The sequence below is a fragment of the Anabas testudineus genome, chromosome 2 (genome assembly GCF_900324465.2).
Source record: "Anabas testudineus chromosome 2, fAnaTes1.2, whole genome shotgun sequence".
Taxonomy (NCBI): Eukaryota; Metazoa; Chordata; class Actinopteri; order Anabantiformes; family Anabantidae; genus Anabas; species Anabas testudineus.
Genome location: NC_046611.1, coordinates 18,283,933 through 18,344,880, shown reverse-complemented (window position 1 = coordinate 18,344,880; position 60,948 = coordinate 18,283,933). Strand labels below are relative to the sequence as shown.

At 40.4% G+C, this 60,948-nt stretch overlaps 1 protein-coding gene across 1 annotated transcript; it reads right to left on the bottom strand.

Annotated features, from left to right (window-relative positions):
* Nucleotides 1-2,772: 2,772 nt before the first annotated feature.
* Nucleotides 2,773-55,275, bottom strand: LOC113163970 (cadherin-12-like). The gene is made up of 11 exons (XM_026363042.1): nucleotides 55,030-55,275; nucleotides 40,019-40,313; nucleotides 36,604-36,723; nucleotides 35,221-35,388; nucleotides 32,464-32,651; nucleotides 18,982-19,235; nucleotides 13,833-13,969; nucleotides 10,529-10,650; nucleotides 6,796-6,916; nucleotides 5,144-5,395; nucleotides 2,773-3,284 (listed from the first exon to the last, which is right to left on the bottom strand). Exons 1-11 carry the CDS (start codon nucleotides 55,273-55,275, stop codon nucleotides 2,773-2,775), a joined length of 2,415 nt encoding a protein of 804 aa, XP_026218827.1.
* Nucleotides 55,276-60,948: the final 5,673 nt, after the last annotated feature.

The window sequence follows — 60,948 nt, the reverse complement described above, 5'->3', positions numbered from 1 at the left end:
TTCACTCTAAAAAAAAATGGTTCTGGGCCTGTAACAATGGGGACGTTTAGTCAAAAGACAACTGTGACAACTCAACTTTGTTGAATCATGACAGCTACGCTTGCACAGTCTTGTATGAGTCAGAAATTAAATGCTGTAAACATCTTCGTTCACAACCAAACAATGCTCCCATAATTGGAAACCCCAGCAAATTGGGATGTTTACCTACACTAGATTGCAAAAGTCAAACGTTCGCCACACGCTTCCTGCGGCAAACAAGCGTTGTGTTGTGTTGTGTTGGGATGAAATTTGTGATAAACGAGTTACCGCTAAGAGGACATTTTTGAGTTTATGGAGTCGGTTTACTCGCAGTGGAGCACTGGCAGTAAAAATGCAGGAGGGGAGGCTGAACAATGAGGCTGGACAGGGCTGTTCACTGGGGCACAGAGGGCTGAACCCGATCCAACATAAACAGTATCAATGCCATCGCTTCTTTTCTCTTCGGCTGTTTAGCCCTGAGCTTTTGCATAAATTGTGCCAGTTCTCCCATACTTATGCGCAGGACAGCAGCCCCTCACTCACACACACACACTCACACACACACACACACACACACACACACACACACCCTGCTCCTTGTTAGCGCTGATGTCTCTGTTTGGTCTGTCTACACAGCCACTTGACAGGGTGAGTCAGGCATATTGTGGAACTGTTGTGTTTTCTGAAAGGCCACAGAGCAGCAGGGGGAATTTAGTGTTCAGGCTGATGCATCAACTGAAAGATCACGTTTGCCCAACAACTTTCAGGCTACTTGTTGCACAGCATCTACTCCTCTGTGGTGTCGCTACGTCCACCAGGAATTTACTTAATGTACATAATAAAAAGCTGAACTGCAATAAATGAATGAATGAACCTGGCGGTGAGGCAGAAGCAGTGAGTAATATTTCTAAGTAGCACACAAACACAAACCGATCACCAGCTGCAGGTGATCGGTCATAAACAATAGTAATGGAGAAATAAAAATGTTGACCCGGAGAGCACGCCACATGTAAAGACAAGCAACTACCGGAGCGGTTCATGAGATTTATGTCGGCTGGTTGTGAGCAATTTCACAATGAAAACAGAAAAGACAGAGGTCATTGAAAGTGAACTCATCTTCAATCGGGAACAGATAAATCACCTTTTTTCACATGCATTTCTGATCTCTACTCTAATTAGCCACCTCGCTACCTCACTTTTGAAAATGTGACACGCTTGATGTCATGTTACTGACCACCATAACTCAGCAGGACGGCAAAGGGGGTAGAAGTTAACTCATATCGCTGTTGTTACAATTGCCTCTGCCTGCAAGGGTCATAGACTCCAACACACATCACCGCACATTTACTGAAGCTCAGCCTTCAGGGTATACCTGTTGGATGTGATGGAGAGAGACAGAAAGGGGAATCGCTTCACACGATCTATTGGTCGAGGCTCTGACTGACTGCTTTGGCTTTCATTCAGACCTTCCATTATGTCATCATCAGACCATAGCAAAGAAAGGTCTGAGCCGCTCTATTCAATGATCGGGGAAACAAGGGCACTGTGAAACTGTACTGGAGCCTCTGTGAAACTTCCTGTCATCAGCTTCCAGGTATTTGGGTGAATCTATGATTGGGAGCGTTTACTTGTTTACGGTACTGTGATGTAATCGAAAGCCATTTTCTCATATGAACTCTGGACAACGTCTGGAGAAGACATTGTCTGGTCTTTTAAGATGCTGTATGTTCTCAATCACTGGAAATACCCCATATGATTTAAGTGAGGGGAGGAGGCATGACATGGTGACTACTGAAAACAGCTTATCTCTCTAAATATGCAAATGTGCAAGATAGATGTTAAATTGTATTTTTTTATATTTTAGGCTGTTTCGAACTGATTTCTATTTTATATCAGGTGTAATTTGAGCAAAATTACTAAAACTACTCAGGGATTTTGTCCAAGTGTGGTTTATTTAAGAAAACGGTGTTTTATTACATGACTCAACTGCAGTTTAGCCCTAATTTATCTTTTTTACAACTCTAGTACAAGTCTATTCACAGGACCCACCTAACAGAAACATACATTTTCACGTGGGTCTTGATTAATTACAAAAGTTCTCGTGTGTCTCCAAAAATAAAAAATACAGATTGATGACTGAGAGATAAATAGATAAATACACAAAAATCCAATCCAACTCAATCAGCCCATAAATAAATAGAACAATAAATAACATTCAAAACATCTTTGGCCAAACTCGGGCCACTTCATTGTCCCAGCAGAGTTGACAGTGGTCTTGGTAGATGCCTCAGCCTCAGTCGGTGCACTGCACAGTACTGTACGCTGACTGAATCAGCTTAACCTACAGGGCTCTAAAGAACAACACTGGATATGTGGCATGAAATAGCAAGTGACAGAACAATTATATCGAGGCACTTTTTAAGGATGTTGAAGGAAACGACAACATTTCCGCGTGTGTGCGCATTCCCCGAGAGGAAACAAAATGTTCGACAAGAAACGACATTCAATTGAACTGTAATTGAATGGCTGCTTTGCTCATCTAGTCATGTTTCCACATGTTCCCTCGAATGTTACAATTTTGGGATTGAGCATGGTAAAGTACCACCTACAAAAAAAAAACTAAACAAAAACTGTGAGCTGGAAAAAAACGATGAAAACGGAAACCATGGAAGGAAAAAAACGATGCTGAAACTTTGCGTGTCGCCAACCAAAACAACACTGTTACATATTTGCTTTGTGAGTCCGTGAATAACATCAATGTGTGTTCTCCGTGATTGTTGAGTCCGACTGAGTTTCTGACTGTTCCCCAAATATCCCTGCCAGCGTCTTAAAGCGGGGCCCCCACTCATTGAGGTAATCATAGTCCTCCTCGAGTTCTACAGCGAGGGACTCGATGGAGCTGAGCGACTCCGCCACGGAGCCGTCGCCCTCGTAGGCGTACGTGGCCAAGGAGTCGTAGGGAGGGGCCGAGTTGTCCGTGTCGTGCTCTTTCAGGCGCTGGCTGATGAAATCTCGGATGTCGGCGCTCTCCTGAGAGACAGGCAGCCTGGGCCCTCTCTTCATCTCGGGTTTGACATCCCTGCGGTACAGGTTCTCCTTGACAACCTTGGGATTGCGAAGTGTCCCCATGTCGAAGGCGTGCGTGTCCTCCTCCCCGCCTCCCTCGTCGTCGTAGTGGATCACGTTATCTCGGATGTCCTCTTTGGACGACATGAGGGTCTCCTTCTTCTTCTGCCGCCTCAAGCCCACGTAGAGGACCACGATCACTAGGGGGAACAAGTGGAGAGAATCACGTTAAACCACTGTCAGCCTCGGCCTACATCTGCATGTTGGCACTAGCAGTGGCCACTGTCTGAAGACTCTTAATGCTGTTTAGACGTCTACAATAAGTAATAGTTACATCTAACCATATAGTCTCAAATCTGTCAACCACAATTGGACATATTGGAATCTGCAAATCAGCTCCTACTGGGAACTAATTTGCATTTGCAGCCCAAAGTAAATAACATGCACTAGCAGAACATCTCCCTCACATAGCCCAAGAACTCTGAACAGTGCTAGTGAGTAAGATTGTACTTTTACTGTTAAGGCATGCAGCTCTTCGGAGTTTGCTGGAGTCTGCATATTTCCAGCGCCGTAGTACCACATTGTGTTTTCCAACAAATAATGTTACAATAAATTTTCCTTTTCTCCATTTCTCTTGTCAGTGCAATCTGTCTCCCTCTGTCTATCGCCCTCCGCGCCACTATTGCTGTCTGCTCAGTGGAAAATGCAATAAAATATGCGTCGCTTTCTGACTGCGATTGCAAATGTACAAAGAAGAGAGATGGTCAGGATAAAACTGAAGTCATTCAAATAAAAAGAGACCAATAAATATATCCCGTTTGAAAAAAGCAGTCTTAAGTAGGTCTCTTCCTTTCATCCTCTCTGTATCTCACTTTCTTCCTGCCTTCCTTCTCTCCCAAGTGATTTAATCTACCTGTGTATAGTGTTCCAGCTCCCCCCAGTGGCACCTATGTGGACTTCAACAACACATGATCATTATGGGACACACTGGCTGAGCACAGCCTGTTATCGGGTGCAGCCAGTCAACATCAGTTTGGAAGAAAGAGTAATGCAAAAGGATGAATGTCTCTGCGCTGGTCTGCTTAATTTCCCTCATCATTTGTCTGCACTGGACAACTGGGTCATCCTGACAAAGCCTGCCTGAGATGTAGCTCTATGGAAATCTCTCTCTCTCTCTCTCGGTGTGAGTTTGGATTTTCTCTGCCACTTTCCTTCTCAGGGACAGCATGACAGCTTGGCGTCAGCCTCAGCCTTGGGGGCGAGTTGACTTGGAGCTTTGAAGACATTCTTCTCAGATGAAGTAACACATCGACACAGCTCCACAGCGCACGGCTACAACCGACCGTGTGCTTTTATGTCCCCTCACATATAAAAACAGCAAATACTCAAGGTGATTTTTCTTTTTTACACGAATGCAGTCATCAAAAAGGAATCAGCGATGAAGCATAGTTGGATTTCTGTGAATGACTGTGAAGCCGTATATTAGAGAGGTTTCGAGAAAAGCAAATACAGCTCAATGCAAAGGTCATAGCTGTAAGATGGGAACGTCTTTAACAACCGACCATCCCACGTTCATTATTCAGAAAATGATGCCATAAACCTACATTTACTTCCTCCCTGCAATGCAGATGGGTTTGAACTTTAATAGGAGGGAATTAAGGAGGAGTTTTACAACAATGACCTTGTGGAAAAATATAAAAGCTGTAGCCTAAGAAGCAGCCACAGGGCAGCAGGATAGGATTGAGTTTATACTGTAGAGCCAAGTGCCCCTCTGATCTCAAACATCTCATTGAATGACCAAATTAATATGAGTCCTATAAGTAAACAGCAGAGATGCCAGTCGAATGCTGACGGTCAGCTGAGTATATTTGGAGATCTGGCTATTTAAATATACATTTGTATTTCAGGTGTTAAGTCCAGTGGGCTCAGAAAGTTTTTATTGAGCTGATCGATGTTTAAAACCTGCACCAGGTAAGATTTAATCTGTGTCCTTTAAGATTATGAATTAAGCTGTGCTGAAATGGAGAATGTTTACAAGCCAAAAGACAGCAGGCCTCACCTAAAAGGATGATGATACACAGAAGGATGGCGATCAGGGCTCCTGTGCTTAGACCCACAGGGAGAAAGATGGCCTCCGCACCACAAGTTAACAGGGAGCCATCCGACTCGCAGCCACAGACACGGATGGTCAGGGTGCCCGTGCTGCTCTTTGGAGGGTAGCCATTGTCCTCAATCACAACAGGAAGAAGGTAGATCTCCTGTAAGCGTCGTCGAAAGCCACTCCGCTTTGTCACAATTCCGGCTGTGTTGTCTACAAGAGGGGAAACAAAAGGAGGAATTCAGACTATGAGGCCATGAGAGACACAAAACAGTAGTTGTATGAAAAGGCCTGAGGTCGTGCAGCAGGTGCATATCCTTTGATCTTTACAGGTCAGAAAGCGTTTCTTACCGAAGCAAAAGAAAATGTTCGACTCAGAAAAACCTCACGTCCCTTTCCAGTCCTCTGAGCTACATTAGAAGTCTGGAGGTCTGTGCATGAGAATGAGAATGAGGCACTTTTTTTAAACGTCTGCTAACTCTTTATATTTGATATTAAATCTTCTCCAAATGTGCCTCAACCGCCACAAAGAGTTGTCTTATCAAAACTCCGGCCATTTTACACCACTTCCTTTACAAAAGTCTCTCCCGAGACACTGCAAAATCATTTTCCATCCACCTGCACTGTGAGAAGCACTGGGATCTGCTGCTGTTTTGTTAAGTCTTCGTGCAGGCGGCGTCACTCCGGAGAAACGGCAGATTAGCAATGATAGATCGGACATAAAAAAGATAAATAAATAAAAACACGCACAGGGAACAAGCTGGGAAGACAGCTGTAAGTGTGAGGATGGCAAGTGGAATAGAGGTCGACAACGTGTACGAGGGAGCGGGAACGTGTCAGGCTGTGGACATGCCCGGTTGTGTGTGTGTGCTGCAGTTAGACTGTCTGACCCCTGTCAAGCCGGGTTTGTTCCACTGACGAAGCCCTGGCACTTTTTCTTGACGGGAGGGCAGGCGTTTTAGCACACCTTGCATGTTGTGCTCAGCCGCGATTTTTTGTTTTTGTGCTCCCTCTCCCTCTCCCTTGCTGAACCTGTCCGCTTCGCCCCGTGGTGTTTGTATTTCCTGTCCCTGCCTATCAGATCTCACTCTGTGTCTGGAGAGCGCGCTTGCAGGGCCCCCCGGCAGTCAGGAAGCTGCGAGACAGTGTGTCCAAAAGGTAAAAAGTGGATCAGAGGTTCGGACTGGGGGCTTGTCAAGGATGGTGAATGCATTAGTTTCCCTGGCCTCATCCTGCCATGTCCCACTTTTCATTAGCAATCTTTCTGGTTAGACTTCAAAGGGCCTGTGCTAGTGCACACTTCAGACTGTCATGTACGCCCTTATCATAAGACAACGTCTGACTGTATGTCCATCAGGTATTTTAAGCACATGAAGCACGCCACTCCAGGAAAGATAGAGCCACAAACTTTTCAAGGAGTGAATAATTAGTTTAAAACAGGCAGAGGCTGTGTGAGTGTTTGTCAGTGGTGTGTTTCTGGTAGTTTAGAGGTTAAAGCTGCATCAGCTATGACAACATGATTAATTTGCTTCAAGCTAAAGAGCTGCATCACACTGTACTGTGATTCACCGTTGCACCAAACGCAGCTGTTGTCAGAGCAGAAGGACACTTACTACCGAAGTCCCGGATGGTAAAATTCTTGTTGTGTTTCAGGTCTTCCCTTGTGGCTTTGAAGGAGAACTGTTGTCCGGCGGACGGCAGATCCTGGTCTTTAGCACTGAACGTTTGAATCACCTGGGGGAAAAAGAACAGTAAGGCAAAAATCATGAACATGTTTTTTATTTTAGTCAGTACATTCAGCAGTTACTGTACATTATGACTGATTCGTCTGCGGCGTGATACAGTAGAAAGCTCTTGTTTTGAGTCGTGTTTCAATGTGAAACACTTCTCTTTAATGGAAAATAAAGGTTCTACAGGTCAATTTGTCCTGACGGGAAAACGACTCCCGAGCTGACTGCGCTTCAGACCTGTCAGTGCTGCAACAAGGCGCTGAGTTGTTCTCTTTTTTGGTTTTGGATGCAGTCACTGAGCACTAGATTGATAACATGCTCAAATGTATAGATCACCTCAACACACAGTGTGATGGATTAAGTTCATTCAGAGCTGCTGGGTGAACGTTCGGGGGTCATGCACAGAAAACCAGCTGTTTTCCGTTGTGCAATAGAAGAAGAAAAAAAAGATACTGAGCTTCAATTCGGCAAACTTAACTCAACTTCAAGACGCTCATTTCTATTTATTTATGTGTACCGGAGAGTACTAAAGCAACACCTAGTCAAGCAAACACTAGCTTCTCTGTGCCTCCACCCTGCAAGTCGCAGACTGCTGACTCAGCCACCTCCACACCAGACTGCTGGCGGCTTCTTACTTTCCTCTTTTCCCCCAAATGTCTCCGGGCTTTGTGTGAACCCAGCTATCCTGCCAGCCCAGCTGTGCTGCCAGCCTGCTCTTACCGGCTTGATCTGCTGGAGACCTGATGCTTCAGCCTTGGATCCCCCACATGCAGGAGCAAGTAATCAGCCCTCCTGCCCTCTTACATCACTCCAACCGTGTTGCTCCCCCCCCCCCTCCACCCCTCTCTCAGCATTCGAATGAAACTCCCTCCAGGCGAGTAAACCTGACACCAGGTGTGATGAGTGCTCCGTGGCGCTCCCCACAGCAGATGTACACTTCACACTATTGATTTCCTGCGACCAAATTAGCTTTGTGATGAATAAATCTGAAGCTGCAATGATCAACTACTTTCACTTGTATTTAATCCATCATCATTTTTCTTTCTTTAAATCAGTTCACAGAACTAAAATCGCAGCTAACGTCCATCAAACTCAAAGTGATGTTTTATGATGTGTGTTTTGCAGAGACACTCCCTCTCTTCCCTCACACTCTGTCTTACTAAAGTAATAACAGAAGGCAAAAGTACATGTGTAGCATCTACATATGTACCTCTCTAGTTCTTGGGGCAAGGATCATTATGGAATCAAATGTAAACAATGAATATTTGGATATGACCCATGACGAATGCTTGTTTTATTTTTTAATTATCGCGCTCAAACCAAGCCTTTTTCTTGCAATTAAAAGTGCTTCCCACATCCTCTCCACTACAAGTGGAGCCGCTGCTGCCCTAACTGCTCATTAACGGCTGCTGTTTTAAGGTATATGTCAAATGGCCTGCACTCTGAGTTGCACTCTAAGAGTGTCAGCTAAATACTGTAAAATGTGGGTGTAATTATTTAGGCATGATAAACTGATTCTTTAGATTGGTAATTCAGTGTGGCACTTACAAAAAAAAGCAGGTAATACATAAGAGAACCTAGAATACACAGTATCACTTGTGGCCTTATACATATGAATATCTGAGAAACATACAACAAGCGTTTACAGCAGCAGTAAATCGCTGCTCGTTGTGTGTTTCTAGTGTTGCTGCTTTTTCTCATTTCACGCTTGACCAGCTGACCGATCAAGCCTCTAAGTATAGTAAATAATAAATCCAACTAGAAAGTATGACGAGGTGCTGCTTCACCGCTCTTCCCACACGTTTACATGAGAAGGCCTCTTGCTCGGCCACATCCCTGGAAACAGATTATTCTCGGCGCGAGCTTGTGCCACAGCGTGAGGCCCACTCCAAAACAAGCAGTTTGCATGGTTTTTCGCAGCAGCGTGAGCGCTAAATAATCATCAAGGGAGACGTGTGATGGATTTTACACGAGGCGATCTGCAATTCTTTATCATCCGCCAGCTGTGCCCAACACCTGGTGGAATCATGCTTTTTGGAAGCACTGGAGGAAAAAGTGTACATTCTGCACTGGAGGGCATGAGACGAGAGAGAGAGAGAGAGAGGAGGAGGAGGAGGAGGAGGAGGAGCAGATGGGAAGAGAGATAAAAAGCTGGGGGATTGGAGTGAGGGGCTGAGAGATAGCATGGAAGGGAATTAGGGGAGAGAAAAGTGGCGGCGTCTTTTAAATACAGGGCACATGCTGCATGACGAATAGAAGGTTAGCTGAATTTCAGGCGATAGATGTCGAGTCCTGTACTGATTTTCTGACGGTTTTGACTTTGACTTGTCTTCTACTGACTCGTTTTCTACTTTTTATTATGTGTTAAAATATGTATTTCTCTGTCTCAGCTCCAAAATGGTTCTATCTCAAATAGAACAAACTGAATTGGATTAAGTGTTATGGACCTCAGTCCCTAATGGATTCAATTTTTTTTTTTTTTTTTGATGTATTGAATAGCTGAATGTTAAAGTGTGCAGGGCAGAAGTCATGTAGGTGGATATAAAAAATCTGTTGAAGCCCCTGAAAACTTAACATGAAGAACGCGGCACAAATAAAGAGCCGAGGCTGAGGCGTGTTTTGAATTATGAGAGTGCGCCACAGAAAGTTCAATTAACCAGTATCTAATCTAGTATGTACAGTTATTAAAAATGCATAACAGAATCTGTTATCCAAATATTTTAAAAGTTAAACTAACTCAGGCAATGTTCATATGAAACTGTAATTTGCATTTTGAAAATTAAATCACATGGTAAACTCACACTTGTGACCACTGGTGACCACGGATTGCATTTGATTAGATTTCAGTATCAAGAACCCTCCCTTTTCTTTAAGTGGCTTGACTCAACCTTCAACGCTGAAAACATGGAAAATTCACATGCCAGGGGAGACAGGGATGTCTTCAAATGGAAGCCTCAGCCATTGTTTTGATTGCAACAGGCCTGAGGACTGAAAGCATCCTCGATTTGATGAGGAGTCTACAGCGATTTGATATACCGCCAAAGAAGCCGTTCTCCCAGAACGCTAACTGCATATAGATGCTGGTTAATGGGCTAATTTACAGGCAAGGTGGTTTACAATGCGTACAGGCAAACTCTCCACTGCATTTCAAATGTATCATTTGAAATGTACTCCAGCTTGGTGATATGCAAAGCGCTGCTTATGATTGCTTCTCCTGCTGAATCCATCTGTATGAAACAATCAGTTCGAGATTGAGATTCATACCGCCTGCTGAAGGGTTCTCTTGCCAAATCCCCTGAAATGAAAGGTTTTGTTCAAGTGACCTTGAGTAAAATGCTGGAAACCAACCCTCTGTGAGGTTTCAATGTAAATGTGTGTATTTACTACAGCAGTGTGGTGAAAAAAACACAAACACAAAATTATAATCTGCACATACAAAAAGTAAATAATGACTCTTTGCCAACATGTATCTAACTCCACACCTTTCAGATTCAATTTGAGGCCCTTTTTGTTTTCAACAACCCTTTAGGCGTATCAGCTTTATGGGAGAGAGCAAACAACACTCCAATCAACAGTTGTCAACTCGTGCTGTGTTTATGAGTATACGTGAACATACCTGTCCTGCTTTTGCATTTTCGCACACGAACGTCTCGTAAGGACTGGCCAGCTCAGGCGGGAACTCGTTGATGTCCAACACGTGGACAGTGACGGCCACTCGGCTGGTCAGAACGGGACTGTCTGGAAGAGAGAAGCACAGCACAGAATGGGTGGAACAAAGTCGAAACGGGGCCTCGGTGGTGAAGAGCATCACGTGACTGCTGCTCTGCCACTGTAGGACGCTGGGGTTAAACGCTGGGAAAACCTCTAATGCGTTTGGAGCATGCCGGTGCATAAATAGCCGCCGTTTTATGACTTTTGATTGATGATGAAAGGGAGAATTAGATAAAAACATGGGGTAAATGTTTCAGCAAATGCATCCCATGAGCTGCCTGCGAATAAAATATGCCTCACGTTATGGAATATGGCTCTATGGAGAGAGGATTTTCTTCACAAGCATTTTCCTTCTCCTCGGGTTCTCTTCTGGGTTGTAGCCATAAGATGTGCAGCCCATATTAATTATATTGTGAAAGCCCTCTTGAGAGGGGCTAACTTGAATCCGGGGTTGTTTGTTCCAATGTTTCCTCGCTGCAGGGACACAGCGGGGGGAAATGTTCTTTTTGTGTGGAAACCCAGCTAAGGTAAACTTTATGGATTTGATGTGGGAATAGGCTTTGCTCTGCAGTGAGGGCTTTACTGTGTGCTTGTGTTTCTGTTGCGAGTGTAGGTGCGAAAGGTTTGTGTGTGGGTGGGTGGTTGAGAAGAGTACGGGAGGGGTGGGGTGGGGGTGGTTCTGTAGAGTCATCTCAAGGGGATTGGAGACACAGCCACGGCTCAGTTAGTAACCTGTCTCTGACCTTGATGGAAAAAGCAATCTTCCCACTGTGGTAAAAATGACACCGAGCATGGGATTCGAGACTTTGCACTTACTGAACTACTAACATTGATTCTTGGCCGGCGAAAAAACATACTGATCTTTTTTGTCATCAACTTCTGAATTCTTTGGCCTCTAAAAAAAAAACTGAACGACCTCGGAGCTTTCAGATCAAATAAACCTGTAAGATGTGTCACAAGCTTCTGGAAACAAGAGCTTTTAAAACAAATCTAAGTGGATTCCTCCTCATCCCATCCAGTGTGTCATCAGTGATATATCTTTCAGCCCACTAGATGGAGCAATGGTATAGTGGTTTTATTCAAATCTGACTAGCGTCAGCACTTCAGTGCTATAACACATGCTCTATTTATTTTATTGAATCAAGAGTCCTGTATTGCTACAGAAAGCTTGGGTGGTCAGCCATAAACTTCCGTGCCTTAGACTACTTTACTGCCAGATATTACTTTTTTAATTAAGCTCATTTTAATAAAAAACCTCCATCTTTGCAAGCAATCAACGACACGTCTATAAAATCTGGTGTAAAACGAGGATAGACTTCAGATAGCAGAGTGCAATCTGTCGCAAAAAGTGCAACTGTGGACGGATCGAATATGAAAACTCACAACACAAAACTGTGTGGGACTAAATTCATTTGCTGTAAAAGATAGAAGGTGCGCCGTCTCTTTGCCTCGTGCCAAGGTTATTATTGCATTTAATAAATCTTCCCCTCTCTTTGACTCCTAAAAATTGCCACTGGGCTTAAATGCCAAAAAGCAAACCGTTAATCTAACCCCAGCTCTTATTTAGCACACCTTCTGCTGTGTACTGTCTCGGGAGAGCAGCAGACTCCTGCTCTCATTTTGCTGCATGACTGCAGTGTCTCGCAGTGACCGGACAAATCTCGGAGGCTTTGTGATGTGAAAAGTCTCTAACTCAGGTGCTAATCATTGTGGAGCGGATGTTGCTCCATTCAAGGTAAAATGTCGTCCGTCAGCTCGCGATGTTGGATATTTCACTCTCAGTCGTCGTAATGGGGAATAAAAAAGGTGTGGGTGGAGAAATGTTAGGAAGCATTAGCAGAAAGGACACGCAGCAGATGTGTAGACGGGTCATATACGAAGGCCTGCGATAATTTATTGTTTATTAAGAACTGAGGCTGCTGGAAGAAAGGTAGAACTTTTCTATGTGTTCTTGACCTCTCCTTATACAACGAATTATGATAAAGCCACTGAAGGTTTCCTCTCCTTAGTAGTTAGTTCTGTTGTTCGTGACAGACAACAGCCCGACAATGCCTCGCAGAGGAGCCATAACAGCTCTCCAATACCCAGGAGCAGAAAGTTCTGCCAAAATCTCACTCAAGGTCAAAAACAGATATGAACTCCCGAGTTGCGACACAAACTCTGGGTGCTGGGTGTTTTTTTTTTTTTCCTTCTTCTCTGTGCTTACTGCTCCAGTGCAACCATTATTTCTTAAACACTGCCTCTGGATGTGATTTTTTTTTTTTTTTCTGTTGCAGGGAAAATTGTCTCGAGGCAAACATGAGAGGTTAACCAGAGAGGGCAGAGGCCTGGATCAGATGCTAAGTGGAGGGTGTGTGGAGGAGGGCTAGATTTCTTTATTTCTCGATCAAGTATGATAGACTCCCATCCCTCTCTTCCTCCTCCTCCTTCTCCATCCACACTTGGAGGAGTTTCTACCTCTTTCCTTAATTCCTTGACACCCATACACAAAAGGCCTATGAAGAAACACACACACACACACATTGAAAACAAAATTAGCATGTCACTGCCATGACCTTGAGGGGAAGTGAGTAATATCAGTTTCCAAGGCGACAATGACTCAAGTTTTAACAGCCCATATTTCACAGTCTGTCCTAATGAATATACAGCGTGGGTAATTTTGATTGAGCAGCAGCCTGCCTCTGGGATAATGACTTTGACGGTTCTTAGCAGATTTGATGACTTGATGACGATGGATTTGCTTATTTATCCGGAAATTTGCTCCACTTCCTTCATAAAAAACATAATTAGCTTGATGACATGTCTTAAAGCCACAGCTCGGCATTTCTGCTCGAGCTCACAGCACGGCGCGCTGTGAACGCGGCTGCATCTGCTTGCTGTAAAACTCTGGAAGGTTTACATTTTAACTGGGGTGTAAGTAAAAGTTGACTCTGGCAGGAAAAAAAGCTCCCCTCCCAATGCCAATGTCATCAAACGTGTTAAAAAAAGCAGTTAAAAATGAAAACAGTTGAGGCGAGAGCAGACAATGTCCTGAAGATACATTCTTCCGGGAGAGCCATCATAGTTTATAGTCACCTATAAACCTTTCCAGCAAAATGGGATTGAGTATTGACTTGAGTAAAAGTGTGTTAAATCCTTCACACAGATTATGGTGAGGGAAGGACAACGGCACCTGCATGAATCACAATCGATCTTGTTGTCATACTTACTAAGTTTGGTCGCCACGATGGAGATGTTGTGCTGGGCTACGTTCTCTCTGTCCAGGAGCTCGTTCGTGGAAATGGTTCCCTCGACTGGATCAATGTCAAAGTAGCTGTCCAAGTCACTCTTCCAGTCGATGGAGTACCTGAGAGAAAATGTTTGTTTAATGGCATTAATGTCCGTCATAAAAAAGAAAATTAAACTACCGTGATTTGCCCTCTGGGCTCACGTATTATGAGTTAGGTGTGATGTAATGTTGGTGGAGCCTTCATTACTCATTCTGAATGGTCATTTCCAAGAAAATGTGCTGAGGATGGCATATGCATTCCAATCTAGTAATGGGGCGCATGTACTTTGGCCATGCTGAGCTAACGGTTTTCTTGGGAACATAAATTCATTTTAGGCCCTGTTGAAACTGTATCAATCTCTCACGGCCGATGAACAACAAAGGAATAAAAGTGTGGCGTCTGAGAACAGAGGCTGCGACGTCCTCCCTGTAAAATGCATTTTCTGGCCGCTCTGAATGCAAACTGTGAAATACAAAAGGAGATCTGAAAAGCAGACCACATGCCACTGACAGCGCCATTCATCACGCCATGCTATTTGATCTTAAAAGGCTATTTTTCATTAATAATTTTTGTGCTAGTCAGTGGAGTTCCCCTAAGAGAAAACATGTTGTTCCCTCATTCCAATCCACAAGGAGGTCAGAGGTTGGGGCTGCAGAGCCTTGCTCATGGGTAGCTCCGCAGGTCTGACACTTAATTTCTCAATAGCTCAAGCTTTTCAGAGTCACCACTCAGAGTCACACTGTTCTTTCTTTCTTATCTGATCTTAAAGGCCTATTTCTCAGTCACATTTCTCAGGCTTGTGCCATAGAGCCTCAAACTGAACTTGACTCATTCATTAGGAGAAAAAAAAAAAAGTCTTTAACTGCAACGAGAATAATAACAACACCGCTTCAGCAGAAATATCTTCCCGAGCTTCGGCTCCATCAAATTTTCTGTTTCAATTTGGATTCGTCCAGGTTTCCTCTTTAACTCCGCGCCTTGAAGCAAATACGATCGTGTCAAAATAGTTTAGCGTGATTCTCTTTGATAAATATTACAGCCAAAGTCCCATCAAGGGTTCAAAAGATCAGTGGATTGCAATCTTTCCTCAGGGCAAAACGCTTTCCTGGTGGGGTGTTGTTTGAGTGGAGCTGCTGCTGATGCCTACATGCACAGTCAGTGTGGCCCAGTAGTTAGAGAAGCCGCTTCATGACCAGAACATCGCAGGTTAAACAACAAAACGTGCATTTCACACTTTAAAACAACAAACCCTCCAGCAGCTCACTCGCAATCCCTCGAGCTAAACGGCAAACATGTTTCAGAAACTTTTTATTTTTTTTGTTTTTTTGTTCTTGTTGTTGTTTTTGTTGGATACAAAACATCAAAAATGTTTTACTTGTAATGGGTTCAATCTCCGAGCTATCTTTAAAGCAAAGAGAGCTCATCAACAGCTGTGGGAAAGTAATCCCAGATCTAAAGAGTCTACTTAGGCTCAACTCACTGCTGATAGCTGTAGATATGAAAATTAATTACAGTGTCTGCGCCTGCTTTCAAGCCGCACTGATGATAATTCAGTCCAGCGAACGTTACACACGACGCAAAAGGTGCTTTGAGAGAAAAGGGCAAGTACAAGTTTATTTTCCACAGTGATTGACTCTAATTTAGACTTTGCTGCCGTATAGAGGCTTTAAAGTGTAGATCTAACATGGCTGCTCCACTGTCTTGTGCCATTTTTGGACAGAGGCCACGAGTGCAGTCTTGAAAAGTCTTTCAAATTGGAGGAAGCTCTTTAGAACCGGCCAACAATGAAGTATTCATGACGTCTTTTTGTTTCCCCAGCTAGAGATAACTCCACACTATACTGCTAAATAGCAGAGTCTAAAGTCTAAAAGCATAATTCCCTATGCATGATGGGTCATTGGGTCTATTGTTTTGAAGTGAAGAATGGAAGGCTTCTCTCTGAGGGCGCGCAAATGAACGATGTCCGCAGTGGTGTTTGATGAATATTTAAAGTGCTAGAGATGACGTGGAAATGCACAGAATGGACAGCATAAGCTTTTTGTTGTACAATCCTCAACAATCCTTTTCTTCCTGTGTTTACACTGGAATAAAATATTCACAATAAAACAACTACTGTCCGTGTAACAGGTGTTGTTGCCTTTTTTACGTAACGCTCGAGTGTCAAGAACTATTATAACAACATAATCTGCCTGAGCAAAAAAAGATGCTGCTTTCTTCTTTATTTCTCCTTAAAAAGAGGTCCTCATTCATTTTTTAAGAATGCACTTCTTTGGCGTGCATTCTCCGGGCGCTCTATTGTTATCTGCCACTCGGGTTTTATGTTACAGTCGCGCTCGTGTGCGTGTGTGTGAGTGTGGTAGAGTGCACATGTGTGGTAGCAGGTGCATGGTGAGACAGAGAGATTGAGAAAGAAAAGGAATGATTTGCCCTGAGTATAAATCAGGGGTTTAGTCAGGCATGTCAGATCTATCAAACTGAGCAGTGATGTTTGAATCTCCCACCGGATAATTACCAAGGAGAGCCCAGGCATGTTCAGTACAGTATGGTACTGTGTAAAAGTATTTACTGCTACACTACTGCTTTTTGTTGTTGTCAGTTGTCATGTTGTATTTGAATTACATCTCTATTACTGAACGTTGTAAATGTTTTACAAACAGGATTTTGTTTTTGCATTTGCTCGTGCTCTTTTTTTTTCCTGATATAACCCAAAATTATTGCTCTTGGCATCAACCTGTTTCTGCTTTACAACTAATTCAGGACATGGGACAAATAAAAGCACAAGAAAAACTGCCTCTTTCCACACTCAGACCTTCTACAGGAATCTAGGACTGCTAGAACCAACCAACTGCATGCAAAAGATCGCTTAAGTGCCACAAAGTTGTTAAATACTATACTAAACTATCACTAAAACAAGTAAAAACTGTGCATCAGACCGTTATGATGCAACAATACAGTAAGAACAGGACCGGTCAGGAGGTGACATCGCAATTCCTTCTGATACCAAGAACTAATAAGTCGTCTGCCTCAGTTTGCAAATGCTAATTACAGGTCAAAATAACAAACAGAAGAGTCATTATTAACAAAAATCTAATATGTGCACTCTCCAAATGACAGTGCACATATTACTCTGGTTTGGAGAGAGCAGATATGCAAATATTGGGCCGCTAATAAAGTCATAATATTGTCTCTGTTGCGTATCATCGCCGGCATCGCCTGACCTGCAGGATATTACACTGGCGGCATTTTTCTTACGGCAATGTCAAATGTTCTATAGAAATTGATTAGTCCTCAAGCTGATGGGTAAATCTGACAATACTCTCCTGATTAAAGCCAAGATGACATTGATGAGCAGAGACTGAAGATATTGATGAATGGATTAGAGATCTAAAGCCTTCAATCACCGGCTACAGTATCACAGTACTCCTCCATTTAGCTCTTTTATCCTCGCAGGAGTAATGAGGCATATTTGGTTCAATAGTAAAGCTTCTCAAGGTGAAGACGTACTACTTCATTCTGTGTGAATTCCAGATTAAGATTTAGTGTTAAATTTAAAAAGAAATATTCACATAGCTCGCACAGGTTCCCCCATTGAAATCAGTGAGACGTTTCCCTTTTATTTAGTTTAATTATCACATATCATAAATGCGTAGCACGAACATTTCCACCATGCCTTCTTCAGTGTGCACTAGTACTTTACTGACATGCAGTCCAGTTCAGTGAGTGGAGTCCTTCGCTTCTCACAAACAATAGGTGTCGCTCCTCGTACAGTATTATGATCTGCCTCCATGGAAACGTCACAAAACTCCTTTTCCAGTAATGTACAATGACAAAAACTAGATTATATAAACATTCAACAAACTCCAAACTCTGCACAATTATTTCATGTGGATCATTTGGGCAATACTAGAAACGGTATAAACCAAACACGTTAAACTCACAATGTACTCTGTAATAAAAAAGTCTGGTCAACCATCATAAGGCACTGTGGTGTCAGACAAAACTGTTAACAGTGTTAGGAAAGGCGTTACAGGAATTGATACAGGTCAGATTCCTCACTTAGCAGGAGGCTCGGCATTTAGTGTGTGAACCCAATAGGTTTCATGTTGTAATAGTAGTAATATTTCCAGATTACAGAATGGTTGCTTTCTCCTTTAAAATGGCAAGCAGCAGCGGAGCTAACATCTGCACATCTGATGGCTGATTTATGTTCATGGCTGATTCTTGCACCTAATCAGAGAGGCGCTTATCGAAACACTAACCTTGCAGTACACGGACAACTGCTCCACCAACTTTGCCGTTGTTATTTGATGCCAACAGTTATCTCGAGTGGTAATCAGGAAATGCTACTACTGCAATGTGAAACCTATTGGATGTATTTGGAAATTTGACCTGTCTCCTTTCCTGTAACGACACTCAACACTTTTCTTAACACTGATCTAGGTTTGATCCACATTAATATTTGTTACTTATACAACATTTCATTGTGTCTTTTGTGAATTTGTGCATGATTTAGTTTTTTTGTGGTTAAACTTGTGGGACTAAATGTTCAATGGAGCTTTTTGAGGATTCTAGCGAGACATATGTGAGAACACCTCTTATTAGTCACTGCAGAAGCTGTTAATGAGTAGACAGACACTTAGCGCTGGTTAAAAGTTAAAAATAACAATGAAGCATAAGGGTTATTACACACTGAAGAAGGCATAGCTGGAACGCTTCCGTATTTGTGCTTACAGTACGTGACAATTGGAAGTGGAAAGGGAAACGTCTCATTAACTTGACTGTGCAAAGCTTCTGTGCTACATATTGTAGATTTAGGGGAAATGTAAATGATTTTTTTCTGCAATCTTCCCGCTTGGCTGTGTCGATGAACTCCATCGCAAAAAATAAACTGCAAATGTATAATTAAAGAGTTGGAAAAGGGCATGCAATATGTGTTTTAACCAAAAACTGGGGATTTTAACTGTATGCCACAGATATTAAAAAAGAAGTAGTGGAAGGGGTTAACAATATGACATCATCATATGGCACCAAGTACACAAAGTTATGTGTAAAGGGTCTGTTGTGTTTAGACAGAGGAGTTTAACTTTACCTGACTGGACTGCCGCTAGCATCTAAATCCTGCGCCGTCACCGCTCCAATAATGGTGCCCGCAGGCGTGTCCTCATACACATCCATCACATACGCGGGCTTATTGAACACCGGGGGCTCATCCACATCCAAAACGTTAATCTTCACTGTTGCTGTGTCTTTGAAGGCCCCAAAGCTCTGGAATCGTGGATCCAGATGAGCATTGGCGGCATCTACCTTGAAGGTGTAGGCCTTCTTGGTTTCATAGTCCAGGGGCTACAGAACACAGAAAACAGCACAGTTAAAATTACTTCTACCCCTACGGTGTATTTTCAAGTCTCAGTCATGTCATGGACTAGACGTTGTCACCACTTCTGCTGTAATTTAGCTTCTCTGTAGTGTTCATTCTGTGCAGGCTAAGAGCTCTTGAGGAAATGTTGTAAGTGAATGTGAGTATCTTCATTGACAGCAGTTTGCCCTCAGTTCATTTTTTTATTGAAGCATTTTCAAGCATGAGCAACTGCTATCACATTTCAACACCCACCTCCTCATATCACATATATTCCAAACTTTGGATGATTTGTGATGTTTACGTTATCATGCAAAACACATTGAAAATAAATAAAAAATAGGAAAACAAAACAATCGTGCCAGAAATTATTTCAAATGACTTAATATATATATATATATATAATATATATATATATATATATATATATTTTTTTTTTTAAGATTTAAATTGCAAAGTGAAAACATCTTTTTGGGTAAGTCTCTGCACCTTTCTGACACCTAGACTAAAGCAGTTTATCCCATTCATCCTCTCCGGTTCTTTTACAGGCTTCTGTGAACCACCTTCAGGTCTCTCCTAAGGCGTTTAATGAGGTTTAAGTCTGGGCTTGCCTTTCTTCCAGGTTCTCCCACTTCTGCAGAGGACTTTGAAAGCTCTGTTAGAGTGATGATTGGGTTCCTAGTCACCTCACTGACCAAGTTCCTTTATTGTACAGTTACTCAGACAACCAACTCTAGGAAGAGTCCTGGTGGCTTCTTCCATTTCACAGTTATTGCTCTATTAGTGCTTCTGGGAACAATCAGAGCTTTTAAATTAGTTCTATACCCTTTTACTGATCTGTGCCTCGTACAAAGTCATTGCGGAGTTCCTTGGACTTCAAAGTTTCTATGTAACTATGTCTGGTCATCTCAGCTCAGGAAAACTTAAACAGGATGCTTGGACACAATTTAGACTGCTACAGCAAAGATTTGTAAAAGAGATATTGCACTTTTGATTTAAAATCTTTTTGGCCTACAATGTGAACAGGTCTGGATACTTTCCAGCATGATTCGAAAGTTGTTAATGCTAAGACTAAAGGATCTAAGTAAGTTGGACTGCTTAGTGTGCTATGACATCCAGAAGTTTAGTGGCCACTGTTTAGTGGCAATGACAGCTACCCCTATGTAGAAACTCCACTGGGTACAGAGCCTGTCAAGTGGCATGAAGGAGTTACGACAGTCTGATATCCACTGTGGAGCCAGTGATAGGTCATAACATCATCTAAGATGAATACTGAGCGTCCATAGGATGCACCGCTTTGGTCGTATTTTACTGTGTTTTGAGAACGCAGGTGATTATTGAGTGTCTGTTACTGTTTAAACGGCAGTCCAGATGGCAGTGAATAGTACAGTGGCACCTACATCATAGGAGACTCAGTGGGTCACACTGAGGTTTATGTTTCAGCCTGTCTGAGTAAGAAAGTCAAGCTGCGCTTATTTGGTTCAGCAGAACTTTGCCCCTTTACAAGAGTTCTTCACACAACAGCTTAAGAGTTCATATGCTCTACCTCTTCAAGCTGCTGACATATCAGCTCAGGGTCAATTAGTCAAAAGCGAGGGGAGGAATCAGCATCCCCAGCATGTCTGCAACTGAGGTGCAAACATTTGACAGCGGTGACACCCGCGTTCGTGCTTCTGCCCGTCTCCTGCCCTCTCATGTGTGACCAAACGTACTTGGCAAGCTTGCAGTCGGTCATGCTCCACTGGCCTGGAGTCACATGAGAGACATTCTTTTCTGTGTATTTCAAATTGACTAACATGTAACCACTATGGCAGCATCGCTATCTTTCTGCCCCAGGTTTCCCGGGCATGTTGTTCCAAAGGACACCAAGTGAAAACAGCTGGTAATAGCAACCGCGAATGTGCTTATGTAAAGAGACAGTGAATGTGACACATGAGGTGCACTGGAGCATGTAAAAAGCCTTTTTTTATTTTATTTTATTTTATGATGCAAGGTAAATATGACCAATCATCTGTCCAAATTAAATGCACATGAATTAGCAATCTAATTAGAGTCCAGCAAGTAGAAATCATCTGAGGTTGCCTCAGTCGTGATTTCACAGTGACAGCAGATGCTTCTCAAGTCCTCTGTCTCACCTCCATCTCCATGGTTTCAGTCTTTCAACTACAGCAGGTGTCCGTAAGAAGAAAGAAAGAAAAAAAAAAAAGAAGAGCGAGCTACGCGAAGGCAAGCCAATCTGAAAGCAATCATTGACCATCAACCAGCGTGATTGGTTTGATTACAGTATACCAGATGTAACTGTCTAGGCACAGCTATAAGATCCTTCAACAGGAAATACACTCTGCCCCTTTCAATCTCTTTCAAAAAAGTGACAACTCTGAGAGACGATCGAGCTGCATGGTGCAACGGCCCTGTATCAAAACGGGATTCTTTGTAGGGGTCATTCATATGCTGATCCCCAGAATCAAACCAAAAGACTTCCCAACAGGCTGCACCTACAAAGCAGTCTGAAGTCCACAGCAAGTCATTATTTCCACTTTTCTAAGCCTCCTGCTGGCTCCAGTGAATGGCTGTAAATGAGCGTCAAAGGGATACTCAAAGAAATGTAGCAACAATGTAATCGCAGCCCTCATTATTAAAGTGCGAATTTCGCGGCGTGAAATGACCATGAAAAAAAGCAATCGCAAATAAACACACAAACAAATACATGATTAACGAGAGAGACGCTCTTGCACTCTGGACCACAGCGTGCGGAGCACAACGCATAGCTCAGCTGAAATATGTGGACAGGTGGAGTAGGAGGAAGGAAGGCGATGGTGGTGGAGGTGGACAGCAGGAGGTGTATACCAGGCCTCATTAGCCAGAATCTCACCGGGGGAAGAGGAGCAGCACCGCTTTCCCATCTCAACATTGCTGCATCACCACAATTGCGATACAGCCTCAAACTCTGACCCTCCACTGTCTAATTTTTACATAATCTCTGGGCAGTCGAAAGATAAAGACTTGTGGAGCGTGATGAGGAAACTGTTCTTTTCACATGCAGAGTTTGTTTTGACACAAATCTACCGGCAAGCGCAGCTGGTATCCCGGAGCTCCATCTGACTGATAACTGTGGGTAAATAACGCCTCAATTTAAAACAGTTGCGCATGAGAAATGTTATTCCAGTGGAGGTTGATTCAGTGATGTTACAAGTGGCATTTGATTGAACTGAGCAGTAGGTTAATTCAGATTTTAAAGTTACATGTTTGTTCTAAGCAGAGTTTGTATGTTCTTGGCTTTAATAACTCACTTCACACTTTAACTGCAACCTGCTCCTAGTAACCTTGATTGTATGAGAGGTGACATGCAACTCCAGATGTTCTATTAATGAGCCAACATTAACTGCAAACCTAAGATTCTCCAATATAACCATCAGATACCTTATTACACAACCTGAAAAGACCCTATGCTGAATGACATTCCACATCTTGAGGCCTCCAGGCCCATTAGTCAGGTGATTTTGCAATACTTTATCACTACATGCCACTAATTACAAAACTTAACTTAGTTCACTTTACATATTTATCCAATTCAGTACACACTGTGGTATTTAATCAGGATGGAGAGGTTTTGCTACCAAAGGTACTCATTAAATTGTAGCAAAAAAAAAAAGAGATGACATCGCGAGAACAAATTGCTGCTCATTTCCTCAGCAGATGGCGGAGAGAAAGGCCTTTCTGACACAAGTGGAACAATACATGCACTGCCATATGATTAACTGTCAAGCAAATCTCACAGATTAATTTAGATATTCTGGTTGGGATGAAAAAAAAAAAAAAAAAAAAAGCAGTAATGTTGAGAGCTTCACTGCCTTTTTAATGTGTCTGAGACACCCAGTGGTCCAAGTATGTCTGGGATATCTGTTGTTAAATAGGAATAAAATGAGGCCAGGAGCTGGTAATGAGAAACTCGGAGTTAATGAGAAGATGTGCTAATGTGTCAACGCTTGACTTGGGGAGAATCAAATCAGATCTGGAGGCCATCGGGGAAATTTCTCAAGAAGGAAAGAAACGGCCATTCATTCTCAGGCTGCATGTATCATTTTACACGTGCCCCCCCCTCTTTCCCTTCCCTTCCCTTCCCTTCGTCGAAGATGACCTACTTATGCACTCAGAGCTGGAGCTGGATGAGTAGCTATCACACATATCCACACATGCGGTATGTTATCCTTGTACAAGATGCATACACCTATGCGTGTTCAATTACATGTTTGAAGTGCCTCATTATAGCTTCGGCTGTTATGCACCATTTATAGGTTGGTGCGGACACAACAAGGAAGTGTATCAACAGTGGAATTTGTAAGGAGGACAGACCGAGTTCCTCTCGTGTCAGTGCTGCTGCTCTTCAACATCACAACAGAACACACTTGAAATTCTAGACATGGTGCGGCGCCCTTTGATATGTAAATGTGCACCTTCATTGCACTGGCAGTGATACTGAATGAAGGAACTTTTTTTTTTTTTTTCTGCCAATTGAACCTGTTATGTTCCAGGGGAATTTATCAATTTAGAACAGGGGACTAATCAAGGCATCACAGTCTCACAGGTACAGTATACTTCACACGCGTTTAAAAGCCCTTACATCATCAGATTGTCCTGGGTGAATGCAGAACAATGGCTGCGCTTGTTGATGGTTTATACCGAGATAGAGTAAGAGAAAATCCATAAACTGAAATATGTTACTCTCTTGGCTCTTTGGTTTGGCCGGGAGAAGCAGGATGATGATATGCATATTTAATAGCTCCTCGGTTTGTTTGTATTTTCAGTCCAATATTACAATACCTTAGTTCAATAGTCTTCTCAAGCCTCTCCCATGCTCCGCCACTAACACAGGGAACACTCATCTGCCAACACCCATGGGTGAATCCTGTCTTTCTCCTTGAAGAATCATTATCACAGTGATGCCAGTCATTAGCAGGCTGATTTCATGTGTTTGCGCTGAGCGCTTGCATCACCTGAACAGTCTGAAGATTAAATAGGGTGCAAACTACTGCAAATGATGTCTAATCTCTGATGTGCAGAGTAGCCTTATATCCATTTACAGTACTTTACAGTACCACTTACAGTAGGAGTCTCTGAGGGCAAATCAAAGCTAAGCCTGGGATTTCACCCATTTCTGATTGTGTGCTAACACATTTGTCTAAACGAAAGCATTAGGTCATGCCTGGAACTTTAATTCTAGTGAGGTCAGAACCTCCTGATTGCACATGACGGCACCCATCATTGAAAAGCTAAAGACGTTCTTGTCGCAGCAGTAAACTCTAATAGTCCTAACAGTGACCAAGGAGCCAGACGCATTCTAACTGGATGCAAAGCTGCTTCTGTGTGAAAACTCCACTGAGATTCAGAGATTAGCAGTTATGACTCATTGGCTTGAGTCTGGCCTAATATCTCTGTTGTTGAACGAATGACTTCTTTATAAGGTCACTGCAGTCATCGAATGACGGTTCAGCGAGGTTCTGCCATGCAGAAGAATGCTAAAGACCTTTAACCACCACCATTGTGCCATCAGCAGTCAACTGACCACAGAGCACAATGAGCTTATCATCAGTAGAGAGAGGCTTACATGCCCCAAAGAGCCATTTGACGTCCTTCTGAATACCAGGGGTCCTAACACTGTACAGAGGAGAGGCTCACTTTATTGTGCAGCCATCAGTCACATTGGTTTGTGTCCTTGGCTGCCTCGGAGCATCTCCATCCCCCTGGTGCTCACAGCAGTAAGGTGCCATCTGAGAGCCTTCGCCAGCAGGCCTGTCCACACTGCAGTGGAGAGGAGTGACTGTGAAAGGCTTGCGCTGCCACTCTTAATAGGACAGGGCTAGCCATGGGATGAGCCCCGGGACACTAGTTTAATCTATTACACCCACGCCTCCCCAGGCCACCAGAGGGAAGGCACTTCATCGACTCCAAGCACCACCTCAGCCGGCGCTGACGCTCTCTCTCTCTCTCTCTCTCCCCTTGCTTGCACCTTTGTGCTCATTCACTCGCACACAGCGCGTACATACTCAGACGTACACAAAGGCGTCTACGCTCACATATGCTTCCTGCTTGGTGAGACGTTATTCGTCTGTGTTGGGCACCTGGATCTCCCGCTGTTCTGAGGTATTGTTTCCTTCTCACCTCCGTCTTTTGACTCCTTTCACACCAGGGTTCGAAAATAACTCATTTCACCTCCTACTGGAACATTCAGCACTATAATCAATAGATTAGTTTCAACTCCTGTCTGTGAGCAGCACTTAGTTGATATCGTACCACTGAACGAGCCTTTAGATACAAACGTGATCGTTTTTAGCTATAATGTACTGCAATCCCACCGTGGCTATTTACAGGAGAGGTTACATACGTGTTCCCGGGGGTTTCACAAGGAGAGGACAGTTTGTTATTTTCCAATGCATGAACGTCCTTGTATAAACTCCAAACTGCAGCCCATTGCGTTCTTTAGTATTCAACCAACATTCCTCACTGTTTTCTGGCCTTCAGTCAAGTTAGCAGTTTGTTCATTACTTTTGTCATTTGACCATGAATCTTTTTTTAGTGCCCGGTAGTATCTCATCAACACTAAAAAGCAGTAACGGCTTCCATTCTCTGCAATGATTTACTATTCAAACAGCCCAGTAATGACATTTCTGATAGAGAAATTAGACTGCAGTCACTGTCTGGCTTTAGTGAAATTAAGTCCTTAATTGATGGCAGGAGGGATGAAAAAAGCTTCTTGCCTCAATACTGCCAATGGCTTTGTCTTTTGGGGGAAGTCTAAATGTGTCCATGTTTGAGCTAACGCAATCCATGCAATTAGTGGCATTTGTTTTGTATGCACATGTTTATCAGTTTTGCACTCTGCTGGCGACGAGCTCGTTTCTTAAATGCCATGCAACACTATAACATTAATCACTTGAATGTGCTGTTCTTTCGAAGTGGGAAAAATGTCACCTTATGTAAGCCGGATGAATCATTGGCCACTTTTTTTTTTTTAACCTGATGAAAACAAAATCCGTTCACACTGGTAAACAAACAATAAACCTGTAGCGTACCTCAAAACACCGAGCTGAAATCTGGAAACAGTGTGCTGAGACAGCAGTCAGCGTCGAGCTTTTAATTACGTCTGCAGTCATCTGTCTCCCTCCATCGCTCTCAACTTAAAGCTAAACTCAAAACTAGTCTCTGTCTGTCTCTGTCCATGGTGCTGTAACAGTTAGTTTTTAGGTATGTCAGGAGAGACTCCCATAACACCCAAATGACAGGTCTTAAAGCCAGAACAACCCAAAAACTGTGGTGAGTAGACACTTTTCAACCTCAACAGGGCAAAGGACCTCTCATTCTCGCAGGCCTGGCTGTGACAGCACTTTTGGATTCTTGAGATTCTTGCTCAGCTGGACAGAAGAACAGCCCGACACCAACCTTGCAAACAATAGACACCACATCCTCAGTCACATAACATCAAGCATGCATCACCATAGCAACTACCATGATCACCATAATGACTGTGACAATGTAGAAATCCTCCTCAGCTCAACTCACCACGATACTTTTACTTTGTAAATATGTATATTTATAAATATATTCTGGTATCATTAGTAGTCCTGTTAAATGTTCTATACCCAAACACTAGTTTAAGCTGTAAAGATGAACTAGAGAAAGCTGGTTTTTGAACTCCTGTGACACTCAGGGATTTAGAAGCAGCGCCAGAGGTCTGCAGCAGATGCTCTTTTTTCAGTGTACTGTGGCCACTGGGGGTGTTTAGTTTGTACAGTGAGGAGGTAGTCCTGTACTAAAATGGATTCCTTGAATGTGAGGCAGCACATGTTATGCCACACATGCCGTCATTTAACAATACCATATCTTTAGGCGTGGAACAGTACATTTCTATTATGCACGTCTTCTCCTAGGAGGACGTAAATAAACATGCAAGTGGACAAACGGCATTTAATTTGACAAAGGGTTCTTTTACTGACACAACCCAAGGTTATCGTGCCTCACGCTCAGTGTGTGGGAGTGCTCTTGCTCTCCATGTTCCGTATATATGGAGGGGTTTAGCGTGGCCGTGTCCTTCCATGTGCTTCTCATGCACAGTACTGTACAGGCTGTGTGCACACATTTGTTTGCACGTTTCCCTGGGATTTCATTGGTGGATTTACCTATTGTCTCCCATAATCTTATGTTTTGCAGATGGGATGTGCAAGCCCCCTCCATGCCTCTGTGCCTCTATTTTTCTCTACCCCTGTATCGGCACACTGGGAAACAGATGATCATCCTTTGAACCCATTACTCAGCCTGATCCTCTTATCATAACCAACCTTCCTGAGTCTCTAATTCGGGGTCTGCCAAACTCTGCTCTCAGTACAATGTGGCTTTCGTCTCTGTCCTGCTGTGTTTTTATGACGTCTGGTGCAAGGGAGGGAAGTCAAAAGAGAGAGCACAAGAAAGAGAAAGAGAGGGAGAGAGAGAGAGGGGAGATAGAGAGATGGATTGTCTGCACACATTTGCACACCTGTCTCTGGGGATATTCTACCAATCTGAAATAAGACAAGCCTGTGGGCGGGTCAGTATTCTGGGAACACAGTGAACAACTCATAAAGGCTTCATCTCCAGCTACCGACACCCCACACCTTTTTCCAAGGCATGGCTCATTCTCGCTCTCCTCTCGCTCTCCTTCTGTCTGTGTCCTCCTAATATCGCAGTCCCGCATGTGCAGCAGCACATGTTGTTGTCTGCTAATTTACATTTGTGTGGGGGCTTGGTCAGTTAAAAAGGAGCTCAGAATGTCTCTTGTTAACAGTGGCTTTGTGCAGTAGTTTCCCAGCGTAGGGAATATATCACACCGCTTCATTGTTGTTATGGCAGCATATCAAACGCTGAACTAAAACAATAGGAGGAAAGATGTATTCTCACCTTCCATCGAGGGTATTCATGATGTAAACAAACAGCCGTCTTCATTTACATCGTACCTGCTTCCTGTCACATTCTGTTATTCCATTACTGTTCATAAGAAGGGCACTATAGTGATTTATAGCCACGACTATAAGCACCATTCACACATGCACTACATACAATGTTTGTACACACATATGCATGATTTACACACAGAGGCTTGCCTATGTTCATGCGCAGAGAACACTGAGGGAGCTCTTACACTGAGCAGGGAACCAATTACTCACTCAGCAGCATATTTTTGGGGATCAAAGGACCACACACCTTTGTTTGCTTGTGTGCCGGGGCATGTACTAAAAATGTACCAGTTAACGAACACCTCAGCCTAATACATCAGAAAAACAAATGCAGATTTGCATCCCCCCGAAGAACATTTTAGACACTTGCATCAGAAATGCCCTGAAAGGCACAAAAACAGAATTACCTTTGCAATCAGATGAAATATACGCTGTGTATACCTGAAGTGAACCAACAAGTGATGAAAACACATCCCACACCCCGCCACTTTTGTGAATTAGCATGGAAAAGGCGAGACTCTCTCCAGAAGAGAGTTTGCAGTTACAGCTGCACATTTCGGAGGAAATAACTGGGTTTTTGTTTTTTTTTAAAGAAAGTTTGAGGTTTGGTGGTAAATAAAATTCATAGTTGGTATGTTCTAATTTTCAAAATTGTTTGTGACCAAAACAGATTTTTCCTTCCTCCTGGTGTATTGCATCAGTGTTGGAACATAATAACGTTTGATATGTTGTGTGTAGAGCACCAATAGTATTTTACTGATGCAGCTCAGCCATGTTCTTTGTTGGCCTGGACCCGTTGCTCTGCTCCAACTGAACCCTGTGATTTGTTTATAATAGATTCATGAACTGCGATGTTAATGACCTCCAATCCTATATACTGTATCAGCCTTTTTCACCTGACCGAGCATTCTGCAGTGCACCTTTGGAATCAGCAGGAAGTTGACTGAGGCTGGACACAGTATTGAATTGTTTCCATTTATAGACAGTTTGTCAAACTGTGGGCTAATTAATGTCTAAATACCTTTCAGCCCTTTGCAGCTTTATATAAACCAACAAGTTTTTTTTGTGTTGTTCACGTCAGCAGATGATCTGATATGTTTGGGTGTTTTTCAAAGTCAAAGTAGCTCCAACCAACACTTCCAGTCCGGTTTTATTGGTAAGACTCCAGATCTAATGACTCATGACTCCAATTAACTCATTTTGATGTTTTTAGCCTAGGGTTTCACATATATTTTCAACCTACAGAGTGATGCATTCAATGAGGACCGGAGCAACACAATGATTTGTAGCTATTTGTACCTCCAACAGCATTTGGGAAATCAAGAAAAGAGCTCATTCCAAAAAAAGGAATCCATCTCATCCATGCATCAGAGCACTGCTTACAACAACGTTCGCTGTCTGACATTTACTATTTTCTCCTTTTTTTTGTATTGCAAAGGCCTTTTTGCAATGGTGATATGATGATTTTGTGATGTTTGCATATCTGAGGAATGCAAACGTAGCATTGCTTTGCAGTCCTTTTTTTTCTGTTCAACCTCAATATCACTGACAACAAATGACATTTAAACTCACCACAGGGGTCTACTGCATCCTGCCAAAAGGAAAATGCAGTACAAAGTAGGAAGGAATCAATGTGCAAGGGCTTGTGTGAGCAAGTCAATCTGAGTTTGCAACACAATAGCAGGTTGAAAGCTTCTGTGTGTGAATGTGTGAGAGTACACATGAAAATGCGTACGTTCGCACCTGTGTAGTTAGGTGCGTGGGCGAGACCTTCCAACTTGAACATTCATATTACATTGCCTCCTATCTGTTACATGGCACATTCGGATGACTTGAGTGCTTGGCAGCTGTTCAAGTGATACTGGCATGATGTATTTTAATAACATGCTGGCAGAAGTGCGGAAGCGGAAGCAACTCTGATATTCAGCTGTGGTTGGAAATGGCCGTGAGAGGCAGCGTTGTTTGGTTGGCCTGTGATGCTTGATACCGAAGTATAACAGACAGATTAGAGAGGCAAACAATCCAACATCAACAAGCCCACATTCCTTTGTTCAGTAAATTCTGATCAGTGTTTGGACAAGGAGGCTGTTTATGGATGAGGTTCAGTAATGCAAACTTTGGCACATTGACGCTCGATGCACAATTTTAAAAGTAGATGCATCTCAAAGCCATACTGAGACTGGTTCATTCTGTGAGCATGCATCACTCCTAAATGCATATTACCCCCCCACTGTCACTGAACTGAATGGCTTCAATGACTGAAGCCAAAATGATATTATGCTCTTGCTTTCCACAGTCAAGCCTGTGGGTAGAAGAATGCTATTATTTCTATTTAATGTATTAGGAAATGATGGATCTTCAAGTCTTTAACTAGGCATACCCCGAGGAGAGTGTCACAACGGAGATGAGAATGTACACAAATGAGGGAGTACATTCGATGGGGAGATTTGTACGGAATAAACCAAAACAACATTAATACATTATGCAAACTGATGTTAAGATAGATGAAGAAGTTCATTGATGGGGTTTTATGTGGAGTTTCATCCATATGGTCCTATCGTAAAGGCACAAGGTCACAATGTCGTATTAATGAAGTGAATTTTAGTTCAGTTCACTTTTAAGTTTCATTACATAGATATTAACTAATTGTGTAATACATTTAGTTATAGCCTAACTATTCAGTAGATTAATACTTATTGCAGTGTCTGGACCACTGTATTTATTTCTCACTCATCTAATTTTAGTCTGTAGCTGTAATGTCCTTATTCTTCACCACTGGCAGTTGTGGGTCCCCTTTGAAAATTAAAAGATATATCTCAAAGGGTTTATCCTAGGAATCATACATTTCTCTAATATCACTGCCACTTTTATGCCACGTGTCATTTTGTCAAGTTATATCCTGGCTGTAGAAAAGCTGTACGTGATGGACGATGGTGTTAAATTAGATACTTTTGCTCAGTGGTTCAAAGAAAGTACAACTAGAACTAGATGATAAAGACCTCTTGATGTGGGTCAGTGGGCACTGGATGTATTAATCCATTTAGGAAAAACAACATATGGTATGGTAAATGAGCCCTGTCATGCTGAGTGAATGATATAGCGCAGGCACTCAGAGAGAGTAATGCCATTGCTCTGAACTGTGCTTTAAGGCATGTACAGCAAAGAGACTATGAGACAGAGATCAACATCTCACAAATGAAACATTACATTTACACCATTATGTAGAATCATATCTATATCTATATCTATATCTATATCTATATCTATATATCTATCTATCTATCTATATATATATATGTGTATATATATATATATATATATATATATATATATATATATATATACGTAAATACAAAAGTAGATTTTACAGGGTTCTAAATCAGCAGTCACAGCACTGAAATAGAAGCACCTGTGTGTATATAAGATAATATAACATACAGAAAAAAGCATGCCTGCAGGAAGCAAGGTGTTGGTGGTGTTGCAGAGCACCTGCCTCCAGATGTAGCACTGCATTAAGTGAATGAGGTAAGCTATAAATATGTATGTATAGTTGCAAGACTTTCTTTCTATTGCGTTACATCCCGTTTCTCGTATTGTGTGTCGCCAGCAAAAGTTTTACTTTAATGTAAATTATGATCCCTATAGAATTTATTCTGTGCAGATCCGTTTGGTTAGGATGGTTTCAACAAGCTTTAAACACCCTCTCCCACATGAAAGAGAAACTGAACTTTAGAGGCCAACAGCAGGAATTGCAGTATAACTTTATAGGTATATGCTTTATGAAAATACTTTATCCAGCAGTATTGTTTTAATTGAAATTGGTTATTTAAGGATAATTAAATTAAATGTTCCTAATATTAAAGTTGCATTTTATGTTCAAGTAAAAAAACAAACAAAGAAACATCAACAACTAACTTCAAAATATGTTCCAGTGTCGAAAAGCATATATATTTTTTTATATTAAATGTACTCCTACAACCCTGTTATTAGTGGGCTATAAATATAAAAATCTGTTTTCATTGACAGCAGCTTAGCATCAGTTGGGAGTGGAAGTGGAAAGCAAGTTATTGACTTGGTTTGGCTCTGTTGTTACACTCCTAGTGCTTTAGAAATAACGAGTCATACAGGTAATTTTACCACCGACTGACCACAAACTAATTTCTTTGTCCTCAGCCACTATTTTGGCTTTTATATGAACATTATGTATATTTTCTTTTCTGTTGTCAGTTACCTTTTTAAGAATGATGATCCCTTCTTGGTTGTGTTCATTGGTGGTGATGTCAAACATCGCTCCTCCATCACCTGGCACAATTGTGTACTCCACTTCAGCATTTTTCCCAATGTCCAAGTCATGGGCTTTGATTCTCCCAACAGCAGAGCCGACTCCAGAGGACTCTGGGACTCTTAGGTGAAAGAAACCTGTCAACAAACAAACATCAAACTGGACTCAGACTTATTCATTATCATCACTTGACACGGGATGGAAGCACTGAGCGCTTCACATCCTCCATCCTTTATGTAGTCACTCTCTCAACCGGGGATGTCTTATCCATCCACAGGCGAGCTGATATGCTGTCTGTCTGAAGCCAGGCCTGTAGCTATAAGCATGACATTATTCAATTTTGGCATGTTTGGACATCAAGGCTGCTCAGCTCCTTGTAATTGGCTGGTTCAACCTGAAAAATCAACAAACACACAAGCCTGGTGAGGATGTGGGGGAGGGGGGGTTGTGTTATACTCCCAACAGCAGAAATCACTGCTGAGGACTTGAGAAGAAATCTACAAACACAAAACAGATTGATTATTACTTACACGTCTCAATGGGTGGAAATTCATCTTTTTCTGTTTTCACTCACACAGATGACTTTCCGTTTAAGCTACGCCATCTGCACGTGCCAGAGGCAGTTTACTGTCGCATTGGAAAAGTACCTACAGTGCATCTGGTAGCATCACAGAGGGGCAGTGGACAGCAGTAATTAAAAGTGCTCTCACTACCATTCTCTGGGGTTTTTGTTTGTTTTGGGGCAACACTTTGTACATAATTACGCTATTCTCTTTTGAAAGCTTGAGTAATGTCGGAAAAACAATTTGAAGTTGACACAATTTTTCAGCATTCATTGTAAAACTAACATTTATTTTGGACTATTACTTATGAATGAATGAATGAAATACCACAAATCCTTGCAATGAAAGTGCAGTGCTGGTTACAAATTCCTTCATTTAATTAAATAAATTCCTCACACATGTTTCTTTTCCATCCATCTATTCATTGTCTTCTCGCCTCTTCACCTGGATGGCAGGAGGAAACAGGCCAATTTGATTTTCTTTCTGAATAACACCTAAGTTGAACTTGAGCTGGATGGCTATAAAGAAGAGGAGACAATGTGGCACACAGACTCTCTTATAAACTCCTTTAAGGATAGCACTATACTTGACACAATGACAGCGAACCTGAAGATGAATAAACTTGAACATAAATGTCTACAATAAGCCAGGGTGTCAGACTGGAAGGGTGATGAAGCTTCTTGCCAGAGAGGACTTTTCTTTTTTCTCAGCAGAAGAACTAAAAGAAAAATCACCTTTTTACATGACTTACAGGAAAATTCAATGCTATGCTCAATGCCACACTACACCCAGCCGTGATGGTTACATTACTGCACCCCCTCTCATTTCTTATTCTCCAGTTTTACTGGGCTGGGTTGTTCATCAGTTTTGATTCTAATATTAAAAGGGAGCAGCTCAGGCACATGGATGAATTTAGGTGCTATAACTTCAATAAATAATAAAGTACTTTCAAGGACATGCATTCATTTTAAAGTCTTTGATGGTTAATGTCCTTTCGTCGATACTGCAGGACATAAAGTTATTATGTACGCAGCAGGTTAAGAGAAGATCTTTGTAGAATGATTCAGTGAAGCCACAAGCTATTACAAGTAACCTCTGAAGACTTCACAGTTGCAAACACATTTGGTTCCAAAATAGAGGTTCAGAGGATTATTGCATGGAAACACGTATAATTAGGAAGGAAAAGAAAAGATTTTTATAAATAACATATGTGGGGTGAATTAGTGCATCAATACAATACATAAATTAAATCATTTCATATTTACCAACGTAGCTCCACATGTTTTTGTTTGTTTGTTTTTTGTTTTGTTGTTTTTTTTTTTACCTGCAAGCCCACTACAGATGGAAAATGGAAGATAATGGGAGGATTTGGGACAGGGCAGAGGAGCCACAATACTTGGCCCAAACCTCTGTGCTGTGACAGCGTTATGGAAATATCATCTTTTCCTTGCAGCCAAAGGAGCTTGACCGCCTGACTGCCTGTATTTACATTCAGAGGAGACCATTCAGTGCTGCCTGCAAATACCTGAACAGACTGCATCAGTACAGAGCGGTATTTTTGCTTTCCTGTCATACACTTGCTGTTTTGGAGCAGAATACATTGTGCACAGAGCTTAATATTTATGCTTAGTATATTGAGAAAAGCTTTCACAGATCAATGACTTTACAGCTGTGTATCCAGTTCGGGTTTTTACGTGACCTGGTGAGTGGTGGAATCAAATTAATCTGGTTTAGCAGTTTAAATAAAATACCACATAATACAGTGTTTAAATACACTCACTCAATCCCTGGTGCAGCTCCATCACGCCCGAGCCTGATCTAAATATAGAAGGACGCCCCATGAGCGAAATACCACCAATCCTAGTTTATTTGCTAGAGGTGGTAGTTGTAGATGCAATCACGCTAAATAAACAGACCTTTCCTTACAAGAGGGCATAATGACAAATAATGAAAACCAATTACAAAGAGTAGACGTGATGAATACCCCCTGCCCTGATGTAATTGCACTGTGTTTATTTTGATATAATAAAAGGTGTGTACCTGCACAAGGGCATCTGTGTCATTATTGTTTTTGAAAAATGAAAGTCGCTGTTGTTAAACAGTCATTACATTTAAATGCGTACTATCTGCAAAGGGCACTCACTTTTCGAGAACCTGGGTGGGTTGTCATTGACATCGCTGAGGGTGATGTTGACGGTGGTGGTCCCGGCCAGGCCTCCCAGCTGGCCCCCCATGTCCTTGGCCTGGATTAATACCTGGTACTGTTCCTTCACCTCTCTGTCCATATTGGGCAAGGCTGTCTTTATAACCCCTGGTGTACAGCAAGATTGATGAGAAATACAGATAATAAAGCAGGAAGAAATAGAGGCAGAAGAAGACACAGTGAGAGACAGATATGGTGAGATAAAAAGACAAAGGGAAACGTCTTAAACATGAAAGCTCCTGAAATATATTTGACGCCAAATGCACAATTTACTTCAAAATGCACAATATATTTCCTCGGAAGGAGCGAGCTCCCCCAATAAGACGCTGCACATGTGCCTCTGACCAAGGCTGAAATGGAGGTCATTTCACAAACTGGAGACACTTGACATTCAATAGGGAACTCCGGTAAAGCCATATAATGATTCACTTGAGGATCAGAGACCCTGAGATCAGAGAGCGTTTGTACTGCAGATTAATAGCTAGGTCAGTGGGAGGTTGGCAGGCTAAAAGCAAACGGGCAGCATAGGTGGGTCTGTACTTTTTCCCTCCTCTTATTCCATTTAATACAGTGAGGGTGTCCCATTTGATCCACAAACTCCTGGCACACGTGAATCCAAAATCAAAGACTGTTTATTTTTCAAATATCTTTTTTTGGAGATGGAGGGGGTGTCTGTCTCTGATAGGGATAATTCCTGTGACGTGCATGGTGATTTATGTATTTTGTTATCTACCCCCCCTTCCTCTTCTCACCTTTTTCCTGCCAGTGTTTGCTCCCCTTGTTGATGTGCATTTGGAGATAGATGCAGGCCCAGCAGGGCAAACATTTATTTTAACAGTTTGATTTTTTTCCAGCATCATTTTGAAATACAGTCACAGTGGGGTGAGCGACGTAATCAGCTACAAATTCCCCAGTATCTGCCTGTGTGATACGTACCAACCTATTTTCATATGCTTTGAACTGTCCCAGATAATAAGCCAAGAGTTACCCGCTACCTGCAAGCACTAGCAATATCAAGGTATTTTAGATGTAGAGCAGTCATTTGTCATACAGTGTAGTGTTACAACTGCACATTTATTTTATAACTACCATATAAATAATTCAATACCTTCATTAGAGAACATTTGGACTACTGTTTCCCACTGATTTTTGGAGTTCCCCTGGGATGAATTCTGGGGCCTCATTTATGTTTTACAGTATGTCATATTATTCAGACTGCTGATCTAGATAACCTGCAATTGTCAGGTGCATTTTTAAATTAAATATGTAAAGCCCAGTGACTGTTGGTTCACATAAACCAGCAACAGGGTGAAGGATAAGTACCTGTTTTAGGGTCAACAGAGAAGTATGGCTGGCCATGGAGGATGCTGTATACCACTCTAGCACTGTTCCCATAGGTAGGGTCATCTGCATCTGTGGCAGTCACTTGCGTCACATATGTCCCTGTGGAAAACAATGTGAAGACACGTTAACTTTGACTTCTTTTGTTTTCTCTTGAGGCTTGAATCCAAACTCTTTGAGCTTCATCTGTGTACTAAATGATCTCATCTGACACTTACAAAATCGGAGTCACAACTGTGAAAGCCACAACTAACTAAACCGTCAAAGTCTGTGAGAGAGTGAGCAATTTGGGGGAGAATGAATGTATTGGGAACCAGTTCAATTTCCCTGTTGTGTGTTTTGTTTGCTCATTTGTAGCATTACTAAGTGGCTATTATTTAAAAAAAAAATTAAGCAAGGGTAAAAAAAAGCCAACAATGCTAAAAACAACACCACCATTAAGAAAACAAAGGGCCATGAGAAGAACAGTATTAAGATGGCAGTCTTCCAAACTCAGCAGCAGTAACAGGAACAGGATAATTACTTGTCAGACATTTGGCTCATCCTCCCTGACTAGCTGGCATTGAAATCACCATTCCATTAAGGCAGTCCTTATTTACCACATATTTAAATTCAACAGATTCAATCAAAAGTTTCCAGTTTGCCTTGTCAGCCTGATTATTTCACTCTCTACTCCAAAACACAAACGCTAGTGTGGTGTTTCTTGGGCAGATGGGCTGATTCTTTAGGAAGAGTACTTGCAAACAGATTGCTTGAATGCTTTCTCAGACATACTGTTCTGTACACATATGTCCATGTATCAATCACATACCCACATCTGGTTGGAGAAATAATACGCTATGAAAATGTTTTAAGAACATGAGACTTTGATCAGGTGGATGGCATTTCTGCGGTCACTTTAGATACTGGTAAGCTCTGTTGCTAGTAAAGAACGTGCTGTATATTAAATAGGCTTTGAAGACTGAGCAGATGGTAACAATGGCATTAAAACATTAGGTGAGAGAGATTAGTGTCTCAATCCTCCCTGGCAAAGCCACACAGTCCTGATTAGACATACCTAAGAAGGATTCCTTCATGTTCAACACGAATATACAAAAGATGAGATAATACATTAACACCATTACAGTTTAGCAAAAAAGAGGAAATCCACAGCACTAAGAGCTCAGATGGAGTTAAAGTTTAAAAGCCTTTCAAAGTGGCTGACACCTACAGTGGGCATCAAAGCCGACAGCTAACAGAGTCAAATACGCTGCATTCGTGTAATTATAATGTATGAGTAAGAACTAGGAGGAAGGATCAGCTTCAAACCACGGCTGGTAAACAAGAGAGGACAATGCGGACAGTAGCTTTACAAAATAAAGACCATCTCTCTAGCTTCATTAAATATTCCTTATATTACCATATGCAACAAATTTCTGGGAGGTTAAATTGCTATCCAGATGGAACCAATTAACGCAGCTTAACATTCAATGTCCACAGATTTTCTGACTGCATTTGAAATACAAAACATATTTTATATTCAAATATGAAGAGGGAGAATTAGCGCAATAAAAATGACTGATTCAGTCATAAAATAGATTTCTGCGAGGTCTGGCATTAACAACTTGATATGCAAGTTTGTAGAAGGAGTGGAGTAAACAAATTCATCAAGCCAAAGTTATTTAGTGGTAATTACACAGTTTTTCAACTCTTAAGTATTTTTATTTGTCACATTCCCAATCAGGGATAAGCTCTCTGCCAGCCACGTTAAGGGAGTCTGGATTATTGCCGTGACTTATTTTATAATGTTGAGCCATACATTATTCTTCACTGCCAACTATCATTGCACATTTATGTTCAGCATCATTCTCTTTTTATTTTGCCTGCTAACATAAAAAATAAAAACAAACATCCACAGTGGCATTCTAGCCAAAGATAGCAGGGAGAGTGTAAAAGTTAATCAACTCACTAATCACACAAGTCTAGCTCATATAAATATTGATAAAGACTTAAGTTGATTTGACGTATGAAGAACCTCGGGGTTACTTTTCGCATTAGAGGTAAAGTTAACTTTTTCCAAACAAGCTGCTGGGATCTGTTTAATACTCCCACCTGGATTCTCTGCAATGATATTTCTGGTAGCGATTTCACTCTGCATAAGTTGACAACAATTATCAGTGTTTTGATGTGTCAACTGACAGATGGGAAGGTTATTTCTAAACCCACGGCGTGTTCTTTCGTTTTTGTTCTTTTTTCCTCACGGTAACTGCACCTTCTTTATTTTTATTCTGCTTGATTTATAGCACTATGTCCCAGCACACAGGACCACTGAGATGTTTTTTTTTTTTATTAATGTGATATCAAAGCCAAGATCTCTCCACTAATTAACTCTGGATAATTCAATCTTTTATGTTTTTTTATTTTAAATATTGCAACGTATTTAACACATATAATACACAAATAATACATTTAGCCTCCTCACCCTCTTTTTAATGAACAATCCAGCTGTACCAAGGAGAAATATAGGATTATATAGCGAGACATATTAGAATGGCAAGTACCCTTTGAGAGTAACTGAAGATCAAAGTAATGCTTTTAATTGACTTTCATAAGCCAAGTCTAAATATTAAAGTTATAATAAATCACAGCAAGATAAGATTTTTAAAACTATGAATAAACTAAATATTTTCATAAAACATTAATAAACATGTCCCTGGGTAGATTTTACAATGTCACACCTGAAAATGAAATACAAACTAAAACTACAAAACTTTATCACTAATTATAACAAAAAACAGGAGTCTAATTTAGCTTTTTTGATAATTTTCCAATAACCAAAATTCTTTTATATTTTTTATTTTTTTCAAAAATGACATGAGTTGTTAGAGTTCTCAATCAGCTGAAAGTAAAATCTGTCAGGCATCTATATGATCCTGCAGTTTATGTGTGTACTACTTATCATACTCATATTTTTTTTTTTAACTTAAAAACTTCTCTGATTGTACGATAAAGAGTATCGCAGCAGCATTTTGAGTGATAATCTGTGTTGCTACTGCTTTTTACTCATACTCTAGAGACTGCAGATTTTGGAGATTGGAGGTCTTCATTGCCATTCACATAAAAAGAAACTGTTCTCTGAGCAAATTACCTTGATCTGTTCATCCTAGGGGGGAGTATAAAGACAGACCAGGGATGTACAACTTAGGAAACACTAAGAATAACTGGTTTCTGAAATGGCAAAAACTGCTGGGGGAATCGTCGCCCTGCTGGTTGTGCTGTACCCTTGATGCTCTTGAAACTCCACTTTTGTCTTCTTCAATTCAAGAGCTAGAAACAAAGCGTTTTCCTGTGAAGAATTCCAATACATTAACGAAAATACTCTGTCTTTAGTGGACAGAAAAAGTCATTGGTCACTTACCTACTGGCGACATCTCAGGAACACTGGCTGTATACGGCCCCTCCAGGAACTTTGGCTCATTGTCATTGATGTCTTGAACCTTGATTACAAATTCAGATTCAGGCTCTAGGGGCCTATTGGTGTTGATGTCAACAGCCTGGGCGCGTAGGGTGTAGTAAGGCTTCTCTTCCCTGTCAAGACTCCTTAAGGCATGGATGTCCCCCGTTGTTTGGTCAATTGTGAAAATGGAGCCAGCCCCATCCCCCGAGAGAGTGTACTTCACCGCACTGTCCCCCTTATCGAGGTCAGTGTGCAGCTGCAAGACAAAGGAGGAAAAAGACAGGTTGAGTGCAAACATTGGCACAGATAATGATTCATTGAAAGCGCTGGGGAAGAGCTGTCACAGAACACTATTTCACAAAGACAGTCATGGAAACTGACTGTGCATCAAAGAGCAGATTCATGTCTGTGCAAAGATCTGCAAAACACTAAGCCACGAGAAATGTAAAATGATTGCACTTTCAGAACATTTCACGGATTAATGAGGCTAAATCTCTCATAAATAATGTATTCTCTCAGTGCAATTACGCCGCGGCGATGACTCTGCTCATTTCTCTTATGTGATATAGCAGGTAGGAGCTGTTCTCAAAGTGGCAAATATCACACGTCGAAAAGACCAGAGGAAAATACCCATTTTGCACACAGACAAATTTTAATATCTTCACCTGACAGCAGAGGTCTATGACCACAGTTGCAAAATATCACTACTCCAGCCAGAGACTTTGTTAATATAGATCCTTGGCCCAGCAGCTGTCTTTGTGCAAGACAAACACAGTCTGAAATGGTGGCAGAAAGGCCTGTTGACACAGTTATGTGTACCTGCCTGCAGAGATTGGCCATACAATTCAAAGCTTTTTAAATATTTAAGGCCTCTAATGCAATATAATTATTACCATGTCCAGTATGGGTATGGATTTCTACCTACTTATCAATGGCACGGGATTTCCGGCAACACACTGCAATCTTATTCCAATTGACAAGGACAGATATTGTAAGGAGTGAGGCTGAAGCACACAGTGTAGCCATCTGACTAGAGAACCTGCAGGCACGGGGCAACATGGGATTAATTTTTCTCTGTCAAAAAGCTCCTATAGCCTGCGCTGACATATCTTTAATATCACATTTCATGATTGTGTTCTAAATCAGCATGGTTGCTTCTTTCACTGCTTTTGGATGGGAATTCACACTGGCTGAGAAATGATTACCGTCCTGTAGTCACTTCCGTATTTTGTGCACTAGCTGCTGACTGATTGGATCCACACCCTAATGCTGACTTATTTTTTAAGTAACTTTCTCTCCATCTCTATCTGCCCTGCTGGTAAATAATAAGATATCATTTGCACATAGCCAATTTTCCACTGAATCTCCGTGGCAGTGTGAGCCATGTAGACGAGGAGGAAATTTGAGATGCAGCTATAAATTCTCTGTAGGTTACGGTTCAAAACAACCCAAAGACACGCCGAGGCAAGCACAAACACACTGGGAGTAATTGGTGATTCAGTGCAAATTGCCCAGTTCACACAGGCATAGCATGGCATTATAATGTGCACCCATGGTGCATTATTTATTGATATTAAAATGAATGAGAATTATTTTTAGTACATGACCCCTGTTGGGTGACAACTCGATCCCATAGCATTCTCTGCAAAGGCACAAAATTTCACATATCTATGAATATGTATTTTCCATATGAATAATGTGAACTATATACTTCAGACAGCGTGACAACAAAACTTACTGAACTCTCTATTAACCGTAGGTTTACCCAATAGTAAAGTTTAGCCATTGTGTCTTCTACTATTTGCTTTTGATACTAGAGTTAAGCATTACCATAATTACTACAATAATTATCATTTAGGTGTTATGGGACCCACATTTAATGAGTTCTGATGTGTCAATTCCACTTATGATTGACAACTGGTGAATAGGATTCCAGCTAAATATGTCTATTTAACTCAAGATTAACATGTCATTGCATTTTTTCCATGTTCTATAAACACAGACATGCAAATATGTGGTGAATGTGCTTTTTCTGGCATTACGAATGTAAGAGACTCACTTGATTGTCCACTCAAGACAAGTAAACAGCAAACCGAGCTACTGAGTGCTGCTAAGAATCATCTAGACTTGTGTCATTCAAATTCAAAACCAAAGGATGCAGCAATTTTTTGTATTTGTCAGAAGAGCCGTTGACATGTGACAGCCTTTCGCTCCACTACGGTGTATAAAAATGCACCATTTTATAGAGCAATCCTCTGAATTGAGTTACAGCAAACGCATTTCTTTCTTTCTTTCTTTTTTTTTTTTTTCCATTTGATTTATTTTGGCTTTGTGATGTAAAGGAAGTCGGTCTTTCCGCGGTCTCGAGCAAGTGAAGAGGGGATCAGCTGAAGTTGAAATTTGTCAGCACTCACAGTCGGTTACAGCAAGTGCCATAACTGTGAAAGCACAGAAATCCACAAAAGTAAATATACTTTAAGTGCTTCGAGAGCATTGTCAGCCAGTCAACAGTGGGTTATTAGTAATGCATCAGCAAACATCATCCCTATCATGCTTGAGCTGCTTTCTGGTCTCCAGAAGGTTTTTCTTTTATGTGATCATTAATAAGGGCTTATGCTTGTTTCACGTGTCCCTGATTTAAATAAAAAAAAAACAAAAAACTAAACTAAACAAAACAAAAAAAGAAAACAAACAAAAATAAACAAATAACTTTGAGACTTTTTTTTTTTTTTTTTGTGTAAAACAAACTCAAAGCAGATTTAGAAGCTGGGACTTTGCACTTTAAATGTTGGATGAATAAAGTTTTTTTTTTTGGACCATGAGGCACCTGTCACCTGTCAAACGCACCTGCTTGGCTTTTACCCTAGTCAGGAAACAAACAAACAAAAAACTTAAGGGTAATAAATAAGTAAAATAAATCAAACATGCCTCTATATGTTGAGGCCGTCGTTTCTCTGAACTGCTGCAGTTTGTTTAACATGTCAAGCTGAAGTGGAAGTGCACAGCAGGCTTAGCTAAAGGAAAACACATGCTAGCAAGAGAAGGGGATGCTAGCTCATAGATGCGACCTGGACACGACTACTGGACAGTGGACGGAGTCTTTAGGGGGGAGGAAATATGCTCGGAGGTAACATTAGTAACTTTCCAGCTTTCACGACTTTTACACCACTGTACAAAATGAAGGAAATGCTTAATGAAGACGTGCGCGCAAAGAGCAAAGCGGCTGCTAGCAAGCATGAGGAAGGTGCGGCTAGCTTCATGCTGCAGACTCCAGCTGCCAGCAGCTGATTTTCAACAAATCAAAAGTGATATTATTTATTATGTATGTCGAGTTTCCTGCACTAGATGTCATCCGCCTGATATTTTTTAGCCGAGGAGTTGAACTTGATGACTTTCTGAGGGACTTCCTGTTTGGACACGGATGGAGTTAAAGGGCAGCTGGTCAACAGGCTCCTGGTGATTCACAAGGTAGGACTGGATTTGATCGGATTCACTCTTCTGCTGCTTTTAGGTCCATGTGTCTTTTCCTACTGCTTTGCTTTGCTTTGCTTTGCTTTGTTTTGCTTTGTGTTGCTTTGTTTTGCTTTGTGTTGCTTTGCTTTGCTTTGCTTTGTGTTGCTTGTTGAAGGCCGCCATGCCCTGTGTGTTTGGGTGTGGGGTGTTTTATGCTGAGTTTAAATCTCATTACACAAATGATCAAGAATACTGTCATCAAAATTGATCTACTCATTTAAAACATATTAACTTATGTGCCTTTATGTGGTATTGCACTGACATTTAGTTGTGTTGTGTTGTGTTGGGTGCCATGCTGTGCTGGTTGGTTCCTGCACTTCCTGCGTTTTGTGTTGCTTCACCTGTCTGCACCTTCCTTGAGTCCTCTCCATCTTTTACCTTACAAAATGATATTTTAATGATGTTGCACACAGTTGAAATAGTGGACCGCACGGTCAATTCGACACACCTTTTTGGAGGTGCTGTCGGGCCTGAAATGATGGGGCATTATTCTGTCCTGATGTGTGCTGCTGTGCCATTATATCGGTGTCGGCCTGTAATCAGCATGTGTGTCATGAGTTTTGTCCCACTTGCCATATTGGTGCTGGTGATTATTGATTATTTGATTAATTTGCTATGAATTGAGGCAATTCTTTTAATTGGTGGTCAGTTTATGTGTTAAGCTGTGTTGTCAGTCACGTTGAATGAGGTGTAATGCTGGTAATTCATCTATCAGTGTAAGACATGGCATGTCTCTAAAATGCAGGCAGAGTTCATTTGTTAAACCGTACAAAGCCAGCAGGGTTTTGTATGAAACTTCATGGGTTTTAACAACTAATTAGCAACAAAAGTGATTAAGTGATCTCTTTTAGATTGTAATTGCTGGAAAGTGAAAGGTACTTATGTTAGTGCAGGGATTCTGACTGGGCAGTGGGTCCTGTAATGGTTTTTCTCAAGGATGGATTTATCTGCAATACTACATGCTTCCAACGTATCTTCTGTCTGCATATCAAAATAACTCTGTTCTGTTTTCTGCATTGTTTTAGGTCATCATGCTATTATCTCGACCACTGTACCACTGCATGTACAGTATGCCTGTTGTACTTTTTTTTTTTTTTTTGACCTGTATCTGTGTTTTGTCAGTGGTTGCTTTACCATTTGTGTTTTTTTTTTTTTTTTTTGTGGGCAATTTCCTGCATTATCAAATGTGCAGAGAGCCTCTCTCTGTTTCTCATTCCGAAACAATGAGAGGCACTCATTTGAACAGCGATGATCTTGTTTATCTGGCATTGTGTAAAGTGGCATGTCTGTAGGTGAGGCTGCCAAATGAATATTATTAACACAAAACCACCAGGATATTCCAGCATTATGGGCTTTAAGTGGTCTAGTGTTTGCACTTATTATTTTTTTTATTTTCTAAAACTCCTCTTAGCTTGTAAATAAACACTTAGGTATAAATAATAAAAAATAAAATGTAATCATCCAACAATTTCCATTTCAGTTGAGTCAAATGAAAGGGAACTATTTACGGTTGGCCCTGTTCACATTTAACAGTTTAATAGTCGTGCTGCCTTCAAGTGTTCCCCGAAAAGTTAAGTGAGGATTTTAGTACACTGTTGGTTAGTGAAATGGAAATGGGGAATCCTGCAGCAACAGTAACCGTTGATCATTTACTCTTATCTTATTTCCTAGGGTTTTGTAATCCTGTAATATTTTGCAATCCGTGCACATGAGCTGCAGCATCATCTGTGGGAGACTGTCTCAACATTTTACTGTTGCAGACAAACAGCTTTGTCTTATTACACAGATGACAATAGATGTGAACAACAATTTAAATCTTGGGCATGGTGAAAGTTGTTACTCCTTTTGTTTCTGGCATACCAGAGAGATCGGAGCGGCAGATGGACTGTTGTAAAAGTGTAGTCGTAATAGGATCCCCAATCTTGTACTCATTGGACCAAGCCAAGAACAACATGTTGCCGACAGACAACATTCTGTGTATTCAGTCTTATGCAATCCAATACAAATTACCTGCAATGAACAATGTTGTAAAAAAAAATAAATGTTCCACATTTGTTGGAAATTGTGATGATATAGTTGGTGATTGTGATTGCATTATATTACAAGATGTTCATCTTAATTTGTCGCTTGCTCCCGGTGACAAAATAACAAGCAACCCAGAGAGACGTCTATATCTGAATTTATCTGAAAGAGCTGAATTGGCACCTTTGTGACACACAAATGTGAATGTTGTAACCTTCATAGCTGCATCTGTTTCAGGCTGCATTAGACCGTTAAGATTTTCACTATAGTTTCCATCAAATATTTTACACTACGTAAGGGCAGTGGAAGGCAAAGTGATGGTGACAGTGATGACTATACAGTATAAATATAATTACTGTATTGATAACTCATCATGCACTTCAAGCAGCCCCATAATTAATGTCCTAATAATAAACAATACTTAAGTTAACTGAAGCTGGTTGGGGCAGTATTATAGTGCTGTAGTGTAGTGTGTGCAAATCATTACATGCTCTATTTATGATTAATAAGAATTTTACATTCAGCTGTTCTTTGATTTACAAAAAGAGGAAAAATAAACCCAACAACCTTGGAGCATATTTTTCACATTTACAGCTGATTCAATACAGGTACTGTGGAGAGGCACCTGAAAATCGATTAAGAACTGCACAATTAAAGATGGAACAGAAATGCAAATGCAAATGTCAAAAGAATAGGCACATTGCCTCATTAATTATAAGTGAAAGTTGACTGATATTAATTAAGAATTCCATTACTCTAACAATGGTAATCAGTTATATAAAAGGAATCTTTAATATGGAGGCACACAAGGGCTTCTTTTAAACTACAAAACGCAGAGCAGACAAGAGGCAGTATCACATCCACAGTACGTCAAAAGACTACAAGTGATTTTTACTAAAGAGGCAAATACATTGCCTGTTTCTTTCTTGTAACAATTGATTTTAGTTTATAACAAATGAATCACGAAAGCAGAGTCTGTGTGTGCAGAATTGTAATGACAGCATAACTTCATGGAAATCCCAACAACAAAGCTTGTGCAGAACAAGTGACTGCACGCTGGCTCGTAGAGACGGCAAAATGTTATGCTCCCATATGATGGTGCAGTGTCTTTACATCCCATTTTTCATCATAAGCATAATTACAAGATGGTCTGCTCAGGATACCCGTTGACACGGTGGCTATAAAAGGAAACGGGTAGTGCAAGGAAGTGAAATAAGATTCCTTTTAGATCCAAAGTCATAACATCTGTTTTGAGTAATTAAGTTTGCATTCATGACTTTTCTTCCCTCTCTCAGATGACTGCTCAATCTTCATTTTTCATGATTCGAAGAATGACTGTCAAATTGGATTTTACATTTACATTTTAGATGGTTAGGAAATGCTTTTGTCAAACAGATGTTTCAGTTCGTGATGTTTCAGAGTCTTGCTTAACCCCATTTTGCCAGGATAAATGGCCTTTTTATGCACACACAGATATTGTAGCTTTCAAAGCCTCAAGCTCTTATTTCCAGTGTCTTCTCTAGAACAGTTGAACCAATGCATCAGCAGTGTTGTCAAAACAAATGTCGGCAAGTCCATTATTCATCTGCTGCTAATCATCAGTGCAAAATACATCTATTGACTGGAGCTACTCAACTGCTTGTAGAAATGGGCTGTGCAGCATAGTGATTGTGCTTTACAGTACAGTCTCGGCTTGGGAGAGGGTGGTGCTGCTGGTTACTTTCAAGATTTGCAGCACATGGCCCCTCGTTGGATGTGCAGTATACCTGCATATTGATTCTTTTTTGTGATTGTAAAGGAGAATGTAACCAACCTCTGTAGTAAATGCTGTAAACGCATTTCTGTAACAAGGATGATTTGAGTTTCCGCTCAGGAATACATATTCAATTCAATTCAATTCAATTCAATTTAATTTTATTTGTATAGCGCCAACTCACAACAGACGTCATCTCAAGGCACTTTAGGTTTAAGACCTTACAAAATATAACTTTATAAAGAATTATATAGAAAACCCCATATCCCAACAAATTACATATGGAACCTGAAATCTCTATTTATATAAACATGCCCCTTGACTAATGCCACATTCATTTTAGATTCATTATAATTTGTCATAATCAAGTCAATTACTGGAAACAATTCGACTTTAATGTGCGCACCTGGTTTACTGCTGTCTTGACTTTATTTTTATACTGCTGTTCATTATGAGGTCTGAAACTACCCTTCAGCCACTGTCCTACCGACTCAGTAACGTGAAGAGAGACTGGCAGTATGTTGGTATGTTGTAGGTGGCTGCAAGTCGGGACACTGTCAGGCCACTGCCATGTCATACCACATCCTGACTGCTGGTTGCGTGGTAAGTTTCCACAGGTAGTCGGTGTACTGGTGAGCTGCTGATGGAAAGAAAACACTATGTCAAATGCTGTGAGCTTATTATAGCTGATCGATATTGGCTTGCGGGCCATTTCTTTGCTGCTGACAGCTCCGAGCTTGCTATCTGGCTTGTGTCATGCCTCAGTCAGGTAATAGGAATTGGGTGGGGGTTGTGGGGAATTGTGCGCATACACACAGAAGGCTATACGGCTACGTATACGAACCACAGAAAATGTATAGGTTTGACAGAGGGGGGAGAGGACGGGAAGACAGCAAGAAGACAAAATAGGATAGATGGACAGATATTGCAATGTGCGAGACAACGGATGAAAGCTTCTTTTTTTCAGCTGTTAGGCTTTATTAGTACAGTGCTTTGTAAATTGCACCAGTTCTAAAGAGATAATTGTGAAAACGCAGGTTTGCAGATGAAGTTTGTAACAGTGGCTGATGATGTAACCGTTACTCAGTCTTACTGTATGAATTGTGATTTGAGGTTAGTGGGGGTTAATGCCTTGATTTTTCCCTTTCTCATATCACATTTAATTAAACAATGTATATTGATACAACATACGTAATGCAGTTTTCTACCCACAATCACAACAATATTGTCTGTCAATGTCAAACTACAAATGGAAATGTTGACCAGAGTAGTAAGTGATACTGATTGGCACATTAGCACACCATTTGGAAATATGATCCAAGCAATTCAGGAGAAAAGTCCATTACCCACGAGGACAAAATATGTAATATATAACTTTGGCAGGACAGATGAATGGCATCATTAGCTTTTATTTCAGCTGTTCTTTTCTGGATTTCTTGCAGCATTCATCATCAATATACATTACAGTTGTAAATGCCCTTAACCTGTTAATATGTTCTAATGAGCACACCTCATGCATATTTGTCAGGAGAGTAGTTTTTAAAAGTTATTTGCATTTTGACAGGAAATTACTTGGGCAACGATTTTGCAAATGAATTTAGGGATGCTCATGTATGAGCATTTCATAGGTGAGTGTCTTATACACATTTTATATAATCCATATTATATGACTATATTTTTTCTAATGCTAACAACACATAAATCCATTTCTGAATATGATTCATATTAATAATTAAAAGAACTACAGCTGCAATCATCTAATTGTTTATATATGCACTTGTATACTATGCTCCCAGTCCTCCAGTCTGATTGCTGTATTGTGTCAGACAATCAGCTACTGCATTAGACAGGCTTTATGCAGCTCAACAAGATTAGTGTTTTGGCGCTTTGGTCAGACTGCTTGCAGTAGCCTTGTTTAGCTGTAGGTCACTGAATAGACCTCTGCATAAAACAGGGATTTTAATTAGCCTCTCTGTCTCACTTAAGTATTTTACCATAGTGGCTATCATCATCATAGCATTTAAATAGGTTTGCTGCTTTTTATTTGGGTCTTTAAAATTCTTTTTCTAAGCGTTTTACAACTAAGTTTAAACAGAGGATTTGAACAAAACGGTATTTAATGACATGAAGCACTCCATCACTGCAAAGGGTGGTAAATTTTGCGGTCAGATGATGGAAGCTTTGTTGTGCATAAGTCTTGTTGAAAAGCTTTTTATGCCTTCCCTATATGTCCACATTGAAAGATTAAATTGGCGTGGCACACATCAGTAGTAAATCTCAGCCAGGTGTGGGGTGTGACTGGGAGGGAGCGCCATCAATAAAAAGAAGAATGGTCACTCTTTGGCAGATAAGACGCAAAGGAATAAACAAGTTGTAGGAGAAACGGGGCTGCCCTTTCTAGCAAAAGTGGTTTATTGAGTTTCATTTAAATGAGCGACCTTTTGTGTGTGAAATGGGGCATTGGAGCATGCCACTGCTTGCCATTGCAGACGTTAGACTTTCCTTTCCTTGTAAAGGTCCCAAGTGTGACTCTATCTAAATTGATTGGATTTCTATTTAACCTTGAGACATCATGTGTATAATATTTACTATCTGAACTTCAATGCTGCAGCATTGGTGAGTATTTTTTATGTATTTTTGAAACCGATTCCCTCACTGCATTTCTTGCCAAGTGCATAATTTGTTTAGTCTCTTTGGAGGGTCTCACACATTGCCTTGCTATTATGTTTCCATGACTTCGCACAGTATAAAAAGAAAACATGTTTGTGTATAGTGTTGCTTTCTGCAGTGGAGACCCAAGTTATCCATCCTTATGTAAGTCCTGTCTCTCATCATTGAGCTTGCAAAGGATAGGTTTGGCACAAACACTCACTCTCTTTCAGCTCCCTCGCTTTCTATCCAATCTCTGTACCTTTCTATCTGTCAATTTCATGCACAAAATGTGCATTGTGCTATCACAGGATAAAGCCAGTATAAATGATTGGACAGCTCAAATGGAAAATATAAATGTATAAATTTCCTTTTCTTTTAACTTTTTGCCGCGCTTTGAATTTTGTCCACATTGTCTCTTATCTTGTCAATAAAAAATTATACCATATAGTCAGCAAGTCCCATTATTGTTAGTGATATCTTGAGAAATGTGTTGCTTTTCATTACAGCTCTACAGGTAAGTGGTCATTAAATTTATCTTGTATCAAAATGACTAGCACAGTTCCCTTAAATGGATTTTGAATTTGAACATTACTGTAGTTCCAGGGAAAATTTGTCAAACTGCTATTTATATTAAAATCGAGAGTAACATGACTGTAGACAGAAATGCTGCAGAATATCTGCTGAACTCAGTGAAGAGTTTAATAGAGAGTGAGAGGAGGCAGCCTGGCTTGATTTACAGCTACAGCACTAATGGCAGATTTTTTCGTGCAGATAATCACTGCTCAGCATAGGAAAGGCCTGAGCATGATCTAATTATGAGTGCACAGGGTTTGTTACATTACCCCTCTTAAGCCCTGTGGGCTTAAATTACTAATCTGCAATAAAGTGGCTGTTGTCAATAGGAGATTTTGACAAGTTTCCCAACATGAAGGCCTTTTCACAGGTCTTCATGTTGGTTCTCAAAGTGATTCCGATATGTTTTTTGTTCCTTTAAATCTCAAGTGTGAGATTTATTATTATGATGATGATGATTATTATTATTATTATTATTTTAAACTAGAGAAAAGGACAAAATAATAATGTTTTGTCTCAATTGTTTATTCTGCAGGTTTTGAATAACCTTGTAGACTTTTTTATTTACACCACAGGTCCATTGAGGTATTAATACCACTGTTCTATTTCAGAAGTACATTTGATCCACTCCACAGAGAAATCCTAGTGGTCCAGAGACTCTTGAGACATGGTGACCGTGTGAAAAGTGAAGTAACTGCTTTTCCAAACAACTGCAGTTGAATTGACCTTAAAGGACACTTCCATATTTACTGTATGCCAGGGATTAGTAGTAGTGCTAAGGACCAAGCTGAATCTTGTCATGACCTGATTTACACCTCAGGTAGAAAAGAGGATAATTAAGTAAGTAGTGTAAGTAGCGGCTCTCAGTTGTGACTGCAGGATTTCTAACACTCCTGTCACGTTTAGTGTCTACCACCTCTACTTGCCTGAGAAGCTGTTAAGGCAAGAATACATTCTGGCATACCTACTGAGTTATAGTGTGTGTGAGAAATTAATATGAATATAGTACTGTACTGTTTTTCCTCACTGTTAGACTGTATCACAGTGTTTATTCTCAAATTAGGTTGCATGTGTCAAATTGTATAAAAGCCTCCAATCTTAATTCATTCTCTTTATTTTGCAGTCACACAATGCTGCCCAAACAAACAAGAGGAAATGCAGAGTAGAAATATTTTGTGCTGCTGTTGCCAATGAAAATAAATGCTTGTGTGCCTTATTTGCACTCATTAATCCATTAGTCATTAAGGATGCATAATGTTTGTTTAGGATGTGCTGTCCTATGCCCAAGATGTAATACTTATCCTTCATAAGATTGCAAGACAATTTGTGTTCTTTGATATGAATTGCTTGTAGTAGTAGTAGTAGTAGTAGTGGTAGTAGTGATGATGATATAATAATAATAATAATAATAATAATAATAATAATAATAATAATAATAACAATTAACTTAAATCATAAGCAGTAGGTCCCATCTTCCTTGTCCCATTCTCAGTAAACTCAAGATCTTAGTTTTGTGTATACATCAATGGAGAGAATATGGGGTTTAAAACATGCTTATGCAAAATAATAAATATAACCGCTTTATACGACATAAACTCCAAAAAAAGTCCCACAGATGTTATCTAGTACAAACCACTAAAACAGGTCTTGGGTAATATATTATGGGATGTGTTCTATAGTGCTGTGTTTTTTTGAAAATATGTGGTGAGGACAAGGAGTGTTGTGAAGCTGATCTGTTTTATCTTTTATACCTGATACATGCTTCTCGATGTAGTTTTGCACAGCTGTTAGGTGGTGGTATGGATTAGTATTAGAAGTACCATTAAATCATTATTTTGGTGGTATGGTGATGAATGTGCCATATTACTTGCTGGAGCTGATGAAGGTTGATGAGTACGTTTTGAAATTTTAATGAAGACAGAAAACAAAGGATTTTCAAGGACGGGTAAATGCTATCATATTGTTTCCAAACATCTGTTGTCACTACTGGCAACTGCTGGTGCATTCATGCGAAAGTCACCAGTTAATAGGCAAACTGGTTGATCCGTAACACTGGTATTCTGACTCTTCACTCCATTATGAGTGGCTGTCCTCCTTCCTCTTTTCCTCCTCCAATACTTGCTATGTTAATTGTAGGCTAGCTACAATAAGTAGGACATTTGCTGTTGGATTCAAAGTCGGCAGTGATTAATTCAATTCAGCACTTTTGGTATAGTATTTTATTATCACTGACATTGTCAGATTTTTGTAAAAATTAGTCAGAATTTCAGAAAGGCTTCATCATAGGAGGAATCACTTTTCTCAATTCTATCTTTTTTTGTTAGTTTGATTACACTGCAAATCAAAAGCAGCTTGACGAATTAGCAAAATTAAATGGCAACTTAGGACACAGATAACATAAGAAGAAAGTTTTATTTCTTTTTGTGTGTGTATGTATTTTGACCAGGTTTCAGTCATACTTCATATTCACACCTGTTTAAAACAACACTGTGTCAGTTTGTTTTCCTGCCCTATTGTTTCCTATTGAAACCGCCTGCAGTAGTTATCTCACTAATCTCATTAATCACCTGATGATTTGAGTCATGGGGGGCAGCCCTAAGAATAATTCAATTATATATTGATAAAAAAATTCATCAAATTAAATAGACATGATAGATTAAGTTGCTGTGAGGTGACAGCGCTAACCACTGCACCAGTGTGTCACCTGTAAATATTATTGATGACCTTAAAATGAGAACTTTTTTTTTTGTACATTTATCGTATGATATAAAATTACCTTAGGTTACTGTAGTAAACATTTAGCATAATATAACAAGAACTTGCCAATAAACCGTGTCCGTGGACAAACTACAAAGGTATAAATCCACATAGCAAACTGATCACAACAAGCACAACAGCTACTATGTAATCCTGTCTGTGCTAATGAACTAATAAATGAGAACCATATAATAAACGTACAACCTTAGTTTGAAGCAAACACACAAACTAACCATGACTTAGAAAATCACCTGCATAATAGGAAAGAACTTTAATTAAATTACTAGACTTATGCTCAAAGAAGGGATGGTATAGAATTGTGGTTTTCCTCCTCAACACAGCAATTGAAATAAATTAATGCTGACACCTAACACAAAATACTAGTATTCATTTTGATAATTACATCTTCATTTGGTCCAGAATGGCACATCTGTCACTCAGTTTCTTGATCCACTATAGCCCCAATACTCTGCAGGACAGTGGATGGAAATCATGTTTATATTCTGGAGTGAATGCATTACTACAATTAGGCATTGATGTATTATAGACCAAGCATTCATTGCACAAGACTTATGGTCCATTAGAGTTCATTTATGTGCCTTGAAAACAAAACTGTTCCCTGTTATAGGGCTCTTTGATTATACTTGATAACTCATTGGAAAACATGTCACTAACACCCTGCCCTTACAGTCTCCAACCATTATTTGTTTAAATTTGATCCTCTACAGCTGAGATCATTTTAAAGAAAAAGCCCTTGCCGTGAGATCGCCCTGACAAAGGTCTGACATTGTCATCTCCAAATGCTTTTCATATGGCAAAGAATCAGTCAATTATTTTGAAGCAGTGCAGCAGTCCAGGATTAAGTGACTTAGGAGTGCAGCAGACAGCAACCTTCCTCCCTCTGCCTTTAGCCTCAGACACTTCCACAAGCAGCATGGCTTGTCAGGGCTGATTGCAGCAGCATTGGAGCAGATAAGTCAGTCTTACCATTATCCTATGTAAGCTAGGAGTGCCAAATTACAACTTAAGGCTTAAACCCCCACAGAGTTTACTTACGAATTTTCTTAAGCCACCGCAGAGAATAAAAAAAAACAAACAAAAAAAACAAAAAAAAAAAAAACAACATCCCCAAAACAGAGAAGGCCCATGTTTGAGGGAAGACAAAAAGAAGTCTGTCTGGGGTAGGTCTATTTGTGTTTACATTATTCTGTCTTCAGTTCAGGCTGTATGGTTTCACCACTTTTCTTTTTACCATTGTCAGCATCTTCCCTGACCTCATAACTATGATGATCTTACAATTTTACAAGGACTGTAATTTAAACTTATTTCCACCATTCCACACATTCTCTCACTGCCTTAATGTCACGCATGTCATCTATAGATATTTTCCCCCTCATCCTTGAGACCTTTTTTATCTTAAATTGTATCCCAAAGTTGGTAGAAGTATACTTATATTCTTTTATTTAATTAAAAAGGGCAGCCTTACAAAACGATTGTTATGCTGTTTGTGTATGTATATGTATATATCAATACTAAATAAATGCATTGTGATAACTACTTACTCTACATCAGTGTTCCTGATATTTTATCTCTCTCACATGCTATTGATCTCTACATTCACTACAAATCTTTCCAAGCTCCTTACAGTGTAATATATGGCTTCTCTCACACCATAAATAACTGGACAAAAAACGCTTTTTACCTTCCCCACGTACTGTGGTTCTGACCCCATGTACTCCTCCAGTACAAAGAACTGGTTCCACACCCAGCCTCGTTTGACCCGCTGAAACCCAGCTGCCCCATTCCTCATCGGGCCCACCAAACTCCTGGTGTGCTCCCTCCCCGTCCTGCTCCGTCCCAGTGGCGGTGAAGGTGGACGTATAGAAGAGACTGAGCCTTCGTCAACAAGAATCCACAGGAACAGCAGCAGGCAGTTCCTTGTTAGCATTGGCAATCTCTGAGAGTCAGGTCCTTAAGTTAAAGTCCAGTGATGAGAGCTGATCCACACTGAAAGAACTTGTGAAGGTGGTTATGGGAAAGGGTTGAGGTAGGAGCCTGTGCCAAGATGCCAAAATGTATGGCAAACCCCAAAGCAGTTTGCCTGGGTCTTTCAGGATCCCCCTCAGAGACTTGGGGAGCTCATCACCTGAATAAAAGAAAACAAACACAGTTACCTGCATTGGCCATTAGAAAAATGCAGTGATATTATTCTGATTCACAGCACACTTGGTCGTCATATGAAGAAGGTTTAGGAGCTTAATAAGTTGAGGTTCATAAATTACAGTGACATTCTAGCAATTTTTGTTTTATATTTTTTTTGTCTCCATCATCGGCCTGCTTTAGTTTTTAACTGCTTTATGAATTAACAAGTGATATAGTTATTTGCTTTGGTGATAGCTTACCTTTACAGACACAAGATGGTTCTCTTAGATGTATGTTCTAATTAGGTAGTTTACGTCTCCCGTTAGTGAAAACTATGACTTTATTTTTGCTGTCAAAGGCCACCACACTTTGTGCCACAAGTGCCACAGTGGTTACTGCTATTCCTTGATTTTCCATAGAGGTTGAAAGTCATGCATTATTAAATGACACTTTAATCAGAAGGGGCTGATGAGCCTTTATGTTTTACCTCACAATGTCTTAGTATTTGTAATTAAACATCCTGAAAATATAGATTAAAAACTTGGCAAATGTGAAGTTGTTACATCAGTTGCAGGCAGCCATCTGAAGCTATAGCAATGTTGCATTGGCAGTTCATATATCAAAATGACATGTGCTGTATGAGATGTCAGTGCAAAGCAGCATTCTCAGAATGATTTCTTTAAGACATTGCTTTGTTTCAGATGTCACTCTGTTGAGGAGCACAACAGACTTGACAGCCACTGGCCACATGAGATTGTTCAGCTTGCCACAGCGCGTCATTTTACAGACATGTTTTATGAATGAAGCACCCTTTTATATAGAAGATAATCCGGCACTTTGATATACACTTGAATAGTTAACTTGTTCATTCTTCCAGTAAGAGAGTTAGATTTGAGCAGGTATCACATTTTTATCTAAAATTGAGGAGTAAAATAGGTTTTTGGAAATAAACAGTTATTCACTACAGAGAATGCTACGTACAGTACAGGTAAAAAGGAATATTGAAGACCCAACCTAATTTATTAAGCTTCATATATTATTAAACAGTTAGTGCAGTGTCGCTGTTCACACCTTGTTAGTAATCCTGACTACCATATAAACAATCAAACATTCAGCTGTAGCCTTGTTACAAGGTACTTAATTGTGCTGAAAAGGGAACCACAAATGGCTGGAATGAAGAATGGAGCTAATGGTTTCCACACCTGGTTTATTGTTCTTCTCTTCTTCCTAATGCATTTATAAGCTGTACTGTAATGTAAGACAGCGTGCCTTTAATTTCATAACCAGAGCCCTCATTGACATCATTGTCTTTTGATTAATTATACAGACTTGGAACATCGGCTTCAGAGGGAGATTGCTTCAACAAGGTTGTGCTGTGCACCCAGATCCATTTATTCTCTGTCACCACACTATCTTAGAAGTCAAAACTGATCTGCAAAGTTCTCAGTGCAAAATTGGCAAGAACTATCCTGACATGGGTCATACATGCCTCTCCCTCGGGTCACTCCTCATTTAGCATCGACATAATGGAAAATGACTGTTCTCATAATTCCTGCAAAATCATGCCTCTGCCACTGTACGGCCCTGGGAGGGCTAGCATGCATATTTTATGAGATAAGTTCATTAGCATGTGTCGGGCTTCGGTTGTGAGCCTTGACCTGTGTGTCTACTTCAGATAACACGATGCAGTGAGCTGACAGCGTTCTCACACATCACCTTCAATAATCAAAGAACATATGGCTAGCCGATCTGCTGGTGCAGATTACCACCCACAAGAGACTCCCACAGAAAGTTATTAGTCGTCAAGGCTGACAAACAAATAAGTAGGCATTGACTTCTGGAATGGAGGGGAGAAATGAGTCATCCAGATGAAGCTCTTGTTTTGCATACACTTTCATTCCCTGATAGATATGTGGGAAGAGATGTTTTCTTCTTTTCCTCCTTTAATAACTGAAGTGGTTTTGGATTGTGGGCTGACATGTCATTCAGAGACATGAAGAAGTCATAGTTGTTTTAATGAGGTTATGGACCAGAATACTCACAATCAGAATGGATTAAAATCTGTTTTTAAGCTCTTTGAAATGTTAAAACTGTGTTGGTTTTAGGATGTAGAAGTACATCAATTAATTATGAATAAATAGCTTGACATGTTAATTGGAATGATTCCGTATGTGCATTGAGTCATTACTTATTGGTGTCAGTTTATGGAGCTGGATTCTATTCTGTACAAAGATGCAGAAATCATCCAATAATCATTCAACAAAAACGCAGTTCACAAAACAAATAAGCAGCATTAATACAACCAATTAAGAACAAAACATGACATAATAAAAGTTATCTTATTGTACATGTAATACCTGCATATAACAAAACGTGAAAGGGTTGCTTTCATATACTCTATACTTTACCTTTCAGTGTTCTTCACATTTCCATGTGGACTTTTTATAAAAATGTATTCCACCCACTGTATTTTGTCTCCCCACACAAACCCAGCTATAGATTGTAGAACTGCTGGTTCTATAAAATTTTGTTACATCTAGCGTTCAACAGTAATAACATTAAAGCTAGCATAAATTGAGGAGGGTAACCTTAGCAAATAGGAAAATGATCAGTATTGGTGTTATCCAAACATCTAATTAGGCCTAATCAACCTAATCAATCAATATTGATGAATGCAACCACTTTCCAACTCTTGCAGGCATGATATCCTAAACAAGATATATAAGAGTTTAATGTTTATTTTATTAAACATGAAGTCATTTTTAAAAAATAAAAATATTTAAGCAGCTTTAAAATATTTTATGCTTACTTAATATCAACATTTACACTTGTGTGTATTCACCTCTCCTTGATGGTATATCTCACATGTTTGATTTCGGCTGTCATAAACATTAAATTCAATAAAAACTATGAATAAATTAATTATTAGCTCAAAGATCAAAGATCTGTCCTTAAAGTAGAGGAAAAAAAACTAAAAACAATACACTGGGAAAAGCCTGAAGCTCTCTATTTTGACTGTATATCAAATATCAAAAGACTAGTGCCATACTCGTACACATCACACTGTATTAGATATTTGATTGTAATAGCAGTGAATGCTTCGATACCCAGTGCGTTGAGCTTTATCACTGTCACCACAGTGATCAATCAGCTGAACTTTCTGCAGTGACTGAGAAAACTATGTGCACCGTGTTAGTGAGCAGAAGCCACTGTCAGTCACAACGCATTGTTTCTGCTATGCTAAGGCCAAAGAAAACTCTAATATCATTGAAACCCTTCAGAGGAAGAGTGGGAGGAGGGAAGTGTAGGTGGAAGCAATGAAATGAAAATGGGAGTAGCAACACAGCTGGCCAGTCAGACTAAATTACCAAAGAATACCTCATGCGTAGGTTATAGCACAACCAAAGTAATGAATAGTGAATGGCTCTGTTAGTTAATCGGATACATTTACTTACTTACAATGCAGCCATTCTGTTGGGTTGCCAACAGAACAATGTGCTTTTTCCTTTTCTAGGTGAGAAACAATGGCACTTAATGTTAGATGCAAATCACTACGGTGAATATGTTTCTGTGCTGGGGGAAAAGGAAAGATGCCATACTTTTAACACACCCTCTATTGGTTTATTTTCTTTATGTAATGCTGCTTGCATGCAAGGCCTGTGCACAAAGCTGTAAAGAGAACATAACTTGGTTCCCTGAACAATAGAAACATTAATATGATGTGATGAGTCGTCTTCCCCACTTTCTTACATCCCACGCACTTTGTTTGGGGAGAGCTAAAGGACGCCTTCAACTCGCATTATGTCTGGCTGATTGTTGGCGGTGGTGGAGACGAAATGCTGTGAGTGTTCACTTTCCTCAAACTTTACTTAAACCATAAACTGATTCTTAAAGTGGTTCTGTAAATATTTGTCTTAAACTCTTAGACTTGATTTATGAGAAGTTTAGTTTAAGTAGTTCAACGCGTGTTGGAGCATGCTGTGGAATCTGATGTGCTTCAGTCACATATTGAAATGTTTCTTATTTTGTCCACCTTCTTGTTTTGACCACAAGCACACAACTTTAAATTGGCTACTGCTGGGAGATAAAAAACAAAAAACAGATTCCACCATAAATAACCTCGGTGATCTTAAAGAGATGATGCTGCTATCGAATACCGTACTGAATGTTTTGAAAACCATAGATTTGTCCTGTTGAAGAACACCTTAGTGTTTTAGTGAGTTCATTAGAAAACAAAGACAGTAAACCAAAACACATTCTTTTAATAGTGACAAATGGCAACTACTGTCCTGGCCAAGGCTATTTCAGTGATAAATGTGCCTTGATGGTTACTTTACTAAAGTGCTATGTCGGCAGAACGAAGAAGTCATTGCTGGAAAGAGACTTTGCAGAACGTTTTGGTAGTATTGAGAAGCTGCTTTGGAGGTACAGTTTTACAGCTGGCCAGTGACTTAAGGTAGTAGTACAGAAATGTTACCCCAAGGAAATTACTTTCTGTTAGGGCCATTTTAAGTAGTTCAGTCACAGATGGTAAAATATATCAGACAAATATTATACTTTTTAAATCCTCTTTGAGCTACAGAGGCTGTAATGTTATGCTGAGCCCATTCAAAGTAATGGTAGCAGCACAAATAAAGCAGATCAACATCTGATGATTTTTTATTTTTCTTTTATTGTACTCCATTTCTTGTTTACCTAAGCCTGTGGATGTTTTGCTCCTTTACCCAAGCTGGGTGTATGTATTTGTGCAGATGAGTGTTCATTTTGTTTTTAAATTTCTGGGAGACTAAAGATGAAATTGTTGTCTGGTTAAGCTGCTGTGGATTTATTTATGCTTATTTTTAAGGGAAGGTCGTCTCTTCTAGTCAAATAGAAGTGTTTCTTCTTTTATAGCTTGACTCCTACACAGTGAAATGTTTTCTTCCTCGCTGATTAGTTTGAAGAGTCACGTTGTCACAAATTTAACTTTTATTTGCGTCACATCGGCAATGCAACTCTATCAGTGCCATAGTTTTAAACCAGAACCTAAAATGTTAATGTGTTACTTGTGAAACATAAGATTTGCAAACATTAGTATTGTGCAGATAGTATTTTAGTGTGTGTGAGATAAATATTTAAAGGGTAAATGTGAGTATTGAATCAGACAAGGAATCGACAGATACCCTGTGTTAAGTGTCAGACTTGGACGTCACTAGTTTCAGCAATGTGTGCAGTGTTTATAAAGGAAACTCTGACAACTGACTGGTAATAAAAGCAAACAAGACAAGGTTAGGTTTGCCACAGCAGGGAATACAACAGTTGTCAACATGCGCCTTTAATAGGAAATGTCTCTCATCACTCGTATTTTCCTTCTGACGCCTTCCTGTCACAGACTTGAATGTAAACCTAAATGCAAACCCAGTTATTATTTATTCTGCATTAGCATATAAGGTTGAACTCCTAAAAATGCACCCCTCTTCGTTACTGTTTAAAGTCAGAT

Bases quoted from the DNA above. Each gene is read 5' to 3' on its own strand.
- LOC113163970 (XM_026363042.1), bottom strand. From the start codon at position 55,275: ATGCTAACAAGGAACTGCCTGCTGCTGTTCCTGTGGATTCTTGTTGAC. The intron at 35,389-36,603 runs GTACTTATCCTT...GCTGTACACCAG, and splicing joins CTCTGTTGACCCTAAAACAG to GGGTTATAAAGACAGCCTTG. The intron at 13,970-18,981 runs GTAAAGTTAAAC...ATTTTCTCTCAG, and splicing joins GCTAGCGGCAGTCCAGTCAG to GTACTCCATCGACTGGAAGA.